The sequence below is a fragment of the Archocentrus centrarchus genome, chromosome 2 (assembly GCF_007364275.1).
Source record: "Archocentrus centrarchus isolate MPI-CPG fArcCen1 chromosome 2, fArcCen1, whole genome shotgun sequence".
Classification (NCBI taxonomy): domain Eukaryota; kingdom Metazoa; phylum Chordata; class Actinopteri; order Cichliformes; family Cichlidae; genus Archocentrus; species Archocentrus centrarchus.
Window position 1 is genome coordinate 23,536,240 of NC_044347.1, and position 72,089 is coordinate 23,608,328.

Below are 72,089 nucleotides of genomic sequence, written 5' to 3' on the forward strand. Positions count from 1 at the left end.
GCCACTATTCAGGTTGTTTGCTTGATAATCTGTAAGAGGCCAAATTTGAGTGGTGCCCAATAAATTACCTCAACACAGTGCATTCAGATGTCATAAACTCTTCAAGGATTTGCATGAAATTACTCAACCGACAAGTGCAGGATTGTCTCTGACAATAGAGGCTGTTCGACCAATGCTTCTAAGAAGATCTTTGATAATCACCAAGGAAATACATAAATAAGAGTGAGCATGAGTGAATGCATCCATTGTCTCCTATTGAGCTGGGGTCCAAAGCTTTGTGGGAGGTTGTGTCCACAGATAGAGCCAAAGGAGAATAATTTCTCAAAAACAGATGTAATTAGAATGAACCCTTATGGAGCAGGACGACTTTAATGACAGCTGCAGCACTGGCTGAATTTGTGGAGAATGCCTTATGGATTTGTTTGTTTTTTTTTTTTTCCCCACTCACTGTTAATATTACATTGTGGAATTTGTCTTAGAAATGTATCTCCACTTTTGAAACATACTTTGCAGTCCATGTTCAGATGTACTGGTGCACTACGGTGGCATATTTGTGTCTGTGTCCGCTGCATTTCCTGGTGAGTTGCCGTGCCATTTCAATAATCATGCTTGACTTGGTGCAAATGGGGAAAGAATGTTAGAAGAGGCTCAAACTATTTTGCCTGTAGCCGCTTCCCTCACCAGGCTGTTCAGGAGTAATGGTGTGTTACATAAAAGAGGTGACACACGATCCCCAGATACACCTGGAGAGGTAACATCGGCTAGCGTGGGGTGGAGGGGAGCGTCGAGTCCTTTGACATTGCTGTCATCTCCGATGAAAATCTCCTAAATGACTTGGATTCTGTGGTTCTTTCTGTGTACTCTGTTGCCAACTTAGTGGTGGACACAATGAATACTGAGCTGAATGATGCCTAGTGTGATTAAATTTGATTTAATCACATTTGCATATGTTAATGGAAGCATAGACTTATAGTATATTCTACTCAAGAGCACTCTAGTGTCCTTAATTGACCAAAGAGACGACACTGATATGGCACCATGGGGAGCATTTTATTATTGCACCACCACAGAGCCTTTGATTTTGTGTTGTAATTTTTTGTAATTGGAGCTGATTGATAAAACATAATTGCATCATAATAAAACAGTGCATATGAATAAGCCACTCAGGTAAAATGGGGACTTGACTAATCTGATTTTACACATCAAAGTCTGTTTAAAAGTCTTTCAGAGTGATAGTGCGTATGTGAACAAAGTTGTGTAAAGCTGTCTAAAGCTCCAGAGGGATGTCACTAGAAGACTACAACTTTGAAAATGAAAATGAAAATCTAGGGGTATGGAAGTAGAAAGAAGGAAGCTATACAAGACTTCTAACCTGCGCCTCAGCATTGCTCGAGGGCCAGCCGCTCGATTGTACATTAGCCGCTACTTGCGTAGCACATCCAACTGAACTGACAATCACGTTGGATATGGGCAAGAAAAAGTGTCAAGCTTGACATGAAGGAAGCATGTGTGGAATGAAAAGCGTGGTGACTTTGGTTCTGCTGCAACACTTCTGTCTATTGTCAGTGCAGTGCTGAAGTGCAGTGAATATGTTTTAGTTTTCGTGTTTAAACCGGCAAAGTGTGGCTGGAGGTGATCTGGAAAACTATTTTGGGCATTAAACCACAAACTGCAGGGCAAGTTTTTGTACCTGTGTAGACCAACAAGTCCTCCAAACCAAACAACAGACCCCGAAACACGGCCCATACGACTGGTTCCAAAATCAGTGCTCCTACCTCTGGCTTCGCGGTGCCATGTGTGGATTTTCAATCCCAGGTTGTTCCAAAGTATCTGTGGGGAAAATACTGAAGTGCTTGTATGAATGAGGAATGTTGTATAAAGCGCTTTGAGTGCTCAATTACAGCAGTAAAGCGCTGTATGAAAACCAGTCTATTTATTGTTTTAACTTAACCGGTTTTCAGGATTTGCCAGAAAAATCCAAACACATTATTCACGTTAGAGGTCGCTTAATTCTATTTTAAAACATAGATATTGGTCATAAAACGTGTCTGCAAAAGTGACCTGTGAGGTCGGTTTTTTTAAAGGAGGACAGACTCGTATAGAGTTACCAGCTCATTAGGTACCCTGTACAGTCGCTGTAATGAACAAATGTAATGAACACCACTGAATAAAAACACTTTTTTTAAACAGCCAGGTGAACTGGTAAAACTCATTTATGCAGAATTTAGCAAATCTGCTAAATGTGTATCAGTATCCATCCATCTATTCTCCTTCAGTCACCAGAGAGTCCCACTCATCGTTTTCCCTTGAGGATTAAATCCCTGTTCTATACTCTTTCGAGCAGAAAACCCAACAAAACATTTAGATTCTTATGAACGTGAGTCCTAATCCACCACTTTAAAAGGTGCTATTAATTCCACAGGCCAGCAGTTCAGTTAAATAAACCCCTTCAATAATAATTTAGGAAGTTCTGCATAAAGAGGATGGAGTGTGTATGATTTGGATCTTGTGCAACATGCTCTTAGGATGTGGCGGCAGCCATCTTAATGAGTTTGCAGCTTATCATCAGTCACAAGAGAAAGCAAATCAATCACTTCCCTTGCATAGCGTCGGCTGGGTGGGAGGGAGCAAGGAGAGAGCGAGCGAGGGAGGGAGGAACTGAGGGAAGTAGAGATGTGACACGAGAGAAAGCTCGTCAGTCTTCGGGTGTTGTTTACCGCAACAGCCCCTCTGCCAAGGATTTTCCTGAGGGACACTTGTTTTAATAAAAACAGGCCCCACATTAAATTCTAATCCATTAGTGTGGCTGGCGAGCCCCGGCTATGCTTTATCAAACTATTGGAATAGATGAATGTTCCTTCATTATCACAGCTGGACTTTCAATAAACAGCGTCCAGTCCATTCTCATGCCAGGGTCACGTTGGAATTCACAGCACACCTTTTCTGTGAATAATGCAGCTGTTTGTTATGAAAGCTCCTGCCAATTTACTGCTACAGAGGTTGTGTCAAGGACATTTTGACCATATGTGCCTTTATAGCCGTGAGCTTATTTGACATCCCGAATCGATCATGTCATTGTCTCTCGTCGGTGACTTTGCATTATATTCGGCCTTTTTTTTCTTTTTTTTTTTTTTTTTGGAAAAAGCAGGATATAAATATATTTAAGAATTATCAGAAAGCGCACGTCATGATGAATGTGACAGCCCCCCGGCTCTCTTTTCATTAATTGCAGGTCGGAACCCCCATTTTGAGACACAGACTTGATAACTGCAGGCCTGGCTGCTCATTACTCACCAGGTTTGTCTGTGTGCATTTTCCACATCAATATTTAACATGATATTATGTTATATGAGAGGTAAACAGAGGCAGTGTCTGCAGTGCGGAAATGGCTAAAGAGCCTCCTCCTTTCCTCCGGGCAGCTGACCATCAGAAGTGTTTTTTTAAGAGTTAGCCCTCAGTGTGATGAACAGGGATGAAGAACAGGACATCGATAACAGGAACTGGCGGTGGAGTGGATAATTAGCCTTAAAAAGGAACAAAGGATCAATACCTTCTTCCCTTTGCCAAGAGTTTGTTCATGGGGAAAACAGGTTCAAGCAGCCCAGTGCAGGACCATCATCTTGTAGGGGTGACACAAGGACAGTGAGGGAGATCTATCATGTTGACTGAAAGAATGGATGTACAGTAATGGAAGTTCAGAACTTTTCTTTTTTTTTTCCACCCTCTTTTCAATTTAAACAGCCCTGCTGATGCAGCGACGCTTGATCCCGGAGAAAAGTTAGACCGGGAGTCGTGGCACAAATGAAGGACAGCTGTGGTTAAAGCTTTCTATTCACTATTATACCCATAAATCATACGGTGAATGCATAAAATTTAGAACCACTTTTGATAAAATACACTGATGAGATGGAAAAAGCCACTGTTCCTTTACATTTTCCTTTATTAAATCTATATATCAAAAGCCAAAGATGTACTGGAGAGAATATTAATATATGGATATTCATTGCCATCTTATATCTCTCTCTCTTTTTTGTAAGGAAGCGCTACATTCAGGCACAATCCCGATATAAACCTTTTTTGATTATGTTTCTGTCTTGTGAAGGCTTTCGCACACACACACACACACGCAGCGGTGTATATTTAAGTCACAGGGAAGCCTTTGGCAGCTACTTTTTGTAGATGCATGTGACTGACACCATACCTGACAAGATCTGACAAGGTAAATCCCAGCCATCTGGTTCTCTAGGCAGGTTAAAACAAATGCCATGAGTGATTTAGGCACACTCTACTGCCCAGGTCTGACCGTCATACTGTAACTAACTTCTTCACAGAGCAATTATTTCAAAGTTAGAGCCAGTTGCTGTATATTTGAGCTGGTAGTGTGTTTTTCTGTTTGTTTGTTTTGGGGATTTTTGTGTGTAATACAACAGTACTGTGGGATATATCACATTTTAGACTTGCAGACTTTAGGACATATCCTTCTCCCATTCAGAGATGTTAACTTGTGCATTAAACAAAGCTTTACTGAGGTTAACAGAAGAACCTTTGTGCTTAATCCTCTAATTAACCCTGTAAGGTTCAGTCTGATAAGATGGCTTGAAAGACAGAAGAATCACACGCAGTTATTTGATCAGATGGTTGTTAGAGCACAGGACTTTACCTTGGGTCACATTAAGGGCAAAGTTTCTAAGACTGACCCAATGGCTGATACAATAAAGTGAGCAGGTGGTGAAGAGAAAAGAACTTTGATGCAGTCTCACGAGGACAGGAGACTCGTGAGAATCAACTAAAGAAAACCACGAAGATACGCAGGAACAGGAGGCAGGTTAGATCAGAGAGCGAGGAAGAACACAGACTAAATATATACCTCAAGGAGAGGAATAATAAGGCACAGGTGAACTCAATCAAGACAGTAATGAAGGCGGGGATTGGGAGAAAAGAGAAAGTAAAGAAAAAAAGCCATTTAAAGATCTGACCTACAAAATAAAACATGAACTGAATGGGGAAAAAGGACAAAGAAAAACTTACAGGACAGGGAAGCACAGAAAACCATTCAGGACTACGGATTATAACAGGAAACAAGAATTTATATAGGCACACTTACAGTAGGTAGTAATTTTCTACAACAGTAGAAGAGTGGCATTACAGCCAAGTGATGGCACATTTATATCTGATTGTCTTGATTAGGGCTTAAGTAGGGCTTAAAGGTCACAATTTAAGCAGTCACTAATTTCCCTCTACATTAAGATCCTCTTCAGAGATTCCTTGGTTTTCTTTTCTCTCTGCAGCGTCCGCGTACCTTATTTGCTAAAAATAGTGAACAGATTCTCATGATCAATTTTATCTTTTACTCACCACATTATTTTTTGTTGAATGATTATATGAATGATGAATCAGTGGCACGCTAATGTGGTGGATCGAGTCTCCCTAACCTTAGATGGAGAGAGTTAGAAGTGATCTCTGCTGGACTCCCTAATAGCTGAGCAAGTCAAATTCCCGGCATTCCTTAAAATATCCCCTCTAAAGATAGTGTCTCTGATGGTAGGCTGAGCAGTGAAGGCAAACAGAAAGGGCCTTTAAACTGTTCGACAGACCAAGTTTCTCTTTTATTATTTTTTTTATTTACAGCAGTGTGGCATATCGACAGTGAAGATAAGTTTGGCTGAAACTGAAGAAAAAGAGGGGAAAAAAATAACATTCGGAAAAGAATGAAAATAATAACAGGAAAACCCCAAAGGAAATATGAAATGAAAGGATTAAAGTTAACAACGGTGAAAACAAGTCTGCAACCAGCTGTACACCATTTCAGCTGGGCCCCTGGCAGTGCAGCCACGGCGGCTTTCTCGCTGCCATTATCTGGCACTACGGCTCTTATTTGAAGCTACAACTCTTCCCGACAGGATATAGACAGCAGCCCCTCCCACCCTCAGGAAATGACAATTAAATTAAATTCATTAACTTGTTTTGTGACTTCAGTTCTCTTTAGAAGGGGGGGGGGAGTGGCTTTATGCATTGTTACAGATCCAGTCCGAACCCTATACAGAGGTGTGTTGAAGCTGTCCCCCTGATAGGCTGTTTCTCCTTAGCATTTGAGCATGTAAAATTCCAGGAATTCCTCAAAATATACCCTTACAAATAATTTCCACAACATCATCAGCTAGAAGCACGAGTCCATTTAATGATTTCCATTATAGAATGGGTCTGAATATGGAGATATGTCCACAAGTATATACAGCAGACTATAAAAAACCTCAAACTCTCTTTAGTTCTTTAAAAATCACAGATATGATATTCTTATTGTAGCCTCTCTCTTATTTTCTTATTAAAAATATAGTCTTTCACGAAGTACCCCTGCCCTTACCCATCTTACACTGAGAATAAAGGCTCTGCATTACTTTTTAGTTACAGATATGGATTGAATAATTTATCACTGCAATCTGTGTATTGCTTTTCAACACAGAAGCCAAACTTTAAAAAGAGAAAAGTTTGTAAGCCTTTGTATCATCTATTGCCTTATTTTCTCTAGTGGTTTTTAGGTTTTCCACACCAGTTTAGGAGAAAATTCTTACCAATATGAACAGTGTTTTACCACCATGAAATATCACGTTATGACAGAAAAACATGTCCTGTGTTGTTTTTTCTCATGTTGCCAGTCTTGGGTCATATAAATGAAGTCAGCCTTTTGCTTTCTTTCGTGCGATTACAACAAGAGGCCAAACGGGGGGTGGATACGTGCAAGTAGTTATAGATTCATCAGATCTGGTTGAACAGTTCTTGGCAATGGATGCCTCTGATGTGATGCCCTTGAGCAAGGCGGCAGCAACAATTTGCTTTAACTGAGAAACTGTGTTCAAGGGAAACCGCCAACGTGCCAATTGTGAATGAAAGACAGCAAAGCTGAAACCGCTTTTTTAGCCATTGTGTTCCTTCACTTATTCCTTAGGAACCTCACCAGCCAACAGTCCAGATACTGGTAATCCTTCCTGTTGTCCCAAATGAAAAGGCCTTTTTCCAGAAAATAACATTTTCTCCAAGACATGAGGAGTGATGGCGTTCTTTGACGAGTGGCTTCAAAACAAGAAAATCTCATAATGAGAAGGAGAGAAAAAAAAAAATAAAACAAGTGAGCTACATATTGAGACCTGAGATCAAAAACTAGGGCTCAGAGATAACGCTCCAGCTATGGCGGGTGTCGTGTTTATAATAGCCTTCTCGGCTTTAATTATTACCACATAAGTAATCTCAGAGGCACAAATTGATTATATGAATTTTTCACATTAAGTTGGAACCTACAGGGACCCCGGTTTCCACAGCATTTGAACATTATCCTCTTTTGAAATCAAGTTTTCATTTAAAAGCTATTAACAGGTTTTGAAACACACAAATGAATGTTTAAGGCACAGTGGTATGTAATTATCTTGGTATGAATGATTAATTTCATCACACTGTAAAATGAATAAATGCAGTAGCTTCAGTTAAGGACTGTGATGCGACAGTAGGGGGAAGATGATGGCGCTGATGTTTGACATTTCTATCAAAAATATGTATTATTCATCAACAATTGTGTCCATATTTACGAATTATACTCTAATAACAAGTATAAATAATATGCAAAAATGTGGTAATGAAGTGCAATTTTTGTATTATTAGTTGTTTCCCCAATTTTTATCATTATTATTATTATTAGTTTTATTTTAGCTTGAGCATACTTTGACTGAAATATTGCCCATGCACCATTTTAAATTGGATCCTTTACAGAGCACAAAGGTCATAGGCTGTAATCATCACATTAGAAGCTGGCCAACTGTAAACTGGCCAATTGTGGAGCCATTAGCAGTTAACATTTTGTCAGCAGAAAGAAGGAGAGTAATTTGGTTTTGCTTTACTTATATGCTTTCATTTTTGTGAGGGTTTTTTTTTTTTTTTTTTTGTAAGTTGAAGCAATTTCTTCTTGCAAATTTATGCAATCAAACCGATTCAAGCATAATGAAAACGTATAGATATTATCTTATCATGCATGATCCATATGGTCCTTATCTCTAGTTAAAGACTGGTGCACTTGTGCTGACAGAGTCAAATTCGGAGCCTTTAACATTGCTAGCAGCAAAGGCAGTGTAAAAATGAGAATGTCAACCCCAAGTGCAAAATGGACAGACCTTTTACTGCTGGCCAATTAAACCCCTCTTTATTTTCTACAGAGAGGCAGGATTTTTTTTTTTTATATGTGGAAAAAGTCCCCGCTGAGGTTATATCTACAGAGGAGGAAATGGTTTGCACCCATGGAATGCATTTTTACTACAGGTCACTGTGTAAACCAATTTATATTGCTTTTTGAGTCATTTTCATAAAATACTGTTGCAAAGTGTCAGCACAAAAAGCGATAGAGGCTTACAATGTCCTTCAAAATGTCAGTGGAAAAATAAACTATCCTTTCTTACTGAGAAGAGTCATCATGCTGTTTCTAGTCAGATTGATTCCTCCCTGCTAATGGTTTAATTTTGGCATAATTCAATAACCAGATCCTCCCATGACGCCTTACACATTTATATGGAGTCTATAATAATATCTTGACAGTGAGATGAGCTGGGAATCTCTGGTGGATTAATTTGGTTCTAATTCCTCCTGTTAACACACTTAAACGTGGCAAATGAGATCTGATACACAGCAATGACTTGTTCCCACTGTTTGCATGGTGCCTCATTTTAAACCAGTTGCTGAACTCAACTACAGTAGGGCCACGAGGTAGAAATGGAACATTTTAATATAAAGTTATGGATTTAAATCTCTGGATTTGTTGGAGAAAACTAAAGGTCAACTGCTCTGATCTATGGCACAGTGTAGAAAAACAGCTAAATATTAAAGAATGTACAAGTGAATAAGCAGTTATAGTGATGTAGTTATTTTGAGCAGGTCACCTCTCAATAGCAGAGGCATATCAGAGGCTCTCAATACCAACATACACTATAATGCCAAAAGTATTCACTCCCCCATCCAAATCATTAAATTCAAATCACTTCCATGGCCACAGTGGTATAAAACCAAGCATCTAGGCTTCTACAAACATTTCCTCACTACTAACTATTCCACAGTCAACTGTTAGTGGTATTATAACAAACTGGAAGTGAATGGGAGCCACAGCAGCTCAGCCATGTAAAATCACAGAGCGGGGTCAGCAGATGGTGAGGTGCATAGTGCACAGAAGTCACCAACTTTCTGCAGAGTCGATCACTACAGACCTCCAAACTTCATGTGGCCTTCAGATTAGCTCAAGGACAGGGCATAGAGAGCTTCATGGAATGGGTTTCCATGGCTGAGCAGCTGCATCCAAGCCTTAAATCACCAAACACAATGCAAAGCATTGGATGTAGTGATGTAAAGCACACCGACACTGGACTCTGGAGCAGTGGAGATGTGTTCTCTGGAGTGAAGAATCCCGCTTCTCTGTCTGGCAATCCAATGGACCAGTCTGGGTTTGGTGGTTGCCAGGGGAACGGTACTTGTCTGATTGCATTGTGCCAAGTGTAAAGTTTGGTGGAGGGGGGATTATGGTGTGGGGGTGCTTTTCAGGAGTTGGGCTTGGCCTCTTAGTTCCAGTGAAAGGAACTCTTAATACTTCAGCATACAAGACATTTTGGACAATTTCATGTTCCCAACTTTGTGGGAACAGTTTGGGGACGGCCCCGTCCTGTTCCAAAATGACTGCACACCAGTGGATGAGGGAGTTTGGTGTGAAAGAACACAGAGTCCTGACCTCAACAACTTGGGATGCATTAGAGTGGAGACTGTGAGCACGGCCTTCTCATCAGTGTGTGATCTCACAAATGTGCTTCTGAAAGAATGGTCACAAATTCCCATAAACACTCCTAAACTTTGTGGAAAGCCTTCCCAGAAGTGTCTATGGCTGTAAAGGCTAGACCGACATCATATTACAACCTATGGATTAATTATGGGATGTCACTCAAGTCCATATGTGTGGGTGAGATGGCAGAGGAGTGAATACTTTAGCAATTTAGTGCATCTATTAACTATGGAAACTTGTTTCCCACCACTGAAGAAAAATAAATGCTAGTCAGATATGTTAAAAAAATTTTTTTGGTGCAAACAACTCTCCATAATTAATCACATCTGGCTAGCTATGGTTCATATTAGAGCAGCCTTCATATCAAAATGTATGTAAACAGTATGTGTTCCTAGGCAAACAAGGATATGAGAAGAGGTTGTTGTGATTTTAATTTAAGATTTAATTTAATTTAATTTAATATGACTCCCTTTGCAGTTCTAGTGTTAAGTTCCTTTAGCCTGTCTAAAGCTGCTCTGCAATGCAAGCCGCTTTGCAGCCCACCTCTGCCCCAGGTTCTTCTTTGCATGCTGTGTCTGACTAAATCGATCTTATATCTGTTGTCATTGTTTTCTGTGTGCGGGTTCTTGCTGCTGCTCTTCCACCCTCAGTCTATTCACATTGTTTTAATCTCCCCACAGGTGCTGCACACCTGCAAGCTGATTTCCTGTCCACTGCAACACCAGCTCCTTCTTTTCATGCTGTGTCTGAGTTAAATAAAGTCATGTCTCTTCTCACTGATATCCGTTCAGTTCTTTATAGGCTGTGTTGCTGCTTGCTCTTGAATTTCTATTAATGCACAGAATCCATACTGCCAAATATAAATTAGTACAGATGGAAACATTCTTCTTTTGACTACAGGGGTCTTGACTGAAATACAAAAAAAGAAAAAAATCTTTGTGCTGATAAAATGACAGAAGCTTTGAAATAAATATTCCAGAATAAAAAAAAACTTCATTCAGTCAAAACAAAAGTATAATAGAATACAGAAATAACAAGGACAATGTGGCCCTTTAGAAAAGCAACAAGTCTTACCCAAATTCCACCATCTCCACGAAAATGCTCAAATCACACAGAAAATGAAATGCTACGATTCATAAGTGAAGCTACATGACATGAAGGTCTAAACAGTTAAAGGTCAAGAAAAGAAAAGAAAGAAACCCAAAGCATCTCAGAAGAAAAGCCTCATCGCTGCAGTCATTTGTATTTGTGGTCCTGCTCACTCTTTCTGTGAGCGGCAGGCAGAGTCTTCCTACAAACCTAGCTGCAGTTATTTGGATTTTCTTTTTCTTCTCCTTTTTTTCCTTTGGCACAGTGTCTGGATCAATGCCAATGATGACGCATAGCGGACAAAAATTGAGCTGAATCACAAGACGGCATGTGTAGCTTTAAAGACACAATATTTCCTTACATGTACAAGTCAAGCTGCAGCAGTCAACTTGCAATTCTTCTTGCAAATTTAAAAGGCTGCATACTGCATCATTCGTCATCTCGATTTGTTATTTATTCCTCACCATTCAGCCTTGTGAATTTCATTACACTACTCCCTGCTCTTCATGCATGGAGCCCCACCACACACACACACACACATACACATTCGCAGGTACAGCACAGAGAACATCACAAGTAGCTGACGTCAATAGTGTTGTAAGAGCTCTGAGAGCCCTTCCACGGGAGCCATTTTTTAACAAGCACACCCACACTCTGCCAACTTCAGCCTTGCTATTGTCTAAATACAAGCAAACTGTCACTCCCTGCGATCTAGGAGGAGGACACGTTGGAAAACAATAGTTTTCCCATCGTGACAATTCCATTTAGATAGTTAAACCCGGTGCCAACTTTATCCTTTAAGCAGGCCATATCTCATGAGCTGAAATCAAATGACACTGTTGGATTTTGGAATTGTCTCTTCTTTCTTGTCAGTACTATTCAGTGCTATTTTCAATAGCCACATTAGTATGTCTCTCTCTCACAAGTGAGAAAATGAGTTTTTCTACCTCCCACCATTTCATTATCTGAGCAATCTCCCAGCGCGCAGTCTAATTCCTTTAGCAAGGCCCCGGTTTCTGCCGACTCCTCGCTGCACTTCCAAAGCCACAGAGATAGAAGCAAAATGGGGACAGGAGAGGGAGCAAAAGATAGAGAGAGAGAGAGAAGAAAAGAGAGAGCTAATTTACAGTAAATCAGAAACCTGTTAAAGTGTGTGCCTGCAGAGACCTACCCACAAAAAAAACGCAAGCCACCCACACGTGGTGCTTATCTCACCCTTTCATACTATTAGAAACACACCTCTAGAGAGCCCAGTTTTACCAATAACAATGAAATCTAATTGTGACCCAAACTCATACTAAGTAAATACATTTTCTGTTGAAGAAAATTAAGTGAACCCACAGGGCAAAAAAGCTTGTACAGTGCTTTAAAATAGTATCGGATAGCAAGTCTCACAAAGAAAGCAAATCACCTAGGTGCAGGAAGAGTGATCGGCTGAGACAAGGCATTAAAGGGAGCTTTAAAGGAAGTGATTTCTCACAGAAAATACACAACATGTATAAGGTAATATATTTCCCCTTTGATTTTACATCTAGGCACAACAAACTATACATCAGACTCGAATGAGATCTACAGTGATTTTACACATGAACATTAGTAGGCAACAAAGAAAGCTTACATTAAAAACTGGGCACAAGAATTTGAATAGACACGTTGACCAAACAAGGCATGGTGAAAACGCCACTGATTTACAGTGGTGGGAGTCGGGGTGTCAGCATACACCACATTATTGAATAAAGTACTGAAAAAGGGGCAGTTGTCGAGGGCTAACTTGCTAACTTGGAAGTGTGAAATGGCGAACGTTATTTCGTCCTGTACCTTAACGATGCACCAACACCTTTTGGCTGGCCTGACTGAGTCGCTGGACATTGTCGCTCTGTTTTAGCGGTACTACACATATCACTGACATGCTGTCCATGCTACTTTAAAGAAGTTATTTTTTAGCCTTATTAACCCGCTGTACCGCATGCTGAGCCAGCAAGTTTGTGTCTGTGTATCAAAACAATTTTGTACATCGTATATTTTAACAATTTCAATAATATCAAACTTTAAAAATAAATCAAGAATAAAAAAAAAATCACATATATGTCAATTAATTAATTGTTGAGGATATCCTAAATGTCTGTGAAGGCTGCTGTTTTTGTCGGCGTTAGCCAGAGTTAGCCGGTGTTACTCGAACCTTCTTTGAAGTGGATCTGCTGTCAGACTTGGGTAATGAGCGAATAAACTCTCATACAATGTGAGAATGTAATCAAGCCGTTTATCGGAAGAAAACTGTACTTTTCAGCACGTTCAAGACTAACATTAGCTGGCACAATGTTTATAACCAGCTGTTGTTGTTTTAGCCAGCTGGCTGTTGTTCTGGCTGGCTAGTTGTCAGCTCTTTGTGATTGTTAAATTAAAACTAACTTGTGATTGACACTTTAAAATAGTACTTTAGCTAAACTAAAATGCTTATCAGATTTTCCCTTTTTTTTTTTTTGAATTCTCAGGAATCTGGAACATTCCAGCAAAATGTTTTTTTTTTTGTTTTTTGTTTTTTTTTTTGGGGGGGGGGGGGGGGGGGGGGGGGGGGGGGGGGGGGGGGGGGGGGGGGGGGGGGGGGGGGGGGGGGGGGGGGGGGGGGGGGGGGGGGGGGGGGGGGGGGGGGGGGGGGGGGGGGGGGGGGGGGGGGGGTGGGGGGGGGGGGGGGGGGGGGGGGGGGGGGGGGGGGGGGGGGGGGGGGGGGGGGGGGGGGGGGGGGGGGGGGGGGGGGGGGGGGGGGGGGGGGGGGGGGGGGGGGGAGGGTACAGAGTGTTTAAGACAGCAATTAAGTTACAGTCTTCTAACAGTCTATTCAGGCCTGGCGTGTTTCTTTTCAGAGGCCCATACTGACTTAAACATAGATAAGGAAAGGCTACACTTGAGCCAACTCCAGTGAAACACACTGTCACAGATTACAACTGACTATTAATAATACAAAAGCAAAATCCTCCTAAATGTTATATGACCATTTATACAAGGCTACAGTTTTCCTTTTGATATGCAGCACTGAACAGGTTCTGATGAAATACACTGGAATAGAGTAAAACAGCAGTATAGTCTCATTGCAGTCACTTGCTTCATAATGTGGCTTGTTATTGATTTTTTTGGGGGGTTGATTTGTTTTCCTTTTAGGAAGTTGCAGGCCTGATTGAGATGGTTCGCTTCTGTCTCTCAGGTGCTATTTAGCCCATGTGTGGTCTAATCTATTGGGATTTTTTTATGTTCTTTATATTTGTTGGTGACATTCTGCTTACAGTATTTACTCATTTGATTTGCATGTTGCAACCACCTGGTTCACATCACTCCTTACGCAAACATCTTGATCCACAAATCTCTGCAATGAAAAAGCCTAGTAGCTAAATAGCTGACAGCAATTTAAGGCTGGCTATTGCAATATTGTTGTTATCATGAATTCTTTTGGGGATCATAATTCTGCAGTAAAAATCTGAAATTGTGATAACAGGGATGAAGATTTTTGGTTTATTTGGAGCTTTACCCATGAGTCTAAAATTCATTCTCAGCTTTGACAGATTTCTTCTTTTAATCTTTCTCACAAGTCTTCAGAGAAAATGTTAAAGTCACTTGAATACCCCTTTTATCATCTCAAACATCTCAAGCAATTCCAAACCGGAAGGGGAAATAGGTCTATACCACAACGGTGATGTCCCTCAGCTCGACCTTGTTTCCACTGCTGTCAGCTTGCATGACAAAATTGCCTAACAATAACCTGACAAACATGCATTTCTCATGCTTTGTTGATCGCTGATATCCTTATTTATTTTTTTGCCATTAAATCTTCAAGCTGATGACACACATGAGGCAGGACAGGACAGGGCAAGATTCCAAGGGCACGTACACAGACATAGATGTATATAGAAACACAGTGCCTGGACTGGCTCTACTTAAGTGACTTGACACTCTGAAGGAAGCCATACATCACCTGTTGTTTTTTGGCTGGGCATCGCCAGGCTCGGCTGGGGAGTCAGTAATGCTATGGTTGCCATTTATCAAACGACAGGGTTACTGCGGCTCCGGATCAACGGGTGCAGCCGCCATAAACAAACAAACAAAACGGGAAGCCTGATGAATACAACCAGCCTGCCCTGTGGGAACTGGAAAGGAGGGCAGGGTAAACGAGGGGATGGGGGGGTGGGGGCTACGCAGAGAAAGTGAAACCCTAAAAATAAAAGAAAAAAGAAAGACTAAATAAAACATGAAACAACATCTTATCACTTCATGTACACATAGTCACTGATATAAAGGCAGCTCTTTAAAAGCTTTGATCACACATATCTGCTGGTGAGTATCAAACCGCATCCACATTTCAGCTTATCCCTTGATTTTTTTATTTTCCCCTCACAGCATGGGAACAATATATGGTACTTTATTTAGAGTATTGTACATATGCTACACTGGCTCTCAGTATAATTGCAACCCATTCTGTATTCAGGATTATCTTTCACATTGAATTGAGAGGAGGGTGGGGGTGGGTGGGTGGGGAGGATTCCTCTAATGGTAACAGCAGAATAAGAGTGACTTCTATTTTTTTCCCCATCTATGGGAGTAAGCAAAAGAGGGATTTGCTCCTATGACATGTCATGTCACATGATGACATTAAAGCGCACACACTCAGCATCACATTTAGTAAATTATTAAATATAAACAGTTTAATGCTCAATATGGAATGAAATATTTCTCTGTAAAGTAGGTAAAATTTTTAAGGTTATTGGATGAACTTGTGGAAATTTATGATCCATAGTTGCATCCTTGTCATTATTACCTTCAGGATATAGCCTCGGGATCCTATTTCATTTATTGTGATATCCTTCGTGCTCGTGAGTAATTAAGTTCAAACACAACACTGCAGAGAGAGTAATATGCATTATTCTTTAGGGACATGTTGGCGGAAATAACATTCAGGCAGAACGTGAAGCACAAATTTTAATCACACAAAGAAAGGCGGAGGTTTGTCAATATATTCTGACTGTGATTCCACTGATTCAAGCTTCATTCTCCATATTGTTACTTTATATGGACTTTTTAGGTGCACATCCTCAACTGCTTGTTAATGCAAATGTCTAATCAGCCAATGACGTGGGAGCAACTTGACACCATATAACCATCTCTAGGGTTTACAGAGAAAAGTCCAGTAAAGAGTACACAGTACACTGCAGTTTACTGGTTTACTTTAGTGCCAAAAGTCAGAGGAGACTGGCGAGACTGCTTTGAGCTGACAGGAAGGCAACAGTAACTCAAATATCCACTCATTACAACCAATGCAGACAAGCATCTCTGAGTGTAGAACACACTGAAACCTGAAGCAGATGGGCTACAGCAGCAGCAGACCCCGGCAGGTGCCATTCCTTTCAGCTAAGAACAGGAAACCGAGGCTACACAGTTCACACTGCTCGCCAAAATTGGACAGCAGAAGATTGGGAAAATGTTGCCGGGTCCCAATTTCTTCTGTGACTTTCAGGTGGTAGGGTCAGAATTTTGCTTAAACTAAATCAGTGCCACAGCCTACCTGCTGCTGACCGTGTCCGTCCCTTTCTGACCACAGTGTACCCTTCTTCTCATGGCTGCTTCAAATCATCTCAAACTGGCTTGTTGAATATGACAGTGAGTTCAGTGTACTCAAACCCTCCACAGTCATCAGATCTCAATTGATTAGAGCACCTCGGTATGTGGGTGGAACGGCAGATTCACATCATGGATGTGCAGCTGACAAATCTGCAGCGACACCATCGCATCACTACGGACCAAAATCTTCCTAAACCTTCCAAAATTGAATGCCATAATCTTTTGGATGGAAAATTATGTAGCAAAAAGAACTGATGAGTAGTACAACTGCTTGATTTGTTGATAACAGTCACATAAAACAATTAAAAATGTTGTTAAAGTGACAGCTGAAATAATATTTCTAGGCTTTTAAATGGGTACCTATTTAAAAAAAAAGAAAGTGTGCATAGATCTGCAGAGAACACTGACATTTACCACACCACACCCTAAAGGAAAACCATTCATCACTTCTTACAAACATTATATACCCAGACAGTTTGCAGATGGACAAAAGAACCCATAACTCAATCCCACATTATACTTAGCTGTCACATTTTGCCAGCATGCGTATCACAGAATGAAAAAAAAGAAAAAGAAAAAGTTCTCAAACCAATTTTATAAACAGAATTTAAACAGTGAGTAGCCTGATTTATTTGGCAGATGGCATCAGTCTGGATCCAGACTGTGCAGTGGATCGTTCCTTAAAGTTTATTCAGCACAGGCGAGACAGTAAGGCTGTTAACTTAGAGACTGATTAGCCCAGAGAATTGGGAAAGTACTCGTGGAACAGATAGAACATCATCATCATTTTATCTGGATAATAAGACATAAACATCTCTTTTTTAGCAAGCATTATATACGAGCCTAAAGTGCTCTGTATTTACGTGAGCACATGCTTGTCTTTATACAGATTGTTCTGTGTTTGGGTGCTTGACTGACCCTTTTAATGTCAATACATCTGTCATGATGTCCCATGTTAAAAACACATGCATCCGGACCATAAAAAAAAGCATCCCAATGATTCACATTCTGGAATGTGACCAGACCACAGGAACAAACACCTCACCGCCTGTTGTGTGTTAAACAGAAACTAAAGGCATGGAGAGGAAAGAAAGCTGATCAGTAATTATGGCGATGTGAGGTAGAAGAGGAGGTATAGTAGTGGGGGTAAAAATCGGTTCAATGCTGATGAACATTTGAGCATTTCTACATGCCTGAAGGAATTCCATTAACCACTCTGATTAAAGTAATCATTGGAGCCATCGGTGCCTGTCAGATGCCATCCCTGCCCTCTCAATTACCCAGATCTCCTTGAACTCAATTGCTCACATCATCATGGAAACCGAGTGGCAGGAATGCAGCGAGGCAGCGCTGAGGATGAGGCATCTTTAGCGGTGGGGGGGGGCATATGGAAAATGTCCACCCTATCTGTCTCGGTACACCCAAGTATTGGCTTAGTTATCACTTGAACATGTTGCTGCAGCATCACATGGTACACTAAAAGAAAGTTAAATGAGATGATGCATACAAGCTGAAAATAATGAAGCACTAACAGGGGTATCAAAAAACACTGGCCTGCCAGAGCATCCAATTCAGCCCACTGGATAAAGCTACATGTTGTAAATCAGAAGATATAAAATACTGCAGTTGTTTACCTGCAAAAACACTACATGTAAAGGTTTTGTGACTTTATAGATCCACTGTATCCTCTGTAAATTGTAATGTACCTGTAATGAAAGTTAATTTAATTATTCTTGTTCATTCTGTTAAGACACCTAAGGATTATTAAACGTGTTTTATAATATAAGAGTTGGTTCATGATTTTATATTATATATATATATATATATATATATATATATATATATATATATATATATATATATATATATATATATATATATATATATATATATATATATATATATATAAAAAATTTGCTACATATATGATTCATACACATTTTCTACACCACTTTGGCCTTTAAAAACAGAAAAAATATTTAAATATATATATATTTTTTTTTACACAACACATTTTGACAAACCATCCGTGCGTATAAGAGCTCATAACACATAAGCAAGACAGTCTAATCATTTATGACAATTTTTTTGTGATAAATTTAAGTAATTTTAGATCCAATTAAAAACGTCAAGTTGTTCTTATGCATAATCAAGACGAACGTCATTGTTTTTGACAGTTGCTTTGTGAAAAGTTTGATTAAATGCAAACATAATTTAAAAAAGACTTAAAAACAAAGGAATGCTAAAAGCATAAGGGCCTGAGCTGAGTGCTTTCATTTCTGACACATATTAAATAATGACTTTTATGCAGTTAAATATCTTGACTTTTTTTTGTCACTTACAGAAAACTACATAACACATTTTGAAAATCCGTTCTTATGCATAAGAAGCACTAATGCATAATCAAGATTGTTTTTATTGTTTATTGAAGTCATGGCATTAATCTACTTCAATACTTTGATTTTTTTTTTTTATATGATGTATTTAATAAAATTATCCAAAAACAAACTAAACAGTAAATATTCCAGCTTTGCATTATGGACACTTAAAGGCAACATGATACATGTGCAATACACAAAGAATGGGAGGAGCCCGGGCTGAAGGGAGGCCTAGAGTTTTCTTGTGCCCCCAGGCTCTGTAGTAGGTAAATGCGGCCCTGTGTGTGTGTGTAGCATCAAGCTGATTTTATTTACCATAAACACAAAACTCTGCCAATACCATCTGATCAGCTATGAAACATAATCTTAGCATAAGTCTGCTAAATCGAATCCAGAAAATGTTTAATTAGCCGGGTATTTTAATACACTGTTAGAAAATAATTGCCTCCAACTTAAAGTCCATGTACTGAAAATAGCAGAATGATGAGCCAACAGCTCCATGCAGCTTGGACGGGTTTCATGCGCTGTCCCACTCTGATTCAACATTGATTAACTCTCAAATGGTGTGAAAGCAGAACGACAGTGTGTCTCTCCTGCCTCTTTTCATTTTCCGAGAGAGAGAGAGAAAAAAAAAAAAAACAAAACTTATTTTAAGCAAACTTAACCAGTATCTTCTGAACTTTCCTCGCTGCAAGCAAAGCAAAAGAGTGAGGCCTCTGTGACAGCTACATCTGCACCTACATCACGCCTTGTGTTGCATCAGCCCTGCATCAGATTCCACGCAGTGAGTTTTAGCCATAAATCACGGGGGCTTGGGTGTAGCATGAAGCAACACATTTGGAGATATTTCACCTTAGAGCTTATTTCCTTGTCTGAATACAAATATTGACCACTGCAGGAGTCGTACTGTTTTCGTGAGAGATTATTGCTGAAGAGCTTCCACAGCTGGTTGCCACTGAATGCACTATAGAGTCACGCAAAGCCTATAGAAGGCTATGCACTGAATAATCTGGGAAAGGAGAATAAACCCCTTGTCCGTCCTTGATGCTTCCATTTGTGTAAGGACCTAAAGAGGCCATTGGCTAGTTAAAAGCATTATTTCAACTTGAAGTAGTCACCCCCCTCACCCCCTCTATCCGCATACACATATATGTGCACATTATAGCCTCCTGCAGCGGGATTCTTAATGCACCCATTCCCCATTACACTGGGACAAAGCGATAAACCTCCACACTGGGAGTTTGGGCTGGAGAGATGTACATATGCACGCATACAGTACTGTATTAACAAGCCCATTTGGAATACATGATTCAGTGATTATGTAATTGTGCTAAACCATTTTTTTCTCTTGAACGTAGCCAAATCATCCTGAAAAACACAATAGTCTAGGAAATGAAATAATAATAATAAAACAGATAAAAAGAAAACAACCATCTGCTGACATTTTAAACAATTTGTCAGTGCACTGCTCAGATCCTTGTTGAACCTCGGTAAACTATAAATGATTTTCTCTTTCAACATTGGCATCGGAAAAATAAATAATGTCAAAAATTGTCAGTACTGCGACATCCCATAGGCCACTAATACTGGGCAACTGCACGCACTTCTTGGCTGTGATTCACATCCCCTGCTACATGTATGACACATCCACAGTTACACTCAGTTCCAGGACTCCTCATCTCCCAAATGGTGCCTTCTGTTCTCATTCTGGGCTTCTATGAAAAGATCCAACAAAAGAAGACCCAGAGCATTGGATTTTTTCCCTTTTTTGTCATTGAGAAAAGGCAGCTGGCACCACGTTGAAAACTGAGTAAAAAAAAATACTGTTAAATACAGTAAAATAACTGTTTTCTGCAGGAAAAACTAGGTTCAAATAATACAATTTTGTAATTCATAAGTGTCACATTAAGGTGTATGATGTGACACGGCTAACCCCCCCTTCCTTTCTCGCTTTCAATCTTTTGATTCCTCTCCAGAAAGATCTGTGCCCATCTCAGTCCGGGAACATTGAATTCCTAAATGGTGATGCTCGCTGCACACTGAAAATGGTGGCACAGTGCATCCTCTGCATTTTTATAGATCTACTTTGCATATTGGATTTAAGTGGGTCAAGTGAGGAGTCACTTAACAAATGAGCACTTTAAAGATTCAAAACAAAAAAATACAAAAAACAAACAGAAAAAAAATAGCTTTCAAATACATTTTCTTATATTTGAGATATTTTAGACTTCTTTACCTATAAAACTGTTTGCATATCAAACAAACATCCTTATCGCCCTTTCTGTTTCATGCCCACTGACTCTGCAAGGCTTCTAAATGATGTGTACATAAAACACCTGCTCATCCATTGACGGATGACAATGTGAATGATGTTGTCATGGTACAACTGCAGAAGGCCAGCCTTACATAATGGTCATTGATTAATACACATTGATTCCAAAGACACAACCTGCCCCTTTAAGTGAAGCACGTATGCACTGTATCGTTATCTTTTTGATTGAGTGCGCACCACAGTCTGCTCTGGTCAGCCAATGTACTGTTAGCTATGGAAAATTTCCTCGATTGTAAATCTAAAACCAAACCCTTAAATGGCCTCTCTCATATTGTCACCAACCCCTTTAGTTTGCTCACGAGCACATTATATGAACCTGACATCATGTTTATTTGATGACAATAACATAGTTTGGTCAATATAGTGCAATAAGTGCAAAGCAATCAAAACAAAAGAAACCCATAATCAATAGAGAATCTGCCAATGCTCGTATAAAAATAGGTGTTACATTGATTAAAATACCAGTATTACACAACATAATTAATATTCAAATATCATTTATGAATGTTTGTTTTGATAGCATATCAACTCTACATATTAAGAATGAATAGCCATATTCATTTTTAATATAATAATCTCCTTTATGAGAGCTCATCGAAGGCTAACTTGCCTTCCATTTCCAAAAAGTGCATAAAGCATACAAAGACACTTCTTTTTTTTTCTTTTTTCTTTTTTTTTTTTCTTTTTTTCATCTTCTTCAAATGACGCAGTCTGTTTTGAACACTGGGGGTGTGCCACTTTCAGAAAAACAAAAGAAAAGAAGAGCGGGAGAGAGAGAGAGAGAAAGAAAAAAAAAAAAAAGGAAAGCCACTTTTACAATGCAGAGCTACAGTAAATGAAACTAGAAACATAAGCCTGTTCCAGAGGATGATGGAGTATGATGACACAGGTAATATTGATGAAGAATCAAAAGTTTTGAAAAGACATGGCAGATTATATCAATAAATACTTACTTACAGACTACAGCAGAAAACAGTCCTACACAGTTTTGATGATCTGCTGTACAGTGTGTATTTTTTTTTTGTTTGTTTGTTTTTTTTTTTGTCCAGGAGTGATTTTTATAAACATTTCTTTTTCTGATTCACAATATACCTTATGTATGGTTATATTCCTGAAAATGAAGTTGGGTAAGATTTACCTGTACACTTACATTTTATTGTGTTATTCGATCTTCACCATAGAAAAATAGATTTTGCATTATCAGTTAAGCAATTTTGTTCATCCACGTCTTGAGAAAGCTGTATCCATTCCTGTAACGTCATGTTTCTGAAATAAGAATAAGATTGTTCGGCACACCCCGTTTCAACTCTTTCTCTTTTGCTTGTTTGTATTTGTGCCAAGGCACCCTAGAAACTGAGCCACTGTTTCAAGGAGGGTCAAGAGAGAGAAATGCTTCATTACATTAATGACTCTGTTGCTCAGAACTGGCTAAAGGTGGTCTGTTTCTCAAGAACTTCGAGGTAATCGGGCTCAGACTGCAGTTTAGCTTTTAGCTCCAAATATTCATTCCTGTTGGGCTCGACATAAACAGTACTGGGTGCTGTGCCATAGAGCACTGTTTCTCTTATCCTCTCCGGGTGCAAGAACTGACGTCTGACATCAAAATTTGGGTTGTACGTGTATGACACGGGCCCCGTATACTTGTACTCTAAATTGGCCCCTGCTGGGATTGACGGGATGGACTGGTGGGGCGACTGCTTATCAGGTTCAAGGATGCCTCTGAAGAAATGGTCTGCATCCTGGACAGGGGAAGGGTTTTCACGTGGCTCGATGGTGCTAACACTGTATGCAGGGCTCCTCATTGTACTACTATCCCTCTCCTCATCCGGGGCACTCCTGTATGTGACCTTGAGCTCATGGAGGTCACGGTAATCCTCCACTGTGTTTCCCTCCCTTGACCTGTAAATGGGATTTTTGCACATATGGCCCATTGGATGGGGAATATATTCATATACATGACCCGCTGGGGCCTTAACTTTAGGGCCAGAGCGGTTGCTGTAGAGGCTGTACTGCAGGTTAAAAGAGCTGACATCGGAATTGTTGGTGCTAGTGCGGTCGCTCTGTGACTTTTTACGCTTTTTCATGACCACAACAAAAAGCCCCGCAGCCACAAAGACAGACATGATGAAAACAAGCAGGAGGCTGAGGATGAGGACAGAGAGGGGGACGGTGCTGCTGGGGGTGTTGAACCTCTGCGGAGCACCTGTGGTGACAACGTGTTCGTCCATGGGTTCCTCTGTAGGCGGAGTCGGCGACACATACGCCTCAGAGTAGTCTGGGCACAGCTGCTCCGATGGGACAGAACGCAGGTCCATTCCTGCGTGGCGTTTTGGCGTCTCACACACGACCTCATTAACCACGGTGCCTGCACTGAGCTGCTCCAGCCATATCTTCATCCCCACTATGTCGCAGGAGCAGTCCCAGGGGTTCTCAAACAGATCTATCTGCACCAGCAGCTTGAGCTGATCCAAAACACCACTCACAGGGAGATTTTGGAAATGGTTGTTACGCAGATTAAGCCTAGACAAGGAGAGGCTGGAAAAGATGCCCACAGGTAAAGTTTTCAGGAGGTTATTGTTAAGGAAAAGCAGCTGCAGATTAGGGAGGTAGCGGAAAGTGCCCGCATCGACCTCCTTGATTTTGTTGTACTCTAAATAAAGATACTGCAAGTTCTGCAAACCAAAAAACATTTCTCCCGTAAGCCTGTCCATGAGATTACCATTCAAATACAGCCTACGCAGGTTGGTTAAATCCCCAAAAGCCCGGTCGTGGATCAGAGTTATCCTGTTGTTTCCCAGGTGAAGCAAATCCAATCCAGTGGCGTCAACAAAATCTGATCTCCGCACGACGGGGATGTAATTTCCAGTGAGATACATTTTTTTAGGATTGTATGGCTTGGGTTTTAGGTCAGAAATGCTTTCAATCTTTCTCTCTTGGCAGTTGACATTTAACCCAATTTCAGATATCTGCAGATTGCATGTGCAGGCAGTGGGGCAGTCCAAAGGCACAGGAGACTTGGTCTGAAAAGCAATGATGGGGCCGTAGTTGTATGGGTTGCCGCCTGGTATTCGAGAGGTGGGCTTTAACCTAGTTCTGTTAAATTGTCGTGTGCCCTTGGTAGGCCTAGAAGAGGACCTAAGAACAGCTGAGGAAGTGGCTGAGGCTGTGACAGCAGCTGGTGTGGTCTGGTAGTATCCATTAGTGCTGCTAGGTGGTGCGGGCCTCACTGTGTCTTCTAGGGGTCTTCGTGGGCAGAGTTCCTGCTTTGACACCTCATCCAGGTCCCTTCCATGGAGCCTGAAAGGCGTCTCACACACCACCTCTCCCACCAGAGCCGTGTAGGCTATACTCTCCAGCCAAGCCTTCAGAGCGATGAGCTCGCAGGAGCAATTCCACGGATTCTCCTCCAGTTGTAATTCCACAACTTTGTCCATGTGCTCCAGAAGGCCAATGTAGGGGAACATTTTTAAGCGGTTCCCTCTCAGGTCCAAGTGCGTAAGGGGAACATTCCGGAAGATGTTCGGAGGAAGGGCAGAGAGCAGGTTGTCATTCAGAATCATCACTGTTAGTTGGTGTAGTTTGCTCAAGGCATTGGGCTCTATGTTTGTGATGTAATTATAATCAATCTGAAGATATTCCAAGCTCTCTAGTCCTGCAAATGTGTCATCTCTCAGAACTTCTATCTTGTTGTTATTCAGGTGCAACCTTTTTAATCCCTGGAGTCCATTAAAGGCACCCGACTCTATCTCTGAGATATCATTGTTCCCCAAGTGCAAGATGGTCACCCCGGTGTAATTGATGAAATCATTGAGTGACAGCTTCTTCAGGAGGTTCCCTGTGAGCAGGAGATGGTACATGGAGTACTGGACTGGGCTGATCTCCGTCAGCCTGATGATCCCCCGGTTCTCACAGCTCACCGTCAGGATCCCTTCCTTCTCCTCGCACGTGCACAGGTTTCGGCAGATCTCCCCATAATTGTCATACATCTCAACCAGCCTCAGAGATGATGCAATCAGAAGTATTATTTTTAGGATCCAGATATGCATTTTTCCTGGGAGAGGATGCCCCAGCTCACTCAAGTGCAGTACCAGTATGAGGTGTCATCTAAGGAGGGGAAAGAAAAGGACGAGTTGTGTTTTATATGGCATGGGCACAGGTGCAATATTTACAAAAATGCAAATTCGGTCACTGAAAAGAGCCCAATCTACAATGAGCAAACATTAGATGCATTCATGGCACACACACACACACACACACACACACACACACACACACACACACACACACATACACACACACACACACACACATAAACACACACACACATGCACACAAGTAGGCCAGTTAATATTTGCTCAATATGCAGATGTGTTATGATGGCATCCCTTTAGATTTTGAAGCTGGCAGAAAACAAGTTGCATGTTGAATAACTGTATGCATAAAGGATGCTATATATTTAAGTTAACACAACTACCCGCTAGTGGACGGCCACTGCGCATTTTTGATAGCTCGCCTGAATTCCAATCCATCTTGTTAGGAGGAAGAAAAAAGAAAAAAAAAAAAACTATCGCCATCCACCGTTTACAGACCCACAGATTCGATTATTTACTAGCAGATCACATTGGAAATTTGAACACAAAAAGCACTTCTTGTCAAGTAATCTCTAGCCAGATCCTTTGTGAGATGGATAATGTTGCAATTAGGTTTTTGTTTGTTTGTTTTTGTTTGTTTGTTTTTCACGGATTCAATCTCCTTCCCAAAACTAACATTAAAACCTCGAGGATGAACTCCTATCTCCTAACTAGAAAGATTTCTCACTCACCCCGCATACCCGACGACTTGGGGAAACTGTCGGATCCCTTCTCTCCACCTCCACAACATGAGGACGAAAGAGGGGGGGTGTTTATTTCTGTGCTGTGATTAAAAACGTCCTCGGTGCGAATAAAAAAAACAAGATGCCTGTTCTCGAATGGACCGGGAGAAGCAGCCAGTGCTCATCTTATAAAAAATATCCGGCCTGCCATAGAAAATGTGAATATCAGCCTACAAGGCGACAGTCGCAGCCCTTCTTCTTCCCCTTCTTCTGCTGCTGCTGCCCACGGGCGGAAGAATAAAAAAAAAAAGGAGAGGAGTTGATCAAAGGCAAATCTCGGCGAGGATCTCTGATCCAAATTGCATTTTGATGTGGAGTAAATAATTCTATATTCAAGTATTATGTATGGCATCTGCTATATAAAACGTTACAGATCTCTCTCTTTTTCTCTCTCGCTCCCCCTCTCTCTCTCTCTCTCCGCCTCAGACGCGCGCGTGCACATGCACACGCACAGGCGCACACAGGAGACGCACACATTCGGTCCGTGTGCGTTCCTTAAAAGAGCACAAAAGCCCACACATTGATCCATAAATCTCCCCAAATAAGCGCAATTTAACACACTGGGACTCCACTGTATAAATCAGAGTAGAGACATCAATCTAATCTTTTTTAAATATTTCAGTTTATTACCATAAAAAAAAAAAAAATGCCCAGCCTCACTGAAATAATAGAGATAACTTGGACGCCAGCGCATCAGCGCGCCTTGTCTTTGCAGAGTATCCCTGTGCAGATGCAGCAGGCTTTTATTTGGAACGAATGTAACTGTGATGCTCTATGGGAGCATAAAAACGCAGGCTCTATGCTTGTTATTGGCATAGCAGCCGCAGACACCTTTCTTAACAGCATCTTAAATCCGGTTCAACTTCGGTAATGTAACTGAGGGTGGAAACAGATTTCAGCACCATGGAGAGATCCCCCCACCTAGAAAATGTTAAAGCGCATAACGCCTCAGCTGAGACATGCAATAAAAAAATAAAACGAGAAGAAATCAGGGTTTTCTTACCGTGCTGATTCCGGTAAACGCCAAAGCATGCCGAAAATCACGGCTGTGCCCTGTCTTTTTCCTCCAATCTCAGTGAAAACATGGATTTTGTGATTTCACTGTCCGCCCTTTAGTCCGTTTTTTTTTTTTAGAAAAAAAAAGAAAAGAAAAGAAAAAAGAAAGAAAAAGAAAAGAAAGAAAAAAAATCAAGTCAAGTCTCCGCGGTGTTTAGCTCCATAAACCAGGCATGAACGAGCGCATATACATTCTCATTCACGCCAGTAATGTGACAGCCAGCGCGGCAAAACGGGCTCCTGTGTTCTTCCAGCGCCGACTGAAACTAGCAGTGTCATCTCGGAAAAAGAGCCAAAACCAAAGTTCGAACATGGTCAGGAAGCAAGGGGGACGAATAAAAACGCGGTAATCCCACATCAGACAAGACTTGCCGCATACATTTTAACTGTGACTTTCATCCATGCGCACTGACGAACCGGCGGAGAGAGGCACGAATCGCCCAGTCTGCTGCCAGTGGTGCGGCTTGTACCAGTTTATGTATAGATCTGCCCAAGGTCTCTTTATTTCAATTGCCAGTGCGTCCAAATCGACCGGAGATCAATGTTACTCCAGCTGCCTCCTTGGCTGCGAGAATCCGATCCTTCCCCCTCTTTTTTTGTCTGCAGTTGTGCTGCTGCCGATCATAGGATATCCTATGTACACACAAGCTTTATCTTTCCACCAACGTTTCAACTAGTGGAACTTGATCTTGGTTGTGCAAACCAGCGCATACCCTGCGGCGAAGGACGTATTATGAAATAATTACCATGGCATGACAGTGAAAGTCACTCGTGAAAATGCATAAATCCCCCCCAATCTCAGCACTGTCACAGCACGGAAATGAAAAGCATTTTAATGCGCGCAATACTCTTTAAGGGGGGGGCAGGCTGTGGTAATGTGGAGGAGGTGGGGTGGGGAAGGAGGTGGTGGTGATGGGGAGGGGTGATGATGATGTGTGTGTTGGGTGGGGGGAGAAAGGGAAAAGAGGGAGGCTGGAAGAAGAAGACCCGTAGAGGGCAGCATAATGATGAAAAAAGGCTTCTTGGCAGGACTTGCATTTTCAGGCTGCACTTTGTAACTCGGTGTCTTTTGATTTAGCTGCAACAACCATTTGATTTGTCACTCGGCGATTTAGCGGTTATCCACCCAGCCTTCTTCCAGCTTTTTTGAAAGTCACAATTTGGACACGTCAAGCTTCTCACGTGTCATTAAATCGCCACAGTACTTTCTTCTCAAGGAGCTTTGATTTCATTTTAAAGAAGTTGGGAGAAGATGCCTGACATTCATTCTGAATTGCTGAAAAACATCCATTGAGGCGGCCTTTATATGAATTCTTGGCACTGCTGGAATATATTAGCAGCACATTGTTCTGCCCCACCTCCCTGCACTGGACTTGAACAACCAGGCAGTTATAGGGCTGAAAGATGAGGTCGAAGCAGAAGAGTCCAAAACTACAGTACCCCAAATGGCCACTGGAGGCTGGCTCCAGAAGCCAGTCAATCCCCAAATGACTAACTTCAACATGTTTACAGCCTGGCATGCAAAAACAGTTATAGTCTCTAAAGCTACACTGATGAGGGTTCCCAGGACTTCACTAATCAACGGATGACAACAGGGATATGTCCATCTTTTAAGTGCAGTCTATGTGGATTGGATCGTGTGTTTGTAGTAGTGCCTTTTGGAGGCACAGCCCATCAAAGATGTTTGGGTGAAATAAATATTTATTGATCTATTACTTGTCCATTAGTGGGACAAACACTGATACCCACTAATGGACAATTAATTTCCACTAATGGATTAATTAATTTAAAGATGCATCTTGCTAACTAGCTAGATAACTTACCACTGCACCCGCTAGTCTAAATGCAGTAACTCTGTGCTCCAACAACAACATGGACGTAGTAATAATGCTACCTCAGACATCAAACTGGTGGCATATATTGTTTACATTAAATCTATGTGAACGACTTGGATTTTCAACACAATCATCATAACATACGTATTTTAACATGTATTGATATGATAGGGCATATTCCTCACTAAGATGACCTTTAACCTCTGATTAAGTAGGTAGAGTGGGTATTAAAAATGCGGCAGACAATTAAGCTAAAGCAAACAGATCACATCTCTTTAAGGACCCTTCTTTGGATTGAGCTCATAGTCCTACAAAACACACATTTGCAAGAGATCTGCATTGAAAGAAATGAATTTACTCAAGGATTAGGTTTAATCCAGCTTTGCACCCAATACTCTAATGCTGCCATGTTGTGGTAAGTGCTCTGTACTTTAACAAACTCGTGGCTTATTTGCCCCTTCTTGAAGAAGCAATTCAAGTCAAAAGCCATAGCTGCCCTCTCACCCTCTTGCTGTGGAACAAGAAACTTTAGAAGCACTTAACTAAAGCCTAAAAAGAAAATCGAATTAAATCTAGCATATGGTGGGCCGCCATGTCCAAAGAGATTTCCCACTTAGTCAGTATTGTGTGGTAATAAGTCAACTCTTATGCTCTCTTTAGCATGCAGGGAACGACAATAAGTGGATGTGGCATCCATGCCGCCTTTTCAGAATTAACCATGGAGATGCTTTGAATTATCTCAAAGTCTCTAGTTCTGTAATCGTATTAAGAGTGGTCTATCCTGTGGGGATGGACAAATCAGTATCTATGGAACCCCAGCTGGAATACAGCGATGGAAAAACTCACGCGGCATGGTTTTTCTTCCTCCCTCTGGAAAGGACTGTGGCAGGCTCCCCTGAGAGGCATCATGGCATCACAGCAATGGGGGGGTGGGGATGAGGGGGGTAGCTGTTCTAAATCATTTTTCGCCTTAAATGACTTTGTGTAGTGCTGATGGGAGAAGCAGATAGCCTTGATAAAGTAGCGCCTGCATGGCGATAGGGGTATGCTTATGGAAATATCTTTAAATATTACTTTGTTGCGTCACATTTTCACCAGCAGACATGAGCGTGTGTGCGTCTGGGAACATTTCTGTGTGCAAACACCACACATGTTGCCCTTTTTGTGTATGGACGTTAATCTCAGCTTCACACAGGCTAATGGGTTCATACAAACATGAAAGCCATTACCATAGATCTGCAGCATAAAGCACATTATGCTGTAGTATAATCAGGTTTGGAATAAATAGCCAAGATATCAAATGCAAATTAAAGTTCACGCTGTTGAGAGCTTAACATGTATCTTTTATATGAACTCATCTCAATGTATTTTTTACCCTATGAAAGATTTTTTTTTAATCAATATTAGCATAATAATTACTAAGTAATGAAAGGTACAACAGTGTTTCCAAAAAGGTTTTAGGTTCAAAAAGGTTTTAAACTGTAAATAAAAGCAGGGAATAAAGTTTTATAAAAGCACATCAACACAATGTTCCAGGTTCAAGCTACATGCAAGTTTTGGAAAAATAAATCTTAGCACAGGATTGGAAATCATCTTGAATAGTGTGAATACACACCTCATATTAATAGAGTATAAGTGCTTAATAAGATCATATGTAACCCCCATACAAGTTAATGTGTTTTAGTAAAAATATATGTACTAAATTACAGAGTCTAAAGGGACCCTGTTTTCAGGAATACACAAAGATTAAACCATTGTGGAAATACTGTAGGTCAGAGTGTTGCGATTCCTTTTGAAATCACAGTAGTGCTCAGATGTTTTGTTATAGTTTTTAAAATATGCAATGTAAAATCAACATGTTCCAAATCGGTTTGGATATCGACTGTACGGTGTTGCATCACTTCTTCTTTTCCTCTCTTAAGCAAAGGTTTGAGAACGAATGAGATCAATTTGACGGCAAAAAGTTTCTGATTCTTGCTTAACGCAGGACTCCATCTTTCAGCAGTCTCAGTCTGCCAGAATATTTTCAGTGGATGACAAATCTTCACATGTAGACCAGTTTAGGTCATGTTAGCCACGCTGAAGTAAGGAACAGAATATGGCTTGGCATTGTATTTTCTTAAGCTTAACACTTGTATATGTATCCTTCAGCATTAACGGTGCCTTCACAACTGTCCAAGTTACCCATGCTGGTGTTATCACCACATAATAGTTGCTGGAGCTGAAATGAGTGCTGAAAACAAGCTGGAGTATGCAGTATTCATAATTTCCAAAAAATGTTTCAGGTTTTGGTTGGTCAGGCCACAGGAGAGTTTTCCACTTCACCTCAGTCCATCTTAAAGCTCAAAACCAGAGTGACAACATTTATGGATTTTTTCTATATATATGCTGTGATTTACACTATTGTCTATTTTTAAATATACTGCCCCTCAGAGGCAGAAGATCTTTAATTCATGGTTTTCATCTTTCTACAGATTCTCTTAATCTTGTGATATTATGATGTAACCTTTGAAAAATGATACTCTTAAACCTATGGGTCTAAAGCACAAGCTAGTCCTAGAGAAACCCCAGACAAACTGTGGAGAAAAATCAAAATAGAAACAGTGATTTATTTATAATGCTGTTTTTAGTTCCCTGATTGACAAGACTTTGGAGAAAACTTTTCAAAAGCCAAAGATCTTTTTTCTTTTTAATATATCATGGTGTTAGGACATTTGTCATCATCTCTTATCATCGATGAGAACTCGGACCTCTGAGACTTAAATTATTAAAACATTTGCCCACACAGTCTTTTGCAGAGTGGTGAGCCCCTCCCTGTCTATACTTCTGAAATATGGTTGACACAGTGTAGCAACCTTTTGGGAAAAGAGGCAGAAATGTTGTTACCTCATATTTAATTTGGCATAGGTTTGATGGCATAATGGCTGTTGCTTTCAAGTGCCAGGCTATGAATCAGAACAAGTCAATGTAATTTAAGTGAGCACATTCTTCACATATGATTTAGTTTCTTCCAGGAATCAAGAAATTTAGGGTTTACTGGACCCCCCCCCTTCCAAAAAAAAAAAAAAAAAGTTATTCAAAAAACCACCGATCACCAAAATCATTGTGTTTTTATGCACTTCACACACTTCAGTCTTACTGTGTTCTGAACTTGGCTGCTTGTGATATCAAAGAAAATGCCTTCTGGTAGTCAGGCTATGAGCCAAAAGCAGTGGGTAGAGGAAATAATAAAATATGCCTAAAAGAAACCAGCTATTTGGGAGTATCACTGCACCACTGTTTTTTTTTTTTTTTGGTTTTTTTGTTTTGGTTTTTCTATTTCACTTGAACTGAAAGAAAATATTTCAGTCAATATTTTAGTGCGCTGTCCTGTTTGTTAGTCCAAATATAAGTGGATAATTGTGCACTCTGAATAATGTCCTCTTCTGGACCTGGAGTTTTATTGATGTACAGCACAAAATCAGAGAAATGAAATATGGTTTTTGTTATAGTTTCGCAGAATTTCAGTGATTAAATTATAGCTACTGCAATTATGTGCAGTATAGCTGGAAGCTAAATGTCCGAGATACTAAACAATTAAAGCATTAATTTTATTTTTAGGCCATTTTGACTGTTTCCCTTAATAGAAAGCAAATTCTTTTGTCAGCAGAGAGCCTGATATGCATTGTGGTATGATTAACTTATGAGAGTCTCATCTGGCTTGCATGTCCAGAGGCCAATTGGTGCTGCTAGCAATTTCCGTCATAACCCAGTAGGTCTAGAACAGGTCTTCAGGGCCAAGATCCATTCAAAAACCTGATAATGTGGAATTAAAAAACAATTTAACTTTGACAGTACAATCCAACTGGCACATCTCCTCCGCTGATAACAAGATGCAGTCCAGAAATTGCTTTACATAAACAACCTTGGATGTAGTTTTTGGCCCTGTAATGGAATGAAGGCTAATGAGACAAGCATGGATGGATAGGATGGGGAAGTGAAAGCGTTTTGTTGCTCTCTGCTAGTGTCACTCCACCAATCATGCCACTAAATGGATTCGGTCCTTGCAGTGCCACATTTAATGCAACTTCCATCAAAGCTACAGTACAAGCCCATTTTCTGCTTTTTGGAAACTACATTTAACATATACAAAAACATATTAACATTAATAACATGTGGCTGGCCTACAAATTGCCTCTTGATGTTTGTTACTGAAATATATTCATTGGAGACACCCTGTAAGCTGCCCTTGAACAATTTTACACTTGATAAACTTCATATTGATGCTTCTGATATGATGGCAGTGGGAACAGCGTTTCGCATGCAATAAATAAAAGTGAAAATTACGTAGCGCTACTATTAGAAATAGTCTCAGCTTAAAAATGATGGTTAACTCTTAATTCTCTGGTAGCCAGTTATTTTAAATAGTTACATTTTATGTAGACACATACTGTTCTACCTCTGGCCTGACCTGATCTGCTCCTACTGATCATTATTTGAACCAAAAATGTCAAATTCAGGTTCATCGGTCCATAAGCCACCGGTTTTCAGTCCAGCTCTTGAGTAATTTGACAAACCTCAGTCTTTTCTCCCTGTTTCCTTTCCTTAAGAATGGCTTCTTGGCAGCCACCCTTCCACTGAGACCACTTCTGATGAGGCTTCAGTGAGCAGTAGATGGATCAACTGAAGCGTCCTGTGTCAGATCTTTGTTGGATTTCTTCTTATTTCTTAAGGATGTGACTTTCAGATACTGTTCATCTGCTGTAGTTGGTTTTTAGGACTGCTACTTCTTTTGTTTTCCACTTATCCAGTTTCCTCAAGGTTTTTAAAGGACACACTGGACAGCACGCTGAGATACAGTATGCCAAGTTTTCAACTGATAGCTCTTTGGGAATCACCTTGTTGGTGTAAAAATAAAATTTTATTTCTGTCAAACTGGTTTATCTTTGGCATTTTTGTAGAGTGATCTAAAGAAATGGGAGCAAATTAGTTTTTGTTGTTTTGTTTTGGCGACATGCTGGTAACAAAGTGCCTAAAGATACAAATTAAAATTGGTCCTTTGCTAAGTTGTCTATTATGTGTAGACACAACACTGGTTCATGCCTTAAATTAGGCACATTTTTATGTTTGAATGAGTCATAGGTCAGTGTTGAGTGTTTTTTCACGAAAATGGTCAGGTTCAAGGACTCGATTGAAAATGAGTGTGAAAGCAGCCAAACCCGAATTTCCACATGAAAAAGAAATCACAGAATTTCTTCAACCACAAGAACATCTGGGAAGATTGAGGGAATTCTCTTTCATCAGTACAGTTCACTGAATAAACAAACAAGCTACTTGATAAATTGATAATTTAGCAAATGGTGATTCAACCCTTTATAGACCTCCTCTTTTCATAAACATGCATCATGAGATGTTGCTTCAACATAACAATGTAGGGCCCACAATGAAGCACAAAATTCAATAATGGACCTCAGAAAAAAAAAAAAAAAAGCAGTCTGGTTACAACTGTGTGTTTTATTCTACTGAGTGGTAATGAAAAATGTCTCAAACATCCTTTTCTGTAAGTTCACCTTGGCAAAATAATGGGTTAGAGTATAGCAGGCAGTGGACCAAACCACTGTGAGGAATACGAGAGGGAGTCAGTTTTTAAAACTTAAAAATACTGTTTTGCTCCTCTGAGTAGCACATATGATATGATACGTATGATTTCAGTGTGTATTATTAAATTGCATGATATTAAATAGTTATGTTTATAATGATGCATTTAGGAGAAAAAGACTTTGCCCAGAAAAAAGGGAACTCGAAACCCAGACACAACCCACAGTAATTTCCACCCATGGTTTCATTGATATGTCACACCATTTGCCTGCGTCTCTGGAACGTGTTTTTTTTTTCTTCATGAAGTCTAACTAGATTCATAAATTCCATAAGGAAGAGAAGGAAAAAAGCTTGAAAGGACATCTGACTTCATTCCAACTCCACAGCACAAATTTTATTATTGTTCATTTTCAATCTGGGGTTCAGTTTAACATGACCTTATATATCTGCATAATTCTTCCCCTAATAGGGTTGACATTTTTCCATAATATAGCGATATTAAATGCATTTAAATATGGGTTTGCAATCATAGAAAATATTTTCAAATATTTCCATCATGCCATCATGACAGTAGATATCCTTTGCACTCATTTTGTGGCATTGCTACCTGTCGATAGCACGGTCTCTAATGAATGGAATTGAAGCTAAAGCCTGAGCATTCATCACAGCTCCAGATGATGTAGAGCTCTGGTGTGAGTTCCCACCAAAGAGCGAGCGCACAGCTGCTCTGACAGCCGTGATTGATGGCTAAAGCAGCATGGTGAGGTTGCACAGGGAGCCCTTGCCTTTGTTTTTCCCCGTGACTTGGCACGAGCTGGCCTTAGCGAGGTAATTTAAAAATGTTGAATCGGTAACATGCAAACTTAACCAGAGGCTTTAATGAAATGAGCTGCTGACAATGCGATAAGTGCATCCTCCATGTATCAGGGAGTGGATGGGATTGACTTATTAGCTCCCTGCGCAGAGGAACAAAAGCAGTGAACCATAACCAAGTCTAGTCCATTCATTTGACTGGAGTCAGCAAGCATGAAGGCATTTAAGGTTATAGTAGCACTTTAGGGTTTGATGCACAGGCAACAAACTATGCCTCTGTAAGTTTAACTGTCTAGTCAGTCAGTTAATCATTCTGTCAAGAAATCAGTCATTAGTAAGCTAAATCCATGTACGTGCTTTTAGGATGCTGGGATCATTATTATTTCACTCTGAAAGGGTAGCTACAAGGAGCAGTCTTTCCAGTTCAGCAAATACACTATATAAACTAGAACTCTACACAGCAATGCCTTAAAACTTTCCCTGGGAACAGTTCATTTGTAGCAGGTACAGATGAGTTAAAAGGGAAATTATCAGAGCCACTATCCGTAAGGTTAGGTTATGGTTGGAATTTGCAAAGCAAATATATCTTTGTAAAGCAAATATCTCATACCGTGCAGGGAGAAGGTTCTATAGAACGCTAAGATGATTTTCTGGCAATTTTTGTTTCCCTTGGAAAGAAATATATTCAGATTGTGGCTCTACGATTTTTTTTTTTTTTTTCAAAATCTGTATTACACACCTACCTGTCCAAATAAAAAGCAATGCACCCATTGCAGTTTTGGGTGCACACGTTTGTCTAGATGGTACTCTAATGTACTTATTTTCCATGTATATGTGTTCACTCACTCACATTTATAGTAGCTTCAGTTGTTTGCCACAAAAGGGTAACTGTGTATCTGGGCACTTTGGTTTGTAAATGAGTATTTTGCCTGCAGTGATTACAGATTGCTTGATTTCACTGACATTTCATGGTGTCTGGACATTGCTGCTAGTCTCTTCCACTGTATACAGCCCTGTATACAATGGACAGTGTAACTATGTAAAACTGATGGAAAACCAATTGTATGTTACAGTGTTCACATTTGGAACCAAATGCAACAAGTTTGTAGCATCTGGCAGAGGGGAAAATGAATTAAAAAAAACAGGTAGATAACAGAAGAGGACAGGACTAATCCACAGGTGCAACACGTGAGGGTGGGACAAACAAAGACAGAAAGTAAAGCCAACTGAAATGACCAAAGGATACAGTAAGTGACTAAAAAAGTAAAACAAGAAATGACTAAAAGAAAAACATGAACAATCACAGACAGACACAAGAGACACTGAGGAAGGGCAGCAGGGTTAGGCACCACACAGCAGATCTAGCTGTTCTTTAAATGAGTCTGTCTTCACCGTTTAAACCCATAGATAAACTTTATTTTTATGTTACAATCTTAAGTTTTCTTTCTAAGTTCAACACATTATTTTTTTTAGTTTTCCTTGTTTGGGGAAGGCCTGAACAGATCAGGCTGGGTGAAGCCTTTTTGGAGCATGATGACCTTCTTCTGTTTGGCATCTTCTTTTCTGCCTATTTGGATTCCTCAAGGACAGCCTGCTTGCTTGTTGATAGTGCAGAAAAACACTCTGTTTCCTTATCTGGAGGGTAGAAGTAGGAGGGGATATAAGACAACTCTCCGTCAAAGGATAAAAACAATAGAATTGGGATGACCATACCTGCTGCAACATGTGCTCATTTCTCTTTTCCTTGATATCAAGTATTTCAATAATTACAATTTTTATACTTAATTGAATCTGGTATCATCATAATTTCTACAGCAAATTCTAAGAATCAGAAATTCACCTTGTCAAGTGCAGGAAAGTGTTGGGTTGGAACTTTTTCTTGATAAAGGAAAATGATAAATGATTAAAGACAGAAAGAAAGAAAGAAAGAACGAAAGAAAGAACGAACGAAAGAACGAAAGAAAGAACGAACGAAAGAACGAAAGAACGAACGAACGAACGAAAGAAAAAAGAAAGAAAGACAAAGACAGAAAGACAGAAAGACAGAAAGACAGAAAGAAAGAAAGAAAGAAAGAAAGAAAGAAAGAAAGAAAGTTGAATTAATGGATGTTGCAGGTGCCAGTTTACCAAACTACCGCCTTTCTCACTCTGGTATTGCTTAGATTCAAGTCACACAGGCCTGGAGACTGGTCAGCAACCATCAGGAAACCACAAGTTGCAAGCCAAAAAAAGTATCTTCCCTCACTGGTTGCTGGAGGTTGCTGGCAATTACTGTGAAATCAATTGCTAAAGCCTCATTCACTCAGGCCTAGAGACTGGTCAGTGACCCTTAGGCAACTGCTAGTTGCTAGACAAAAGTGTGCACATTCTGCAACCAGTTGGCAAGTGGTTGCTGGCAATCACTAGTGTGAAATTAGTCACAAAAATGTACACTATATTGAGAAAAGTATTCACTCAGCTCCCTTCACACGCATATGAACTTGAGTGACACCCCATTCATAATCCATAGGGTTTAATATGACATTGACCCACCATCGTAGGCCATCCCCTAACTGTTCCCTGAAAGTTGGTGTGACAGCTGGATGGCTGTTCCTTAAATTATGGCCACCCGTGTTGTTTTTTTTTTACTTACCCACACACCCTCGGGATGCTGACTGATAGGATGCCCCAGAGTGGCACTGCAGCATTCAACGCTGCCCATACCACTTTACTTATGGGCCAGGGCTCAGTATAGTAGGCCCTTCTTTCAGTGTGAACACTGAAGGAAGACGCGAGCATCAGGACAAATCACAAGTTATCCATGCGATCTCAGGTACTTACAGCAAGCTTAGACCTCACTTAGTGGCATAGCGAGTAGCTTAGCCTCGCGACAGGACCTTATTAGAGAGGAACTGCCAGGATTAAGTGATGGGAACAACCCAGAACTGGACGATCTACTATAGGCTGTGGTGTCATAAGTCCTCTAACTTGTCGAATGTGCCGGAGTTAAATGTTTATCAACTGTCAACAGCAGCAGCTGGCATACGCTGTCTGTGGAAAGTTGGGAAGGCACTTCCTTGTTTTGTTGTGTATGACATTGGAAAACTCGGAGTCGAATCTTTGTTTTGCCATTTTTCTATTCATTTTGTTTGAATTGAACTGAGTAAAACCTGAAGTGGATTTGTTTTGTTTGGCTTTCTGTTGGAATGAAGTGAAAGACATTGTGGAATGGAAATATATTGCTTTTGGTTTTTTGGTTGAATGACCTGAAGGACTTTGCCGAGCTGTGGGACATGTGGGAATTATTGAACTGATTTGTATGTGTTAAATGATTGTTTTGTGTATGTGTTTTGTTTTTATTTTTCCTGTCTTGACTATATTAATTGTGGGCCTAAGTACTTTTGAATGGGTTTTGTTTTATTCAATGTTAGAGGGTGTTAAGTCGCTGTGCTTGGCATCGTCCAGTGGTTGTGTGCTTTACACCACTGCATCCAATGCTTTGTATTGTGCTTGATGACGTAAGCCTTGGATGCAGCTGCTCTGCAATGGAAACTCATTCCATGAAGCTCTCGACACACTGTTCTTTAGCAATTGACTCTGCAGAAAGTTGGCAACATCTGCGTGCTGCATACTTCGGCATCCACTGACTCTGGTCTGTCAATTTTCATAGACTTCCTGGCTGAGTTGCTGTTGTTCCCAATCTCTTCCACTTATAATACCACTAACAATTGACTGTGGAATAATTAGTAATGAGAAAATTTCACAACTGTACTTGTTGCACAGGTTGCATCCTATCACGGTACCACGCTAGAGCACTGATCTCCTGAGCGCGACCCATTCTTTCACAAATGCTTGTAGAAGCAGTCTGCATGCCTACAGCAAGTGAAGTAATTGGAACGTCTGAATTCAATGATTTGGATGGGTGAGTGAATACTTTTGGCAATATAGTGTATATGGAGATGCACCAAAAAACTTGATTGCTTTGGTCACTAGCAGATTGCGGTGATCACCAGTAGTTTGCACGGAAGACCCAGACTAGTCTGCAAACAACAACAAACTACTCGCCACAGGGTAGTGAAATTGAAAAGCGCAGCACAAATCAGAAGGCCTTCAAAGTAAAATTTGTGCCTTTTGAAATGTGTTTCTTTCGGTGGTAAGATGCAACTTACCAACAGCCAGCAACCACTGACCACCCTGTCGGGGAATACACAATTTTCCAAGTGGTCTCTAGGCCTGTGTGACTGAGGCCTTAATCAACCTCTTAATCAACCTTTTATCCATCTTGTATGGGATGAACAAAATATTATTACATATAATTTTAAGTTAATAACTACCCACTACACCTTCAATAATAAATAGAGTGGGATCACTTTTTTGACCACATGAACAAAAATCTAACTTGTGGGCAAAGCCTGACTGATTTTATTGTGTCTATAGACAAATCTAAGCTTCCTGTAGAACCTTTAGACATGAGTGGTATCATTGTCTTCTTTAAAACTACATAAAGCAACTGTATATGTTTAACTATTTATTTCACCAAGTATTATGTCACTTAAGTTAAATATTTCTGGCCAAGACAGCTGTAGTGCATACACAAAGCACCCACATAACAAAGCAACTATAATCTGAAGCGAAAAAATGAAATGCTTTGTCAAAGGCATCATTATGTATCTGTTATTCTCCATCACTGAAAACCTGCCACATAAGCAGAACAAAACTGACAAACCAACATTAGACAAATTAAAATTCTCCCAATCAAGTCACAAGCTTTTTTCTTTATATGCACTACTATGATGAACTTACACAGGGTCTAAAATTAGCACCACTATCTGCCACTCCATGGAAGCTCTCGGGGGTAGAAAACAGGTGTAAGAAGAGGATGTAAAGCCATGTGTGGCTCTACACAAGCTGGCAGCCTTGACTTTTATTCCTCATTATCTAAGCAAGCACTAACTGAGCCTTTTTTTTTTTTTTTACCCCCAAAAATACCCCATCTTTGTTCACTTACAGATACTTTACAAATGATTCTAATAATGAGTGACAAATATCACATTTGTCTTTGCATTTAATGCTGTGATGGGTGCAATTATTTCACAAATAAGTGAGAAGCAAAATAAAAATTAATAAGTTCTTCAGAAATAAATAATTGCAGTCATGCTGCTACTTCAGGGGGAGCATTTATTTGTGCACCTTGTATGCGTTATATTGCTTAAAAAAACACATATCCTTTTTTTTTAAGTTGTGGCTAATCATCTTGACTGCACTTTCTTCCATTTCAAATTAAAAATCACTGCTGGATTTTAATCTTTGAGTGAACAGGCGAGGGAAAGAGAGGGCGAGGCTTGCCAAGCCAATTAGGCAGGCAATAATGGATCTGCAAGTCACTAGAGGAACCATTTGCCCTCTATTCAAATAGTCAAGATAATTACAGTATATTCAAAAAATACGAATGAGAATATCAGCATGTACAAATCAATTCAGCTAGCCTCTTTCTTTCATATGTGTCGAATCAGAAGTCAGATGAAGTGACACGGGCGTCTTTTGGTTTCCAGCTCTCTCTGCCTCAATATTTCAGCACCCTTGATGCTTTGACATTTTCCTCTAATGGGGAGACAGCACAGAAGGAAACTGTTTGCTTCAACCTTCTGACACAAACTCAAAACCAATATTTCCTAACAATTAGCAGTGTTTCAGTGCTCCACTATTCAAGCTAGACTTCAACAACAAAAGCAACTGTGTTGTTGAATTCATAGAAGAGTCAGGTACCAAACCATTTCCATATGCATTAATGATTACACAGCTAGTTCCATCAAATCTGTATATTTCCAAGTATTCCACCTTAGATCGCTCACGTAACCTGGAAGGTTTTGTGTGCATCATAGCTCTTCCTTCCCTCTCTTTTTATCACTTTTTTTTCATCCCAGTGCTGCCTTCACTGACACAGTGTGAAGTACCGGAGGCTTCGCAGCAGCTAGTGAAGGTTGAAAGATTGGTGGCTGGGCAGGGCCTGACAGTCTGGGCACTGGATCAGTCAGTGGATTTGGGCCTGGTGGCTGGTGGCTAAAGCTATCCCCTAGGTGCACTGACTTGCTGACTTGCTGGTTGTGTGTGTCTGTGTGTATTTGTGTGCATCAGTATGGCTGTGTATTTGGAATCAGGATTGTCTAGCCCCTTGTAGACTCCCTGATCGCCTAGAAGGAGACTGCAAACAAAATAAAACTCCTATATACTAGAAAAATAAATTCTGAACATTCAGTATATTATTTGAGTTTGCTCTCAATATACGCAATTTTTTTCAACAGATTTGAAAATTGGGTAATTATCTCCTGTATACATGTGGACTTTTTCCTTGTTGCTAAGGACTGAATTCTTTTTACCAGAGTGTTAAATGCAGCTGTTTTGTAAAACCATTGGGGTGTTACAGATATGAACAATGTGACCTTTGCCATCAAATATTGGTACTTGTAAAGGACCCCTTGGCGTCACGTTCAAATTCATTGGGTAAGCTTTCAAAGTACGTGTTTAATGTTGTGAAGGGAGAAATGTAACCAAAATGACAACAACAAAGATCTGTGATTGAAAATTAACCCTCTTAAGAAGGGGGGAATGTGATAAACATTCATCTAAATATAGCTAAAATACCCCTATAAAATGTTAAATATAAGTTAATTTTAATTTAAAGATCACAAGTAGCTCTTTGATTTCATTATACAGTGGCTTGCAAAAGTGTTAATACACTTTGAACTTTTCCATATTTTGTCACATTACAACCACAAACATGAATATATTTCACTGGAATTTAATGTGAAAGACCAACACAAAGTGGTATACAATTGTGAAGTGGAAAGAAAATTATACATGATTCAAAACATTTTTTACAAATAAAAAACTGAAAAGTGTGGTGTGCAAAAGTATTCAGCCCTCTTTTCTCTGAGTGCAACCAATTGCATTCAGAAGTTGCCTGATGACTGCCAATGACTAAAAAGAGTCCACCTGTGTGTAATCTAATCTCAGTACAAATACAGCTGCTCTGTGACGGCCTCAGAGGTTGGTTAAGAGAATATTGGGGAGTAAACAGCATCATGAAGTCCAAAGAACACACCAGACAGGTCAGGAATAAGGTTGTGGAGAAGTTTAAAGCAGGCTTAGGCTATAAAAAGATTTCCCAAGCTTTGAACATCTCACGGAGCACTGTTCAATCCATTATCTGGAAATGGAAAGAGTACGGCACAACTGTAAACCTACCAAGACAAGGCCGTCCACCTAAACTTACAGGCTGAACAAGGAGAGCACTGATCAGAGATGCAGCCAAGAGGCCCATGGTGACTCTGGATGAAATGCAGAGATCCACAGCTCAGGTGGGGGAATCTGTCCACAGGACAACTATTAGTCGTGCACTGCACAAATGTGGTCTTTATGGAAGAGTGGCAAGAAGAAAGCCATTGTTAAAAGAAAACCATAAAAAAGTCCCGTTTGCAGTTTGCCAGAAGCCATGTTGGGGACACAGCAAACATGTGGAACAAGGTGCTTTGGTCAGATGAGACCAAAATTGAAGTTTTTGGTCAAAATGCAAAACGCTGTGTGTGGTGGAGAATTAACACTGCACATCACTCTGAACACACCATCCCCACTGTCAAATATGGTGGTGGCAGCATCATGCTCTGGGGCTGCTTCTCTTCAGCAGGGACAGGGAAGTTGGTCAGAGTTGATGGGAAGATGGATGGAGCCAAATACAGGGCAATCTTGGAAGAAAACCTGTTGGAGTCTGCAAAAGACTTGAGACTAGGGCGGAGATTCACCTTTCAGCAGGACAACGACCCTAAACATAAAGCCAGGGCTACAATGGAATGGTTTAAAACCAAACATATTCATGTGTTAGAATGGCCCAGTCAAAGTCCAGACCTAAACCCAATCGAGAATTTGTGGCAAGATCTGAAAACTGCTGTTCACAAACGCTCTCCATCTAATCTGACTGAGCTTGAGCTGTTTTGCAAAGAAGAATGGGCAAAAATTTCAGTCACTAGATGTGCAAAGCTGGTGGAGACATACCCTAAAAGACTTGCTGCTGTAATTGCAGCAAAAGGTGGTTCCACAAAGTACTGACTCAGGGGGCCTCAATACTTTTGCACACCGCACTTTCAGTTTATTTGTAAACAATGTTTTGAATCATGTATAATTTTCTTTCCACTTCACAATTGTATACCACTTTGTGTTGGTCTTTCACATTAAATTCCAGTGAAATATAATTATGTTTGTGGTTGTAATGTGACAAAATATGGAAAAGTTCAAGGGGTATGAATACTTTTGCAAGGCACTGTATGTTTCTCATTATCTCTCATTTCTTTCTCCTCATCCTCCTCCTCCTCAATGGTCTCCTTCACCACTGCTCTCTCTCTCTCCTCCCTCATCTCCACCTCCTCCTCTTCTTCCTCACCTCAAACCTCATCTCCCGAACTGAAGTCAGGGCTCCAAGAAGCTTGTTTATTCCCAATATTCTTGCATTTACAGATGAGACAGTTCAGACATGCAACCCTCCCATCTATGTAAACATTTATCATCTGATTCACAGTTCGATTACCCTGACTTTGTATGAGAGTTTATTCACTAAGTGTCCGAGTTGAGCTGATAATATTAGATCCGCCTTGAAGAAAGTTTCAGTAAAGCTGGCTAACAGTAGCTAACAGTGACAATAACAGAAGCAATTACAGACAGATCACAATTCCCTTCAGTATCACTGTCATTGGACAGAAGTGAGCTTTACTGATTCATGGACCACTTTCAGATTCCTTTTATAGAGTTTTACAACCTTCTCCAGAGTTAATATTTGTGGGCGCTCCATATCTGGCATTATGAGGTAAACAGTTATCAAACAGCCTCCACTCACTAGATGAATGCCGAGTGTTTGAAGAAACTCCAGGGTAAAAACATAAAATATTGCAAAATATTTATTTGTCACGTATCCATTTTTAGTGTTGATATTATTAAAATATGTTAAAATAAATGTTGTTATACACAAACAGTAGTAGGAACATGCCAGCCAGCTGTGGCCATTATTGGGAAACGCAAGGAAGACGGCTTTGACAGCTAAAAATGCCCAATCTTGAAGTCCCTACCACCTGCTGTACAAACCTTCTTTTTGTGAGGAGCAGCCAGTCAGAAAAAAAACAAAACAAAAACAAAAAGCAACAAAGTTTATAAACTGGGGAGCTACACCAAGGCCCATTATGAGATAAATAGTTTTGAACTGTGGCTTCTAGTATCCTAGAATAAAAACTGCATAATAGAGCCCCTTTAAGAGAGGACCATTATCCTTTGGCACCCAAAGCATCAATAACAAATAACACCTCATCACTATCTCTGCAGTGCCAGTGGAACTTGACAGAACAGCAATATTTCACTCCCTTCAGAAAAAAATACAACCAAGCTAAGAAAAAAAATGCATAAGGTTATCCACGTTCTTATTTTTGCTAGTGTTTCTCAGTTATCACTACACAAATGACCTACTTCAGAAATGCCACAGATTTTAGACAGTAACACTAAACCTGTTGATTTTTGACTGATATGTCCACTTAACGGCCTTCACTTACCTTTGGCTGAGTTCCAGTCTGAATCCGTCATGTACAATATACATTTTTCCTATTTATTCACATCTTTGCCAGCATTAGAAAATTGTGTTGGTCAGGAATCATCCATGAATCACATTCAAAGTTCCACATTTTGTCCTCTGGTGTGTGTAGCAATGTAACATAATACTCAAACTATCAGATCTCAATGGAAAAAAAAAATATCATGCTGGATATCTACACTGATATGGACTGGGAACACATCGTTTGATGAAAATGACAATGTTCAACCTACAGAGGGCTGATTTCAATGACACGTTGAAAAGCAAAGTGAAAAAAATGTGTGATAGGATAGACCATCTTGCCAAAATGTCCTTGCAGCAACTCAAAATGGTCCTCACTAGTTTGTATGGCCCACACATACTTGTATGCATGCCTGACAGCAGGTCATGACAGATGGTTTCCTGGGGGGATCTGCTCCCAGATCTGCACCAGGGCATCACTGAGCTCCTGGACAGTCTGCGGTGCAACTTGGTGGTATCAGATGTACTGAAACATAATGTCCCAGAGGTGTTCTATTGGATTTAGGTCAGTCAATGTATCCATTCTTTCATCATCCAGGAACTGCCTGCATACTCTCACCATACAAGGCTGGGCACCAGGAGGAACCCAGGACCCACTGCACCAGCGTCTGACAATGGGTCCAAAGATTTCATCCTGATACCTAATGGCAGTTTTCGTTGCCTAACCTGTAGAGGTCTGTGCATCCCTTCATGGCTATGCCACCCCAGACCATCACTGCCTCATCACCAAACCGGTCATGCTGAATGATTTTACAGGCAGCAAAATGTTCTCCACAGCTCCTCCAGACCTGCTCACATCTGTCACATATGCTCAGGGTGAACCTGCTCTCATCTGTGAAAAGCACAGGGCACCAGTGGTGGACCTGCCAGTTTTGGTATTGGCTATGTTTGGTATATGGCAAATGCCAATCGGGCTCTACAGTGACAGGCAGTGAGCAGAGAGCCCACTAGAGGCCCTCAGGCCATCCTCATTTAGTCTGTTTCTGATTGTTTGGTTGAGACATTCACAGCAGTTGCCTGCTGGAAGCTATTTTGTAGCTCTGGCAGTGCTCATCCCATTACTCCTTGCACAAAGGAGCAGATTCTGGTGTTGCTGATGGGTTAAGGACCATCTATGGTCCTGTTCAGGTCTCCTAGAGTAATTGTCCATCTCCTGGCATCTCCTCCATGATCTTGAGTCTGTCCTGAGAAACAAAGCAAACCTTCTGGCAATGGCACGTATGGCCATCCTCTTACTGTAAAATGGACTGGTTCCTATATAGTACTTTTCTACTCTACATGAACACTCAAAGCATTTTATATTGGATTCATACAAGCACTTGTCTAAGTCCTTTCTAACATGCATACACATACACAATCTCAGATAAACACATCGGGAGTGACTCAGGATTCAGTATCTTGCCCAAGTATACTTTGTCATGCAGACTGTGGCAGCCAGGGATTGAACCACCAACTTTCTGATTAGTAGATGACCTGCTTTACCTCCTGAGTCACAGTCATCCATCCTGGAGGAATTGGACTACCTGTGCAACCTCTGTAGGGTCCAGGTATGCTACCAGTAGTGACACTGACCTTAGCCAAATTCAAAACTAGTGAAAAACAGTCAGAAAAGAAGAGGAAGGAAAAAATGTGGCCAGTGGCCTCCACCTGTAAAACCATTCCTGTTTTGTTTTTTGTTGTTTTTTTTAAATACTTTTAAAAGTTGCAAATAGATAATCAGTTAACAGTGAAAAACATATTGGAGATAGCTCAGTTCTCCATCCTTGGCTTTATGGTGGCTAAAATAGACATGATTTGACTGGATTCCTGGTAGAAAATGTAAACATCAAATCACATCTCCCTGAATCTTTTCCCTTTTGTCAAGTCCAGCAAAATAAAGAAAATGACAAAATAAAGAAAATGACACCAAATCTTTAAACCTGATAATACTTACATTCTTCATTCTACAGCAACAAACAGATTATCTGACATGAATAATTTATACAGCTTTGTCAAAATATATATATATATATATATATATCAGCGCTTCCCCCAGACATACTTCAGCAAACAATGTCATACATATTTATCCAAGTGTTTTCAATGGTAACATCAGTGACAGGCGTTGTTCAAGAAACCGTGTTGTTGGCCTTTTTTAAAAAAATGTATTTATTTTTAGCTCAATGTGTGTGTGATTCGTATTTGTGTTGTGTGATCACCATCTACCTTCTTTTGTTTTGTTTTCAAAGACTATTAGCAGAATTTCTTCTTTCCGTTTCATTCTTCCAATATGTTACTTATGGAACAGAAACAGAAAAACCTACAGTAACCCTACAGCATGTATCCTTAAATTTATTTATCTCATACCACAGTTCATTCCCAAAACTTCCACATTTTTCTTATGCAACAAAATTATAAGAATTAGGAATGAATGAAGTGTTCAGAAAAGGAATTATATCCTTATTTAAATCAATTCAATTCTGGTATATATATATTAGTAGAAATATAGTATACAGTAGAAAGTTTTAGTTTGTTTTTTTTTTAAATTTAGGTATCTCTAATAGTATTTTCCCACTTTAATTGTATCCTAATTCTGCTGTGCTGGCTTGATTGATTTTGCTCTTAGAGAATAAATTACAAATTCACCACTACTGGATCTACGCAGGTTTGAATATGAAGGTAACCCATAATGCAAAATGCAAGGCCGTAAAACAACAGTGTCATCACATTTTGATGAATGTTTAGTGTGTAACCTACACTTTTTAACCATCAGGCATACGTAGTGCAGTACTTTGAAGGCCAGGTCATGTGCCGTGGTGGAACGTTACAGAGTACCCCGACCTCAACCCTTTCAAACAATTTTGAGATAAACTGAACCCTTACATTTATCCAGGATCTGAGGCTTCTGTGAGTGAAAGAAATCAAATTCCTTCTGTCCTGTCTTAATGGGGGAGTTTTCCATGTCACATCATATCAGTATATACTGCCAGTTTTGGTGAAATCTACTTTACTCTGAAGCCATAACAACACGAACAACCTTGAAACTTACTTGAAACTCATAAACTGTTTTATTTTAAGAGACAACAATGGGCTTCATGATAATGTGTCTAATGGCTTGCTGAGCAAACAATATAACATCAATCAAAGAACATCAACCCTCCAGGGCAACATCTGGTAAATCCAAGAGCATTTTTCATATTATTAATTTGGGATCTCCCAAAATTCATTCGTACATTATTAAACTTTCCTTTATTTATGCTCCCTCATTTCTGCTTTCTCCCAGAGAAAACAACAGTTAGTGAATGCACAGCAAATGTCCACTGGGGAGACCATAGTCTTGGACTCACTATAGACGAAGTATGTAGCTTTCGGTCCCTGTTGTCTGGACACAATCAGGCCAGAGCAGCTGTTTATTCTGGAAGCTAGGTGGAGGACAGGGCTGTCATGATGTTCCAAGACCAGTAGCTGGTTTGGCTATTTTATGTCATGCACAATGTGTAGTCAGACAAAGACAGAAAAATACAATGACCTCCAGATAGCAGTTTGGCCACCGAAAAGGGTCAGGGAGACTGCACTGCAGGAAGTATAGTCGAAGTCACTGTAGTGACCGCTGGTTAGCCTCTGGAAGGCAAATATAAAACCGGGAAATCTACATACAGTGTGATATGAAAGTAAAGATAGCTGAAATAAACAGTGTAAATAAGGCTCTTGATCTGGAAAAAAAAATAAATAAAAAATTAAAGTCAGAGAATGTGAACCACTGATTTAATAAACACTATTTACTCATACAGTGAGTATGCAAATGTTTGGGCACCCCTGATAATTTTTCATGATTTTCCTTTATAAATCATTGGTTGTTCGGATCAGCAATTTCAGTTAAATACATCATATCACCATTGAGAGCATCATTGCTGGGAGCATCACCACCTGGATGGGAAACTGCACCAAGCAGGACTTCATGGCCCTAAAAAGGGTGGTTCGTTCAGCTGAACGGACCATCAGAACCACCCTCCCCAACCTGCAGGACATTTACACCAAGCAGTGCAGGCTGAGGGCCATGAAGATCCTAAAACAGCCCAGCCACCCCGGACACTCTCTCTTCTCCCTGCTCCCATCAGGCCGGCGTTACCGCTGCCTGAGGGCTAAGACTGAAAGGTTGAAGAAGAGTTTTTACCCACAAGCCATCCGTCTGCTCAACTCTGAGCCCTAACTGGACCATTATTGCACAGTGTAAATATTATAATTTAAAAAGTGTGTATAGTGTATAGTATATATAGTGTATAGTGTGAATTACTTTTTTTAAATTTTTATTCTTCTTATTTATATGTGTGTGTATATAAGGTTGCAGGTACAAAATACATTTCACTGTGCATTGTACTGTGTATAACTGTGCATGTGACAAATAAACACTATCTTATCTTATCTATCTTATCTTAGCAGATGAACACAGTGAACACAGGCGCATAACGATCCTTGTTGTTTTATTGATTTGAATACCTTTAGCACTAATTATTGGAATACAAAATCTGTTTTGTAAGCTCATTGACCCTTGACCTACATAAACAGGTGAATCCAATTATGAAAAAGGGTTAAGGTGGCCAATTGCAAGTGTTTCTCCTCTTTGCATCTTCTCTGAAGAGTGGCAACATGGGAGCCTCAAAACAACTCTCAAATGACCTGAAAACAAAGATTGTTCAACATCATGTTTTAGGGGAAGGATCCAAAAAGTTATCTGAGAGATTTCAGCTGTCAGTTTCCACTGTGAGGAACATAGTGAGGAAATGGAAGACCACAGGCACAGTTCTAGTTAAGGCCCAAAGTGGCAGGCCAAGAAAAATCTCAGATAGGCAGAGGAGAAGGATGGTGAGAACAGTCATAGTCAACCCACAGAGCAGCTCCAAAGACCTGCAACATCATCTTGCTGCACATGGTGTCACTGTGCATCATTCAACTATTCAGCGCACTTTGCACAAGGAGAGGTTGTATGGGAGAGTAATGCAGAAGAAGCCTTTTCTGCACGCACGCCACAAACACAGTTGCTTGAGGTCTGCTAAAGCACATTTGGACAGGCCAGCTTCATTTTGGAATAAGGTGCTGTGGACTGATGAAACTAAAACTGAGTTATCTGGACATAACAATGAATGAATGAGTTTATTGCCATGTGGGTGAACAAGTTCACACAATGGAAATTGCAGTTACAGAACACCATCCAAGAATACACAAAACACAACACACATGGGGGGATATGTGTCCTGGGGTCATGCAGCCGACTTGCAGCGCTACCTTTGGCAGGAGGAGAAAACAACACATCATGGGGAAGTTAGGTTTAAAAAAAAGTCATCTGGTACAGTGCTCAAAAAGAGCACTACACCAGGGTCCAAAAAAATTCCGCCATGCATACCACAAGGGGTGGTATGCATGGCGGAAAAAGAACACAGCATTCCAAGACAAACACTTGATACCCACAGTAAAATTTGGTGGCGTTTCCATCATGCTGTGGGGCTGTGTGGCCAGTGCAGGTACTGGGAATCTTCTTAAAGCTGAGGGTCGCATGCATTCTAGTCAATATCAGCAGATTCTTGAGAACAATGTTCAAGAATCAGTGACAAAGTTGAAGTTGCGCCGGGACTGGATACTTCAACAAGACAACAACCCTAAACACTGCTCAGAATCTACTGAGGAATTCATGCAGAGGAACAAGTACAACGTTCTGGAACGGCCATCTCAGTCCCAGACCTGAATATTATTGAAAATCTGTGGTGTGACTTAAAGCAGGCTGTCCATGCTCGGAAACCATCAAACCTGACAGAACTGGAGATGTTTTGCAAAGAAGAATTGTCCAAAATACCTTCAACCAGAATCCAGACTCATTGGAAGCTATAGGAAGCGTTTAGAGGCTGTTATTTCTGCAAAAGGAGGATCTACTAAATACTGATGTCATTTTTCTGTTGGGGTGCCCAAACTTATGCACCTGCCTAATTTTGTTTAAATAAATATTTACACTTTCTGTAAATCCTATAAACTTAATTTCACTTCTCAAATATCACTGTGTCCGTCTGCTATTATATATTTAACTGAAACTGCTGATCCGAACAACCAATGATTTATAAAGGAAAATCATGAAAATTATCAGGGGTGCCCAAACTTTTTCATACCACTGTATTACAGCTGAAATTCCTTTAAATGAACATTACAACTGATAATATGCTGTTTTGTAATTGCCAAAAATTCAAACCACATTATTTCATTTTTTTTTTCTCCCATTAGTTATATGACAACCCTTTAGATTTAGCTGGTGTTCCTGGTTTTAAAAATGTATCTTAAGTAGCTTGAACTCAATCTATCTCCAGTTATTACAATAACGTGCAGCTTATTGTCACAATCTACTATATTTAATGTAAGAAAACACCAAAGGAAGTAAAGTACCAGACCAGAAACAGGGGGCACTGATAATAATCCAGAACACCAGGAACTCAAGGAACCTCATAAATTTTATTCCGTTACTCCAGTAATTAGAATTCTAACATGTCAAGAAATTGAACATAATGGAATAATCATACAAACAAACAGAAATCAAAGCTTAACCCAAAAGCTAGGAACAAGAATGAAACTCATCCAGAGTCAAAAACACAACTAACTAAATAAAAAATAAATCAGGATACAAAGCAATTTAAACCCTGGAACAAAACCCAGGAACATTAAACCTTTTGATAGCATGCTTCACAATTTATTTTTCTTTTTGCTCATGCAGTGCTTCTTGGCACAATTCCTGTGGTACCACCATATGCAGCCGTCACAATCAAGCTGAACTAGACAAACAAAAAAATGAAAATATTTTGGTAAAATGGTTGTACAAATTAGTAATGGTTGCAAAATACTCAGATCATCAAGCAGACCATGCATGCTTTACATTCTTTACAACTACAATGAGTCGTATTTACTAAAACTCACAAAGCAGCTGAAGTTTCTTTCAAAACATACACAATACAAAAAGAAAGCAGGACTGGAGCCAGGAATGCAAGACTTGGAGTCAAAGGGGAACGCACAGAACAAGGGCGAACACGGCATGAGGGATAACAGAACGAAGAACAGCAGGATTCAGAGACAATATAAATACTCATGGGATAATGAGAGGTGAGGAAAAAGGTGAGATGCACAGCTGGAAACTATAGACATAACAAGGCTGGAGGAAGTAAACACAACACAGGCCACAGGAAACAACAGGTAACACAATAAAACAGGAAGACACAACAAGGGTTATCTTGACATTGGGGGAACAGAAGGAAAAGGCACAAGAACATGGAAAGACAAAAGGTGAAGCTAGGACACCAAGGGACACAGCTTAACCCACTGGGGAAAACAAGACAAGGAAAGCAAAACTAAACAGTGCACACGAGACAAAAGACTAACAAAAATAAAACCGGGAGTAACTAAACACAGAATTATTAAAAGACAGAAAATGTGACCATCCACAGGAAACACAGTGGAAGCATGATAACTAAGCAGGGGATAGAATACAACAACCTATAACCAAGAACAGAGGCTAGTTAACTAAAACTAAGAGAACCTGAGAATATAAATACTAAACCCAGAGCTAAAGATATCAGGAACAAAGGACGAAACACTGAGACACTGCAACTGCAAGACTAAACCAGAGACATTAACATAAGAGGAATACACAGGATCTCAGGAAATACAATAGAAATCAAAACCATGAACAGAACTAGATAAGAACCCAAACCCTAGGAATATAAAGAAACAAACCAGGAAACACTATAGGACATAAAACTCAAATTCTGAGTCCTAAACCCAGGGACCATGACAGATACCTTTAGTTTGAAGAAAACAGATCTGGTAATCTGGTGTCTTAGGGTGGCAATGCTTGAAGCAGCCAGTTCTATATGCTAGATGTTTTTAATCATCTGCAGTGGCATATTCATATATATTCTCACTGGGCACTGACTTTCAACATAGTTCAGGAGGTCGAGCAGGTCACCTACTAATCGGAAGGTTGGTAGTTTAATCCCTGGCTGTTCCAGCCTGCATGCCAAAGTATCCTTTGCCAAAATACTGAAGTGCTTGTATTAAATTAGTGTAAATCAGGTATGTTGTATAAAGTGCTTTGAGTGAGCAAGTACAGTAGAAAAGCACTATATAGGAATCAGCCTATTTATCTAATATTTAAGCTTTTCTATCTAATGCCATTTAGTCTTCATAGTCTCCATAGTTACATATGTCTTCTGAATTTGCTGGAGAAAACCATACACGTTATTTACAACACTTTACACACCCAACCACTAGAGGTCGCTTAATTTTATTTTAAAACATAGGTATTGGTTTAAAAAAAAGTGCCTGCAAAAAAGGTTTACAGCAAATGATCCAAAAAAAGATAAAATATTCAGTAAGCAGCAGTTTTATGGGCCAAACTGTCTTGTTGATACCAGAGATAAGAGAACAGCTTCAAGCTGACAGGAAGACAACATTAACACAAATAACTACTCGTTACAACCAAAGTATGCAGAAGAGCATCTCTCAACACACAACACATTGATGGGCTACAGTAAAATAAAACCTGGATCATCAAGAATGAGATGTCCACAATGAACTGGTTGAGGCCCAAATCATCACCAACCACCACCAGTGTGGTTAACCACTCTCCCTCTGACTAATCGTAGCTATTGTCACTAGTCGGTACCAGACGTACTAGTCGGTTAGCCTAATTGTTACGATTTTAATTGATTTCCAGTGCCTGACATTGTTATGGAAAAAATGTCATAACTTTTAATCTTGGCCTGATACTTTTATTAGGTCTAATAGTGTTATTTTTGAAGTTTTACAATGTGACCTGAAGCACCCCTCCCGAGAAACACTGTCATTCCCTTCTGTGCATTTCTGGCTACTTCCTCCAAGTTTGTACAAAGAGGTGAAAAAATTAGAGGGACAAATGTGTTTGCACCTAAAAAGACTGACCACAACAAAGAGTAGTATGCAATGCACGTGCACAAGCATGAACGCCAGCGATAACATCGGCCACTTAAAGAGGTTACATCGTAGCTCTACAAAAACCCAGCACTGACGTCTGGGAAGGCTGGGGGAGAGGGAGGTCTGGGCTTCACTGCTCAGGCTGCGGCCGGCCCCAGATAAGCAGAAGAAAATGGACGGACAGTACAATGTTTGCATTGCATTCTTTTATTGTCATTTTAGATTTTAACTTTAATTGAGATGCGTGTCATAAATTGGAGAACATCAAGCATCATTCATAATGCATGGCACAATTCGCCACACTTTTGGATCAATTTTTACTCACCAATTCATATGAATGGGTAAGTGTGTCCAAGCTATTGACTGGTACTCTGTGTGTGTGTGTGTGTGTAGCGTGTGCGTGGACATCGTGACAACCCACCCTTTATGCTTTCTGCTATTCCTCCTTCATTTACAGCAGCAGCTGCGGTGGATCATCAGAGAAGTGGTTGCACCTGAGGTGGGAGTGGCTAAGAGCATAAAACCTGCTCTCACTGTTTTTCCCCCCACTCCTTTTTTGTCTTTGCAGCAGCAACTACCCTCATACTAATTTGTTAGTTTTTTTGTGGTGTGCGATACTGCAAGATTTGGTATCGATCCGATACGAAGTAAATACAGGGCCAGTATCGCCGATACTGAAGAATATTCATGAAGTTTAAGTGTTTTGTGATTTTTTCCTTTGGATCATTAATTAGTTAAAACCCAGAACAGAATTGGGCAAAGTTTATAGGTAAATAGAAAATACTTTATCAAAATAAAAGTTTTTGTGTTGAAACAGAACAATAACAAAACAATTTTCCCCATACATTGATGTCTGGATTTTGTTCTTAAATAAAGTGTACAAAATGATCTCTCAAGAACAAATTAAAACTTTTCAGGTAGTGTGTTCAGAAAGTATAATACAAAAATGTAATTAAAAAAAAAATAAATAAATACCTTCATTCACTAATTTTCTGGATTTTTTTCTTAAATAAACAAGCTGTACAAAATTACTCCACAACGTTATAAAACATTTATGCTTCCGCCACGCCCCCTACTTCTGGCCCACTATTTGATGTCAAAAATATAAGACAACTTGGCCCTTTAAGTTACTTTGACATTTCGCCAGCTCCTCTTAATAGGAGGGGAAAGCGAAATGTCAAAAAAAAAAAAAGTAACTTAAAGGGCCAAATCGTCTTATATTTTTTTACATCAAATTACGGGTTGGAAGTAGGGGCGGGGTTTGAGACCACTGACAAATTCTTTTTTTTTACCCCCATGTAAAATATGTTACGTGTCACGTAACGGTATAACGTCAAAACGCTGCGGAGAGGGGAGGTGTGCTTGCTCTGTGCTGTGACAGGAGCGGCACTTAAACAGCTCGCATCTTTGAAGAAACCGCAACTCTGCATACAGGAGAGAAACTGAAGCTAAAGTATCGAACTCATTAGCCTGGTATTGATCAATATCAATACCAGCGTTGGTATCGATATTTGGATCGAACCGCCCACCACTAGTTTTTTTTGGTTCTGGTCTTTGTGCTTAGCACCTTACATCACTATGGTTTGACAATGTGACAAAGTTTGTTCAATAAATTGGAAGCTGTTGATTCTGCTGGTGTGGACTCATTTGTTTGTTTCCAGCCTGAGCCAACAGTGGGGTACCTCGCCTCTCTACCAGACATTAAAAAGAAGGGTGAATACTTGGTCACATGGTGCTTCAAGCCAAACATGACGGCATCCAAATGATTGTCCCATTCATCTGGTCTCTCTTTCACCAACTTGGACAATGCTCTACAAAATAAAATTATGAAGCATTTATTAGGATATGAAAAAAAATTAAAGTATGCATATAAAAAGTGTAAATTACATTATACCCTTTGTATGGTCCCATTCATCCTCTCAACCAGTTCATTTATCTGTGGGTGGTATGGGGCATAGAGATTTCTTTGAACATTGAAAATTTTGCAAATACGTCATGATCTGTATTAAGAACAACATTTTAAAATAACATACGTAAAAGAAGATTAAACTGTACTAGCCAATGAGTTCAATTATGGCTGAATAGTATAAATAGTGGATTTATCTTTTGCATTTTGTTGTCCTTTACCTAAATCAAAAACTCCTTCCCTTGATCAGTAAGAATGGGCTTCAACCTGATTTAAAAAACAAAAAAAAAATCTTGATTCACTGGGTAATTTCATCAGTGCTCTTGGATTTCAAAGGATATGCTTGTGGCCATGTTGTTAAATAGTCAATTATTACACATATGTACTGGTTTCAGTTATACGTGATTTTCAGCTGTCCAATTAAATCCATCCCATTTGGCTCAAATGGGTGGGTTACCTTTCAAACACAGAATACATTGCTAATTATATTTTAGCAAGATAATCTTTAAATTTCAATTGTTTTTAACAACTCTTTTAGTCTATATGTAAAAAAACCCCCAAAAAAAACACTTTTTTACCTGTATTGATGTGTACTTCACCTTTTATTTTTTTAAATACACACTTATAACGCTGCTGGCCTGGCATACCACACAGAGCCGCCTGAAAGGAAAACAAAATAAAGTGTTCCAAATTATTTTTAACCCTTTAATTGTTTTATATGAAATGTGTAAGACAACAACAGTTTACATGTAGGAGCAATCTCATTAACATAAGATTTTAGAAAAAAAAAAAATTTAGAGAATGTGAAACCCACAATATGCATGTAAAGTTCAGGTGTACACAGACAAAAATTAATGTCCTCAGACATTCCAGGCCAGTAAAATCATTGAGAGATTGCCTCTCTTGTTTTCTTCTGGCTACAGTGCGAATCTCCTCTACTGGCATGAAAGTCGATAAATACTTCATTTGCCTCTTTTGGCCCACACAGCACTTGTGTCTTAAGGCACTGATGCATTCCTTTATACATTAGGCAGTACAACTGGCCATCTGTAAAGTCAAAGAAATCTGTACTAAGTTTAAAGCCATTATAATATACTCAAATGTGATCTTGTTGTCTGTTGTACAATATCATGATCAATGACATGCAATTTATGTTTAAATCTAAACTTTATTCACAGTGTACAAAACCACATAGTTTACTGTTAATTATAAATATTTCAAGAATGATACATTGTTTATTATGAAGAACACTCAATATTTATAAGTCAGTGCCCTCAGTTCAATGATTTATATTAGCACATAAAAAAGAGATCTAACACAAAAAAAACGAGTAGCATTTTGCTGTTTACTTGTATGGGAACACTTTGGAGCAGAAGCTGTTATGTTGCTGAGTCTTGTGTTTGTACCTCAGCTCGATAGAAAATACTCGTAAAAGTGACGTCATTAAATAAAACAGCGCTTTTCTGTTTCTACTACTTCAGTTTTGTTGCAATTTTTTTTTTTTTTTTTTTTTTTCGCAGTAGAAACACAAGAGGAAACAAAGCTTATTGTCATGGTTAGCTGTGTAGCATGCGAGAGATGGACCCAAACACAGGACTCAGAGACAGGATGAAACTAGACTTCAGCTTTATTTGCTGATCAAAACAATTTTACAAAGCTGGACAGGGCCAGCAACAAAATCTAGGAAACTTACTTAAACTCAGATACAGCCAGCCAGGAGGACACACAGCAGGCCAAAGATGACACAACAAGGAACGGAGAAAAACTCAGGGCTTAAATTCAAAAGGGATAATGAGGGGAGTGGAGTCAGCTGGGAACACAGGTAAACAAAATTACACTAATGGGACACAGGAAGCAAAACAGAACACAACACACAGGGAACAGAAGACTGTCAAAATAAAACAGGAAGCACGACGAGGAAACAAAGACGTGGACTTGACGCAACACACCAGGAAACACTGGTGAACTCAAAACATAACCTATAACACAGCAAAACCAGATAATTAAACAAAAGAAGCACTTAAAAGGTAAACAAAACTCAAATCAAAGTCCAACCCAAAATGCTGGGTCAACGGACCCAGGATCATGACACGTCTCTTGCTAGTGACACTAACAAAATTAAAAACTTAATTGTTGGGATGACTATTTAAGTTTTCCAATGAAATCCATCCCATTTGGCTAAAATGGGTGGGTTATTAATTACAGACTTTAGATACTTATCCAGAAAGCGTAAAGTCCATCAGCTCTGGTGATGGTGGTTACTTGGTAATAATATATGAGACTCTACATGTTTTAGGACAAATATGATATCATATCAAAGAGATGTAATTAGGCTACACCACTTTTGTTTCCTGATGTGTGCTGCATTTAAGTAAACTCCAATTAAAATCTTTTGTCAAATACAAACTAGTACAAACATAACATAGTGACTGGCTAAAACGTACTTGTCACAAAAGCTTCAACAAACTCACTTGGAACCTCAAAAGCTTTAAGCTGAATTTTTTTTTTTTAATTTTGTGTTGCTGAAAACCCACTATGAAAGTTCAGTCAAGACAAAATAAGTAAGATGAGTAAGAAGAGTCGTACAACAAAATCTGTGTATACAGAGTGGGATACATGACTCTGTAATTCTCTACATGCACGGTTAACTGAAAGACCATTGGAGCTGCAAACGAAAGAATGGGATGTTGAAGAAAATTTAATTGGCTAAAAAAAAAATTAAAGGAAAGCCAGAGAAGAATATTGTTGAAAAATTTGCATTTCAGAACTAGTGACAGCTGAACTTTCCTTCTAATGAAGATGCTATTCAGATTTCCCAGGTTTTACATTTTTTTAAAACATATTTTTCTTCATTGCTGCTCTTAAATTAATATCATCTCATTATGTTATAAAGAAACAACATTTTAGTCACAAGTTATAAGCTGCAATCAGTTTTTGGCCATGTGAAAATGGCATATTATCAGTTGTTCCTTTAAAGGAATTTTAGCTGTTTGAAATGTAATATTTCACATATAACCCTCCCAAATGATACCAAGCAAATTTGTGGAAAAAACAAATTATCGCAAATTATAAGCTGCAATCACTTTTGCAGTGATTTCCAAGTAAGATAAGTTTATATATTAAGCACTTTTCACAGACAGCACTATACGCAACAAAGGATAAACACAAGAATTAAGTGCCATAATAGCCAATAAAAAATGCAATAAATCACCATAAACAGTTCAAATAACAATAATTCAATAAAATTCTCAACAGAAGGCCTGTTAAAACAAAAAAGATTTTAGCTGCATCTTAAAAGAAACCAGATTCAATTAAACATTGTTGTAGTGGTATTGGTACCACAGACTGAAAGGCTCTGTCCTCCATAGTTTTTAGCCATCTACAGGGAACGGCTAACAAATTCTGAGCCTGTGAATGAAGACAGTGAGTAGCAGTGTACTTTTTTAAGAAACTGAGATAATCTGGAACCTGGCTGTTTAGTACTCTGTATGTAAATACAGTATTCTTAAACAAATCCTAAAATCTATTGGGAACCAATGTAAAGGACATAAAATAGAAGTGATATGAGCTTGTTTGCTAGAATGTGTTAATAGTCTGGCTGCAGTATTTTGTATAGCTTGGAGGCATGAAAAAGATGATTTGTCCAAGCCATGAACAAGGCATTACAATAATCCAAATGTGATTATACAAATGCATGGATGATTTTTTTTTCATTTTAGTTATACATATACAGCTGAATGTCATCGGCATAGAAATTATTAAAAAAATGTCATTAAAAAACTTAATGACACCAGCTAAAGGAAGCATGTAGAAAGAAAATAATAATGGACCCTAGACTGAACCTTGTGGAACCCCACAGGTTAAGGGGGCAATGTTTATTTATTTAAAATAGAGTGGAATGCAGCCTTGCCTCAGTGAACCATTAATGATAGACAGCAATGAAGGACCAATAGTGATGAGAGTACCAAAAAGGACAGAAGGGGGTAATATCTCAAAAGACCATGATGAGGGTTTCATGTTGCCTTTTACTGTAACTAAGTCATTTATAGTATGATAGGAGAAAATTAGGTAAAAGATTCAAGGCACTGAGGCCCATCTACATAAGGGGATGGACTTAAGGAGATTTCCGAAATCATTACTTTATTCACAGAGTGACTGAGAAATGTATTACAATCATTATCAGAAACTACTACAGCATGCTGAGGTGGAGGAGAAACATTACTGTTGATAGTGTCAAATAACAGCCTGGAATTATTCTTATTATGATTTATGAGATTATTTTCACTCTTTAAAGTATTTACAATGGACAGCCTGGCATCTTTAAGGAGCAGTGTGCACTGTAATGGGCAGTTTCTGGCAGACAGTCACTTTTTTGGCACACCACCAATCATGTTTTATGGTCACATATGTAGTATGGCAAAGGCAGAAAAAAAGTTCTATTCTTTTGCCTGCTGTGAAGGGACATTTAAATTCATGTCTGCACCTTCAAACTTAAGATACGAACCATAATACATGTGTTTTACCAATGGAGAAGGGGTTCCCTTCAACAAAAAAGCGAAAATGTGAAGTAAAGAGTCAATGCAACTGTCATCTTAATGAAATATCATCCTCTTCCTCTTCCCCTCAAACCTGATCTCCTAAACTGAAGTTTGGGCTCTTACACACGAAAACGTGCATATTCCCAGTATTGTTGCAGTTACTTATTGTCAGCAGATTAGACATTCAACATATGAAAGGGGATGCAACAGCAGCTAACACAGGCTAGCAGCAGCAACAACAGCAGTGCTTAACAACAGGAAAGTTTAGCATATCCTCAACAACTCACCTCAGCATCGCTGTCATCAGTCAGAAATATGCTTCTCTGACTCACTGACCATATCTGACTCCTTTCACAAAGTTTTACAGCCTCTTCCAGAATGGGATGCTTCTCACTCAGCATTGTTAGCTGAGGTAAACTGTGGACTGACAGCCTTCCACAGATAGGGGAAAAACTCTGAGGTGGATCCAGATCTGGTCCAAACATTAGCAGAAATGCCAACCAGCCATGGCCATTATGTGGTACAATCTAAATGTTATGTTTTTGAGCTCTTTTGGCTGTCTAAAACATGTTTGTCCTATAGCAGTCGCCATAGCTAGGATTATGTATTTCAGAGGGGTAAGAAAACACTGAAAATTTTACACTTTAACTTAAAATGAAGGAATTTTTCCATATTACTGTTTCTATTTTTTTTAACCACACATTGAATTTTACCAGTTGCAGAAATGCCAATAGACCTCCATTATTGTTTTTTAACTACAACAATTTATTTTTAAACAGTTAGGAGGTTTTAAGGAAGAACACCATCCATGCTTTGTTTGGGTCCATCCTATGTTGTGTTTTTGATATGATGACCATTTTTAAAATACTGAATTCAGTGAAAAGGAACAGTATAAGTCATCTGTGTTACAGGAGTGAAACAAAGAATACTTCTAGTGAATGCTTTGCATGAGATTTGTCGGCTTGGCTTTGCAAGATTATCCTTATCTCTGATTCCTACTAAAAGGTTTAATGTCCAGCAGTAAGCAATAAATGACAAAGCAGCAATGACCAGGCTGCGAACCAATCAAATGTTAAGGCCAGGAAGGACTTTCATGGAAATAAGTTTCTTTTTAAGAACAAGGAACTCCAAAATTTGTGTATTTGTTTAGGAAAACTGAAATCAAGTCCCTGTTGCTCACTGTAAGCTCACAGTAGGCACAGTAATCTAACACAAGTGACATGTTTATGTTATGCTCCCAGCTCTTTGTGGGTAAAGGGAAGTAACATTTACAACTACATAATAATGGCTCAGTCTCCAGGCAGTAAAAGGGTGCCTTGTTAGTCAAACCCTCCGTTCCAAATGGCTAAAAAAAAATCCCCACATAGACAGCATGTAACTGCTAGCTAACAGATACAAAAAAACAACAAGGCTGTTAGCAAGTGTTATATAAAATACATAGCAAATGAGAAGTTGAGAGCACTGAATGAGTTTGCCAAATGCTTTTAAATCATACTGTGCCTAGTTTGTAGTTCATCATAAAATATCCTCCATTTCATAATCAATCAATAAGTTCTTTGGTCAAATACTTTCAACTTAACAGCTCACTGAAAATCACATTTTTAGCAACTAGATAAAACACATGGTTAGGAGGGTTTTTTCAGAGGGATGGTAGCAGAGAAGACACTCGACATCAGTAACAGTAGAAATAAAGTGGGTTGTATGTAGCGGCTTGCAGATGCAAGGAAACTGAGTGCACGCTAAGGCATCTTATGCAGTGTGACATTTTAGCATTTGAGATTTGAAGAGGGGTATCAGCTGAACCTGAGATCAGCTGAACTGCTGAGAATGCTGCTGAACTAAAGCTATGCTTGATTAAAACCCGCTTCTCATTTGGGTGATGGAAGGCATAATCCAGATAGGATTACTTGTGATTTTTGTTTCCACTTAACGTATAGTGTACAACTGCATATTTTAGGAAGATAGGGTTAACTATAGGAAAATGATCAGGCTTTAATATGAATGTAAAACCTGTAGAAATAATGTATTTTAGGTCTGCAAATGGAAAAAAAAAATGTATGATTTTCCTGTGGACTTGAATTTAATTCATTCTTAAAGCAGTAATTCTACCCCTGTATAAAGTAGTTATTCTCCTTGAATGGGAGCTGTTGGTCTGAGAATAAGTGATGCGCTGCGAGGCAATGGCTGTTGTTGCTAAGAGTGAGTGGAGTGCACATCCCTGCACCTCCACCTCTATCTGTCCTTAAACTACAACAAGTGACTCCCCCCAAGGCAACTTGCTGTTATCCACTGGAGTTATCACAGGGAAAAGAAAAATATCACCAATAAGAACAGATAAAGATATTCTTCCCTAGCAGTTTGGAATTCTTAATTGAAATAGAAAAAAAAACAGAAGCCCATGTGTTGTATAATTTGGAGACACTGGCAGTCACTGTCACTGCTATTTGGTTTCTTCCATGGGAATAAAGAGGGGTTAAAGAGAGAGTAAAAAGATGGGGAGAGCTGTTTCTTCCTCCCCGAGGTAATTACATATCGATCCAAGTCACTGAAGATCTAAACTGTGACACTACATTTAGTTTTATCTTAAAGGAAACTTGCTTTTTTCCCCCCTCCTTTATTTATCCCCTTAAATTCTGCAGTGGTTGATTGTGAGGAGAAATGATATTCAGCTAATTACATTTTCATGGAGCCGTCCCACTTCCCTTGTCTCCTGCTTTCAGCTCCCTGTTGTTATGCACTTTACAATTACTTGATAATTAAATGGTGGAGGTCTTTGGACTGTACTGTTTGCAGAGTCCTTTATTCATGCTATGAGAGAGACTTTTTAAATTACCAAGTCACTCCTTTTCTCCGCCTCTCGCGCCTCACTCTCCCTCTGTCTTTCAAACTTCAGACGCTGTCTGTCCAATGATCCAGAACAGCCTTCAATACCCCCACCACCACCACCACCACCCACCCCACTGATGAATTAAAAGTGTTCCTTTGGCATTCAAGGCCTTGGTGGCAGATTCAAAGGCAAAAGGCAGAAAAAAAATTATTTGAAAAAGTGAGAAAGGATGCACTCCATGGAGTGCACTTTTCAAGCTTAAACTGAGTGCCTTTTTGGGGGGGGGTGTCAGTGATGGACAATTATTTTAAAATGTTAACGGCAATTGCGTCTCAAGGCCGCCTGGGAGAAGTGCGCTTTAAAAGCTTAAATGAGGCAAGTAAATAAATAAATAAATAAAACATTAAAATGATTAAGAAATCATGTCACGTATGAGCCTTTGTGGGCTTTATTTTTCGTACCAGAGCTGCTGACAGTTTTCATTCAGTCATATCAGCCGAGGAGGAGACAGACAAAATGAAAGGGAGGTCTTTTTCAAATTCAGATATTCTTTCTTTTTTTTCATTCCGCCGACAAAGCCTGCCCTGCTTGACCCTCAGTTATTGTAAAACTTCTATTCTGTGTTTTATCTCACACACTTATTTCGCAACACTCTCCAGGGTCTGGTTCACAGTCTGCGCACATGTCTGACTCACTCGCCGTTTTCCATTGAACCGGATGAGGTGTTGCATCACAAAGCCAGGGAGTGTGGATAAGTACAAAAGCATGTAACCCTGCAATCCTGAGGCTGTGTTCTTGCCTTACCGCTAGGAGTCCTACTAAATGGCACTATGTGTTTTTTTTTTTTTGTTTTTTTTTTCATGCTATTAGAAGTTGCCTTTTCAGAGCTATTCACAAAGATTTCTAAAGACTGAGACTTTAAAAAAAAAATAGATAAAACGCAAAATTAGATGGAAGTAGTCATTCCCTGGGTATTTTTCATAGACTTTACATAAAAGGTCAAAAGCAAAGTCATACCTGTGTTCTTGTTATTGGCCAGCTGGGCGAAGCTCCTCTGCTTGCAAAACAAAAATCAGATTCTTGATAGGTTCATTGTTGTTGCCAGTTACAAGTCGTGTGTGACGAGATGTTCTTTGGTAAATTATGGTGCCTGTTAGAGTTAATAAGTACTATTAAATCAGTGGCATTCCATCAAGGAGTGCTTGCCAAGTCAAATCTAAAAATAGATATCAATTAAAATGTACCACAGTGAAGCAATCTCTTTCTTCTATCATCTCAAACAGTCTTCTGTCATAAAGCTTCTCACCTGTTTGCATTCATCCTTTACATTACTGTCCTGTGGTCACCATTGGCTACTGCTGGAAGCATGCTTGACTCTAATCCCACTGCAAAGTCTAGCTTCACTCCATTTCATGAGCATGTCCGTGTCACGATAACAATAGCTGGAGGTTATCAAGCTGAGAGGCCAAAGGCCTTTTCTGGTTTTTGGCACATATGCATTCTGGAAAGTCTCCAATATTTGATGGGAGACTGCTGGGAAAATAGCATACTAGACAAGCTGCCACTGGCTCTGATTTCACTGCTCTCAGATCAGTTATGAACCATGCTTTGTGTGGAAACAGCTAAATAGCTGAGCTTCTGTGATTCATCATTGTAAAAGATCCTCTTACTAACTGCCTTGATCAAAGTGTGTGATGTAGAGAAGATGGAGCACAGAGTGAAAACCTTTATTTAATTCTTTAGTATGTTAGCAGGTAAAGCCTTGATGGAGACAAGATGTCAAATCTGATTTAATAAAACAGGTAAGTTGAATGTGTACAGGTTCAGTCAACACTTTCTGAGAAACTGCTTGGTTGACCAAATGCGCAAAGTTCAAGCAGGTGTTCTGCCAACACTCCAGCTTTGTTTTGCATTAATATTTTTAGTGTCCCTGTAGATATTGACAGTGTCGACCATGTTAGCATGTCACACAGTGCTCAAGTGAGCTGTTCTAATGGTTCTAAATTTTCAGTTAAAAAATTTGGCAATATAATAGATATTTATTTAAATATCCAAATAATATTTTACAATTTTTCAGCCAGGAAAGAGTGCAGAAAGATGACGACCATGTAGAGTGCAGCAAGCTGCAGTAGTCTGTTTGCTGGAGTTACATCAACACTCATGACATGGTTGAATGTTATATTAGTTATGGCAATATTAGCTACTACACTGGTAATATTAGCCACTTGCCAATATATATATCCGTACCTGCATTTATAACAGCTAGAGCCCGATGATATTTCGGTCGAGCTCTAGTTGTCAGTTTTTCATTATGTTTTTCTCTTCTTGCCTTGTTAAAAAAAATAATACATACATAAGGCAATCGCTAAAATGCTCAATTTGAGGCTCCATGACAGGACTAAAACTAATAGGTGTCATCAAGCTGGCTGCCTCAATGGGATTATTTCAGAGGTGGCCATTGTTTTAAAACCAATTTGTATTCTAAAGCTTATATTAAAACAAGCTTTAGACTGATAAAGTTTCCTGTAAATAAAACAAAATCAATAAGTGAAAATGAAAGCAGGGTAGCTTTGACTGATTTGAAAACCTCCAAAGACACGAGAACGTTGGAACTTTGGAGCATCTTGATCTCCAGGTCACTTAAAGGTACATAGGACAGCTTATCTTCTCACTGCCCTTGACAAGCCCTAAGCCTTCTTTCCATCTCTTTTTCCTGCACTCCACCTCTATCCTTTTCTATTTTTCTTTAACTCCATCACCCTTCTGCAAAGGCATTGAATATCTTTAAGACTGCCTTATATTATTCTGCTTTCATGTTTTTGCACAATACCTGGTCCATAATTTAAAGACTCAAGGGCAAAACTGAACAATAGCACCTATATTAAAGTAAACTGTCTATAAATTGCAAAAATTGTGAAAATTGCTCAGTGACAGAATTAACTTCTTTTTTTTTTTTTAGATGTTTTGAAATCAGGGACCAGCGCAAACAGAATTACTTTTATCAACTCTCATTAGGTGTATTCTGGCTTGAATGTTGATTGAAGTTATGACAAACCAGTAGCCTGGATGTCTTCAGACTATTTGGCAGACTCTGTTTATGGCAGGTTCTATTAAATCATGAGTTTGGAACGGTATTTTGCACAGGTGTTGCTTGTTCCTAATGGGAAAACTAATGTCTGCTAACAACACTTGGTTTGGATGAGAGTTGGTGATTTATTGGACTATACTCTTAATTGCGTTGCCTAATCATGCAATGGGAAATGCACTGAGCGTGCATGTATATTTCAATGTATCACTGGGAGCATTCAAAAAGTCTTCAGTCTTCAAGTTTATATCTGTCAAGAGAAAATTTAAGCATGACAGCCTTTATTTGTAAGGCCCTTAGATGCTTGGCAGTAAGGAAGACTAATCCAACTTTGCATCTTCACAGTCTAATTCTCACACAAAGACCAGATGGAGGATTCTTGGCCAGGGCCAATGCAAGAATATAATCAAAAGCTCTCTTCATTTATTTGAAAGTGAGGACTAAGTGACAATCAAAGACCGCCAAAAGCATCTTGTTAGGAGGGAACGTTTTGAGGGGAGCCAGTAACGTAACCCTAATGGTTAATAGTGACCATTTCAAATTGACCAAAGAAATGTGCTGGCGGGTACTCACTTGACTCAATTCCAATGGCATAGCTGCATTATTTCATACTACTCTTTTCATATAACCAGCCGCTCACCCTCATGTAACAGTTATATCATGTAGGTAAATGAGGTGAGAAGAAATGTTATTCTTTTTTTTTCTACCTCACTGACATATACATGAATAATCTCCCAGCCCCACAGTAAGTACTAGAGTTGATGTAAATGTCATTTCCAGCTCTGAGGTGTCAGGATTCAGCTGAGGTACTTTGTGCACCTCAGAAAAGCAACAGAGAATGAACTGACTTCCTTTGAGTCTGAATTATGACACAGCTGAACAACTGCTCAGAAGTACCATAATTTAGCCTTTGAGGACAAAGATGACAACCTCAGAAGTTAATTAATGTGTGTGTGTGTGTACTGTATATATATATATATATATATATATATATATATATATATATCAAGCTTCAGCTACAGTGATTTGTAGTGAGCATTAAAGGACAAATAACTGAAGTGTGATGATGTGTTCCAATGTCAAAAACACATGTAGTCTCTTGAAAAAAATTATATAAATCGATACAGCTCGACTCACATAAAAGGAGCTGAACATTTTCTAATACTCTGATCACTTAAACTTGGCCTTTCATTTTGCTGCATACTCAGCACGAGCAGCTCCTTCACCCCCTTAGCACAGATGAATAAGAAAAGAGTCAAGTAAGCCTTCTTTGAGCCAGAATGGCCCATTGGGCAGGAGGAGATACTTTCTGTTGTTTCTGAACCATGAGCCAGTTTGGCATGCCAGGCAGAACCTGCAATGCAACCTCAGTGGAAAAAGTGGAGGTTGTAAGAGAACTGCTGACAGATTCATGAGATAATGGGTAAGTTGAATGTCTCATCAGTGCTTCTGAAGCCATGAAAAGGTTAAGAACATTTCAGAGATTATGTGCCATTTTAGGATAGCCGAGGAGGGATGGTGGTGAATTGGCCTTTGCCAGGCAGATCCGCACAGAGCCAGAATACGGAGATCTACAGTATGTTTGGTCCCACTGAGCAGTGATCTGCACTCACTGGCCTAACCTCCCTTGTCTTTGCTATGATGAATGAGAATAAAATTTGTGCATAATATATTGGAATTTATGATTTTACTACTGCAGCCTCCTTAGTAGAATCAGATGTGAGCTGTACAAATATAAGACTGGGGCTCTTTTAATGCACATATATTTAATCAGTTTCTTGTGCTCCTCTCAGGTATGGTAGGAGTATTAAATAATTCAGCCCTTGTTGGTTTTGTGCATTTCTGGAAAGCTTTAGACTCTCTAAAGGGCACCGGGGAATTCTTTTTCACTCAGCAATATTAATCCCATTTGTTTTGTGTTTGCGTTGTTTGACTTTTAAGTAAATTTGAACTTGATTCACCTACTCCATGAGAGAAAACTTTGTGCTTATTCTGTTTATTTTTGTCCCACCTGGTCAGATGCCAAGATCTTATTTTAAACCGGCAATTCCCAGGCTGGGCTACAAGTGTCAGAAGCCCGTGTCCAGAAAGGTAAAACTCTAACAATTTAAGAGTTCTCAGTAGGTTAAAATATAGAAATCAACATTAAAAAATGAACAAAGTAAAACTATCAGCTGAATTGAAATTATAGGTTAAAATGTTGACATTTTTAGGTATGACTAGGAGTTTTTCCATTTTTTTCCCCCCTTGGTATCCTGTCCTGTCAGTTTTTACAGTTTTTTGCAATCAGAATCATGATCTGAATGAACTGTGTTGTGCCAAACATATTTTCTTTTCTGAGTCTATAAAGTCTCTATAGGCTCCTCTTGGTAGTTAGTTATTGTTAGTGTTTTTCTTTTATTTATTTGTTCATTTTTAATTATAATTCACATGTATACATTTGCAATACAGTGAGACCAGAGCGGACAGGTAGCGGAAAAAAAGACAGAGACAGAAAGGAAACAAAGGGGATAAAATAAGAGAAAAGACAAGTCCACGATCAACTGCTGCTCCTGCAAAAAAAAAAAAAATCATACAATAAAACCAAACAGCACCTGAAAAAACAAAACAAAAAGCAAAATGGATACACAAACCAACAATCTTGTTGTACTGTGTGTGTGTGTGTGCGTGTATATGGGTGTGTGCTTGTATATGTGTGTGTGAGAGAGAGAGAGACTGTGGATGTCTGTGTCTTTGTCACGAAACATATTTGATAATGAGGGTGAGAAGCCACAGCAATGCCCCCTGGGAGCCAGAGGCAGACAGAGAAGGACCCAGGAGACTGCGCCTCCTCCTGCAAGAGTGCCTACCCCCCCAAAACCCTCAATGCCTAAGGTGCAGATGAAACTGAGGAGCAGACAGCAGTGAAGAGGAGAGTGGGGATATCTCAGCAGCTCCATCCACAAACCACTGGGTGACACATCTGCCCCCCTTAAGGCCCAACTGGTTTCTCAGAGGTTGTGCAAGAAATATCCTCAGTCTCTGGGTGCTGACTTTCGATTGTAAAGCAATTGCACAGGCAACCTTTCTCCAAACAGTTGCAGTCTGATCAAACTCAGGCAGACTTCACAGGAAGGTCTGCAAATAATTGCTAACTAATAAACGCAGATACTTGCAATATTTCTGAGTCAGTCTGTAACATATCTCTTGCTTTGACGATGACACCTGACTGCAAGTGACCTAGTCCCCATCTTTAACCGTCTGGGGTCAACAGACGTGCCGGCGCGTACAAATGACATCACCGATTTGAGATCACATAGCATCAGGACACTGCTGCTCTGAGTCTCACTTCCAACATGAGTTGAAAGTGCAGACTTCGAACTACGTACCAGTTGTGTTGATAGGCCAAATAAAACCAGCGTTATAAACAATAATTTACGTCATGCTTTTTCCTGTATATTGTCCTTATGTTCAATGCGCATTTCATGCAGGAAAAAAAAAAAAACTGCAAAAATGGGATTTTAGCAGGAAGTGCTTGCAAATTAAAAAAATAAAAGAATTCATGACATCCTCTTTCCTATTGGTGGAAAAATGCACCACATAAACCAATCAGAAATTTATATGACAACATGTGGCATTTGGTTGCTGAGGAACAGGTGAAAGGGTGGTAAGAGTGATATTTATAGCGAGTTTTGCCTGTGATGTGCCCCTCTGTCTGTGGTGGACAGGAACTGTGTGGCATCTTATTGTGACACCTGATTGTAAAAAAAAAAAATGCCTGAGGTATTTCCTGCATGTTAATGTAGATAGTTGTATATATATATATATATATATATATCTTTGTTGTTTGCAATATTTGTACATAAGTTTTAAAAATGTATAACTTACATTTTTTTTGTATTCATATTTTTATTAGGAGTAAGGGGACATTGAGACAGAAAACAGTATTGCTTATACAGCATAAATCACAACATGCACAGCACCTCTGTGTCACAAATAAGGATGAAAGAATGTACAAAAGAGGTGCTGTATATCATAATGAATAAGTCCACCTCATAAAAGGTTCTTTATTATAACATAACAAGATGAGACAAAATATGTGTGTGTGTGTATATATATATATATATATATATATATATATATATATATATATATATATATAAATATAAAAAGGAAAAAAAAGGAGAAAAGGTGGTTGTGGTGGGGTCCGTCAAACATCAATCGGGGAGCAAAGACTGAAGTGTGGAAGAATGCCAAAAAGGGGCACCATATGATATAGAATTTATTAAAGTTGTCTTTCATTGAATATATAATCCTCTCCAATTTTAGAAGAGACATAGTGTCATTAAGCCACTGACTGCTGGAGGGCGCTTTGGTTGATTTCCAGTGAAAAAGAAGACAGTAAAGAGGTAAATGCTAAAATGTCTGATTAGAAGTGAAGCGGTTGTGATCAACTGAGAGCGCAAATATGGCAACATGGGGACAGGGTTTGATATTCATTGAAAGTATCTCTAACATGGTTTCAAAATAGCTCTTCCAAAAACAGGTGAGTAACGGACAAGAGTAAAACATATGAGTTAAATTGCAGGAAGGAGCATGACATTTATCACAATTGTCAGAAATGCTGGAATAGAGTTGTGACAGCCAAGTTTGGGAGAAGTGGACTCTGAACAAGACTTTAAACTGAGGTATAAGTGAGAGCCGAGCGCAGACTGAACTTGTATGAATTTTTTTGAGAGCATTATCGCACCAGTCATCTTCCAGATTTAAGCCCAGTTCAAGTTCCCAAGCTGTCTTAACTTTTGAAATTGGTGAGGGATCAAAGGACGGAATTTCATTATAAAGTTTGGAGATGTATGACTTTTGAAGAGGGTCACAGCTCAAAAACTCCTCCCATTGCAGGCTTGGTGGTTTGGAGGGAAAAACTGGAAATACAACTTTGGCACAGTGTCTAATCTGAAAGTACCGCAAAAGGTGAGAAGGAGGAAGATGGAATTCTAATGAAAGATCTGTGAAGCTACGTAAAATACTATCCTTGTAAAAGTCATTGAAGCATGTCAGCCCTTCATTATCCCATGTCAAAAAGGCTGGATCTGTAAGTGCAGGTTGAAACAATTGATTCTTCAATAAAGGAGCTAATGTAGATGCTGAGTTAAATTTAAAGTGCCTCCTAAATTTATACCAGTCTTTCGAAACAGAGGGAACTACTTGATTATTTGTAAAGCCAGAGGGGTTGAATGGAATGGAGGAGGTGAGCAAAGCATTTAAAGAGGATGGGGAACAAGACTGTGCTTCTAACTTGCACCATGGGAGATCCATAGATCTAAACCAAAATGAAATTTTGTGGATATGTGCTGCCCAATAGTACAATAAGAAGTTCGGAAGTGACAATCCGCCACTGAATTTACATCTTTGAAGTATGGATTTGCAGATCCTGGGTGGCTTACCACACCATAGGAAGTGAGAAATAGTTTGATCAATTGTTTTGAAAAAATGCTTTGGCAGAAAAAGTGGAAGACAATGGAACAAAAAAAGAAATTTCGGTAAAATGTTAATTTTAATTGCATTGATTCTACCGATAAATGAAAGATGTAAACGTCTCCATCTTTGGAGGTCCAGTTTAATTTTAGACATTAAAGGCAGGAAATTAGCCGAGGAAAAAGAACTTAGTGATCTGGCTACATCGATCCTTAGATACTTAAAGCCAGAGGGGCTCAATTTAAAAGGGATATTAGAATGTGAGAGCTTTAATGCTGCAGCATTGATAGGGTAGCATTCACTTTTGGCAAAGTTTACTTTATAGCCTGAGAAT

The 72,089-nt window shown here is 39.5% G+C and overlaps 1 protein-coding gene across 2 annotated transcripts; it reads right to left on the minus strand.

Annotated features, from left to right (window-relative positions):
- Window positions 1-21,540: 21,540 nt before the first annotated feature.
- slitrk5 (SLIT and NTRK like family member 5) lies at window positions 21,541-27,466 on the minus strand. 2 transcript variants are annotated; one of them, XM_030744655.1, is made up of 2 exons: window positions 27,079-27,466; window positions 21,541-25,306 (listed from the first exon to the last, which is right to left on the minus strand). In XM_030744655.1, exon 2 carries the CDS (start codon window positions 25,246-25,248, stop codon window positions 22,621-22,623), a length of 2,628 nt encoding a protein of 875 aa, XP_030600515.1. In that variant the 5' UTR covers window positions 25,249-25,306; window positions 27,079-27,466; the 3' UTR covers window positions 21,541-22,620. The 2 variants fall into 2 exon arrangements, with proteins under 2 accessions (XP_030600515.1, XP_030600506.1); XM_030744646.1 differs by lacking the exon at window positions 27,079-27,466 and adding an exon at window positions 26,025-26,104 and having other exon boundaries at window positions 21,542-25,306.
- Window positions 27,467-72,089: the final 44,623 nt, after the last annotated feature.

Bases quoted from the DNA above. Each gene is read 5' to 3' on its own strand.
- slitrk5 (XM_030744655.1), bottom strand. From the start codon at position 25,248: ATGCATATCTGGATCCTAAAAATAATACTTCTGATTGCATCATCTCTG.